The 72,089-nt window shown below is 40.4% G+C and overlaps 1 protein-coding gene across 2 annotated transcripts; it reads left to right on the top strand.

Annotated features, from left to right (window-relative positions):
• The first annotated feature begins 16,574 nt into the window (after window positions 1–16,574).
• OS9 (OS9 endoplasmic reticulum lectin) lies at window positions 16,575–60,275 on the top strand. 2 transcript variants are annotated; one of them, XM_075199342.1, is made up of 15 exons: window positions 16,576–16,768; window positions 25,008–25,184; window positions 25,337–25,400; window positions 31,607–31,683; window positions 33,232–33,330; window positions 33,541–33,742; window positions 34,359–34,505; window positions 35,990–36,132; window positions 36,584–36,629; window positions 38,127–38,215; window positions 42,316–42,537; window positions 47,029–47,230; window positions 54,561–54,728; window positions 57,330–57,439; window positions 59,102–60,275. In XM_075199342.1, the coding sequence occupies exons 1-15, from the start codon at window positions 16,616–16,618 to the stop codon at window positions 59,240–59,242; spliced, it is 2,040 nt and encodes a 679-aa protein (XP_075055443.1). In that variant the 5' UTR covers window positions 16,576–16,615; the 3' UTR covers window positions 59,243–60,275. The 2 variants fall into 2 exon arrangements, with proteins under 2 accessions (XP_075055444.1, XP_075055443.1); XM_075199343.1 differs by lacking the exon at window positions 54,561–54,728 and having other exon boundaries at window positions 16,575–16,768.
• Window positions 60,276–72,089: the final 11,814 nt, after the last annotated feature.

Genomic DNA, 72,089 nt, shown 5'->3' with positions numbered 1-72,089 from the left:
TCTTTGCTGTAATATTAGCAGTTTCCATGTGAGATAGGTGGAATGTAATGGATAGTGTGTAATGGCTATTGCCACTACACATTTTTGACTTTGACTGAAATAAGTTAAATTAAATAATATGAGAGTATATGGTAGGAGTTTCTATGTGAGATAAATGGAGTGAGAATATGATTTTGCTTCAGATTTGAGGTTTATATTGTTGTGAAATGTATGTGGAAGAGTCCAGCCTAACACTGTTTGGATACCGCACAATGCATAATATTAAAATATATGAGATTTACAATTAGAATGCTAAGTAAGAATACAAAACTTCATATGAAGCTACATTTTGTGTGCAGTCTTTCTTGAAATTATAAACATAAGTTTATAATATAAATTGGTCCTGTGGATTTAGGGAAAAAATAAGAATGATATTTCTTAGGTTAAACCAGAACTATCTTTGCGAGGACGTTATTAAGTGGTCATCCATACATTTGCCAGACTATTAGGTTCCCATACCCCATTAGCACCCTTTTACATAAGGGGAGGGTGCATAAATAAGGCAAGACAGTCAACAAAACTTCAAACAGTGTGATGGTGAGAGGGATGGAGGGGTAAGGAAGGGGGAGTCGCAGACTCACAGTTTTATTGAAAAACAGACACATAGAAATTGATCCTCTTCTTCTTCCTCAGGACTTCCATAATGGAATAGTCTTTAAGAAGGCTGTGGATCAGCATGCGACCGTCCTGTATAGACATCTCCCTTTTAAAATTAGGTGATTCCTGGCAAGCCATAAAGCATCCATAAAAGTTCATAAGACGTCAGGCCTCCTGGAGTGCCCCATAAGTGTGGGTGCCAGGAAATAATCTATAAAAAACTGAATGGTATGAAAGGCCTAGGCACACTGAGCCTGATTAATCTTGGAATGCAATTTGCATTTTTTAAAATCAGACATAAATTGCACGCACATACACTCATATTCAAGCACAAGCGGATATCAAGTAACAATTCCATTTGAATGTGGGTATAAGTGTGCTCTGACAATACTGCAATTAACCGTATACAGACAGCACACTGCAGGATACCGCACAATACATGATATATTAAATACTGAAATAAAAATATTAATTACATTAACAACTCTTAATACTATAATCATTAATAAAAACACATTTACATTTTTTTACATGAAATACATAAATCAGGATGTGTACTGTACATGAAATGCATTTTTAGTTTCTCTTAACTGCAAACACATGTTCAGGCATACGTATCAGTCATCACCATCCATCGGCATTTGCACCTGCCCTGTCGCTGGTGCAAGTGGTATGGCTAAAAAACACATACCTAAGAGATGCCTAGAGCATGAACCAGATGAATGTGCATGCGCTTGACTGCGGCACATCCTTACTGTAAATTGCCTACGTACCTCCCCCGTTCTTCCCTTCAAATTGTAGGCTGTAGGAAGAGTCATTTGCGTTTGGACATGATTCGCTTGCAATTGCAATAACTGGCATAAAGTTAGTTTCTGAACATGCGCAGAGCAATTTCATGCAAGATACGGCATGCAACAGGACTTACTTTCAAAGATGAATCAGGCCCATTATCTCTAAATTCATGTTCCAGGACATCTTACAGTGGTTGTGCATAGGGGCAGTGCCAAAACATATGTAGCAATGTTTCCCTGCTGACAGTCCACCAGGGGCAGTGAACATATCAGCAGAGGTTCTGGGAGTTCATGAATGTCCTAAGATGCAAACCTCCATGGATTGCCACCCATGCCAAAACTTTAAGTTTTTTATAGGCCACATTCTCCCAAACATGTTTTGCAGTTGTTGCAGGAAGCCCAAGAACAGATTCTATCATGTCTTAGTGATGATGAGCTTGCGGAGAGTTTTGAGCTTCCACAAGTCTGGTTTAACTCCCTACAGATTGTGCTCCCTGACAAACTGTCCAACATCCAGGTAGAACCAGGGAGTGGTCCAATTGCTAGAAAAAGGAGCTGCCCCACTTGAGAGGAAAGTCGCTTACAGGTGGGCGGAGCTACGCAAATTAGTTTCCGCTGGGTTGACCCTGCAGTTTTCTCTCATCAATCAGAATTTCAGAGCTTAATTCTTCCCTCCAAGTCAATCTTTCTTATCATATTCTTCTAACTTTTTCTGCAGCCAGGTGAATGTTTAGTTGCAAGTACTTAAAAGGCACAAGAAACAAGATGCAGCACAGTCTTATGAGTTTGAACCCTCACTAGTGTTAGTCTACGGGCCAGAACCTGCCGTAGCCAGCTTTAGGGCCACCGGGTGTTGGGCCTGGTAAGAACAGATACTACAACTGATCTTAGCAAAAAGGAAAAGAAGCCTTTACTGTACATGGCCAATGTTAGGATGCTCCTTCCCTCCCCTGTCGCCACTCTCTCGGCGCAGGCCGGTGTAAGTGCCATATAAGCGCAAGTCTGCATAGGCGTATATGCCTTTCTGGGCATTCGCATAGCGATTTTACACAAGATACGCTAAGCAAACTGGCATAAGCCTCCACTCTGCATCAGCTCCAGGGTATCTCAACTGAACATTAAAAACTTTGTGCATCCTTGTCTGTTTAACTTTTGACATATAATGCCATAAAAAATAAATATGTTAATACTATAGGCTTTTTGCTTACTTTGTTCTTGTAAAACACTATTTTTTAATCAATCAAATCTTCTCATACTCTTGCTTAAAGATTATTTTACTTTGGGTGGGGTATGTTCACACCCAGTAAGGCCCAAAAAATGCACAAAGGGATTTGTTAGTCCTGTAGTTTACAGGCCTTCAAATGCACTCTTAATATACCATTTACTCGCAAGACTGATCCCTTTCACTTTACCCTCCCTAATAATATTCATCATTCCAAACAAATAACCAGTTTTGGGTGACTCCAGCTACATAACCTTCAAACCTAACCTTATATCCTTTCCATGGGCCTGATTCATTAAGGATCTTAACTTAAGAAACTTCTTATTTCAGTCTCCTGGACAAAACCATTTTACAATGCAAGGGGTGCAAATTAGTATTCTGTTTTGCACATAAGTTAAATATTTGTGTGCTACATGAAAAAAACAGTCAGTATTTAACTTATGTGTAAAACAGAATACTAATTTGCACCCCTTGCATTGTAACATGGTTTTTTCCAGGAGACTGAAATAAGAATTTTCTCAAGTTAAGATCCTTAATGAATCAGGCCCCATGTCTCTTATTCACCCTATTTGACAAGGGTAGCACAAAATACAATCTGTAACTTCAAACTCCCATTCAACTAGTCCTTCCTTACCAAGTATTGTTTTGTGAGAAGATTACACTAAAAACATTGCAGTCAAGATTATTTCCATATAATGTGTAAATTAAAATGAGATAATCACACAAAATATGAAAACACATGTAGCAGTTAAGTTATTACATAATAATAAACAGTAAGTGTATACAGAATACAAACAGAAATTAAATAACAAACCTTTCATATCATGTCTCAGTCTTGGTCAATGCGTTGTTGGTGTATATACAAATACATTTACAAGTGTGGTTTGAATAACACTGCTTTGAGGTTATATTTTATGAGGTTAAAATGCAGGTGTTCTATCCTTTCAACTAAAAATAGAATAATTCGCTCTTGATGAGTTTTAGGTAGTGGTCTGCTGCAGATGTTCTTAAAGCCGTTAAGACTTAGCCGTTAAGGCACAGTAATTAGTAGAACGACATTCAAGTCTTTCTTTTGTAAAAAGTTTTTCTGGTGCTGTAGATGATTTAAATGTCAAAAGCTCTAGTGTAACGAGTTGCTACTGTAGAAACAGTTAATTCCAAAAAAGAAGAGCAAATGTAAGTTTTATCAGATTTAGGGGCCTATTTATCATTCTTCTTTTTTTGGTTGAAACATTTCAATCCTTATCTCCTTGATGAGGATTGAAAATTTACGGCAATGTATCAAAAAAGACCTCAGGGACAGAAGTGCCGATAACCTGCTGTCCCTGAGAAGTAACTCACCTCTTCATCGCAGTATCTTCTCATTGAAGAAAGCTGCGGTGATGTTCTCTTTTTTTTTTTAGTGCGCATGCGCTGAGCGAAAACTTCGGGCATGCGCATTAACATCCTGGACGGCAAGGTGAGTCATGTGACAGGGAGGGATCACATGATCCCTCCACATATGCGCTGTCCAGATCTGCTCTTCAGAGCAGAGCTAACAGCTGCAAAATATTTCAGTTATGTTAATGTACGCCAGCTTCAGATGGCGTACATTAACATGTAGAAAAAGAGAAACATTTCACAGGGCACACTTTGATACATAGCGTTAATGAGCACTCCCCATAGACTGTTATGGGGAGTGCTCAGAAAAACGCTAATAGATGCAAAGCAGCAGATATCTGAGATATCTGCTGTGATGCTACAATAATGCATAGTGATTTTGCGGTAAGTCCCCGAAAACAACAGTTTTCGGGTATTTAAGAGGTAGAGTTCTTCTCCCAGAGGGAGATGTCCGCAAGAGCAGGGTCCACTTGCCTCAACCTCCATATTGCACGCTGTTACCAGTATGTCGGACGGACATGACTGAAAGTGAGAATTGCAGGACATATAAGAAACATTAAAATAAACCGCAATACAACATTTCACAAACGTCCACAACAGCAACCCTTCAACCTTCAGGTTCACAGGCATCAAGAGAGTCCCTTAGTCATGGAGAGGAGGGGACTATAGAGCAAAAATAAAGAGGCAAGATGGATTTACCTCCTGGGCACACTGGTAACTGTTACATGTATTTTCTTTTTTTGTGTCATTACCTCATTTTGATGTACTCACTGTATGCATCTTTATATCCCAATACAAAGATTTAAAATTCTGAAAGCCACCTCTCTTTCTTTCAAGTTTACCTACATACGACATACCATTATTATTGTGCGCTTTTATGATCCCCTACTAGTATACATTTACACCTACGAGGAAGAGTTATCTCACAGAGTCGGAGCAGAACAATATAACATACACTCTTACTAGGCAGCGCTAAGAGGACCAAATATCAACTTTAAGATTATTTCCATAAATGCAAACGGGCTAAGCACACCCCAAAAATGTTCAATGTTTCATGCAATTATTAATAAGCTATCACTCATTGTCCCCAGGAGATTCCAATTGATCAACTGCTCTACCCATGACTCGAAATGGAATGGAGTGTCACAATGCTGATTTCTCGCAGGAGAGTACCACTTGGCCTAACTATCAGAGACACACCACATCCGGCCAAGCTGCTTAGACCTGAAAGGACAGGTCGTGAATGGTACACCTGAAGTTGATGGTTTTTTTAAGGAAGAATTGGGAGGTATGAAACCATGGTTGATGGGACAGAGAATGGGTTTGTCCCTTAAGATTGAGCAAAGTTGATAAACAGACAAACAAGAATTTTTGAAACACCAGCAGAGAAATACATTTCCAAGCTTTGCATGTACAAAGAGCGGTCGGAGTGAGGGCCTTATTAAAGTAGACAAATGACTCACACACATTGATTGTATCAATGCTATGAATTGTGTAATTTCTCCATCAAACACAATCTCAAGACAGGGGACAGTAACTGGACACTCAGATTGAGCAGCAGTTGTCTTCAATACCGTGGACCGGGCAGACAACTGGACTCTGAACACTCAGGCTGGGCAGCAACTAGAACAGTCTCTCTGGGCATGCTGGATGATAATGAGTGGCGTATCGGACTAAGCAGTCATCTCTGGCGCTGAGACTGGGTAGTATGTTTGTCTTCATGCTGCCAGGCAAGGGAAAATGTTTGTCCTCATGTCATAAGGCAAAGGCAGACGTTTTACACAACTTGGAGTGAGCTGCCGTCTTGGACATATTTGACTGGGTAGTCCACTTTGACAAACCAGGCAGAATTGTCATCTTATACTCGTCGAACAGGGAGATCATCTGGGACTGCACTGTCATTCCAGGCATCTCAAACAGGGCAGAATTCTAAGACCTCTCTAATAATTCTGCAAAGGCAGTTCTCTCATACAACACAGTCTGTGTGTTCATCTGTGGATCATCTGAACAAGCTGTCATTTGTGATAACTCTGGACATGCAGCCATCTTAGGGATAACTGTACATGCTGTTGTCTCTGGAACTTCTGGATACGAAGACACAAATGACATGACAAAGCTTGAAGGCAGCAACTCACTGCAAGAAACAGCTTGAATGTCTACAGCCTTCTTTACAATAGGATTTGGCAAAGCCATTGCCAATGGAGCAAATCTATTAGACATTTCCTTCTTATTAATGTCACAAATCGGGATCTTAGCCGCACTTACCCCATCCGTCGCTGTCATATCACGGCTACCTGGGTCCCTACTGGTCGTCTGCAACATTCCCATTCTCCACACCTCCATTTGTAAACAAACACACACTGTTTGTTCTGCTGCATGGGCGTGGCCATCTTGGATGCAGTCAGGTGATCATTCCAGAACAACCAGATTCAGCAGCTGTGATCACATGAACTGATCAGCCAATAGTTGTTTGGGACGCCCTATTTAAACCTGCTGCTGTGATCTGTTCATTGCCAGAACAACACACTTCTCTCCAGAGGATAGTTCTTGGCTCCAGTGTTCCTGACTGCATTACAAGTGCAGTGTTCCTGACTGCATTACAAGTGCAGTGTTCCTGACTGCATTACAAGTGCAGTGTTCCTGACTGCATTACAAGTGCAGTGTTCCTGACTGCATTACAAGTGCAGTGTTCCTGTCAGAATTAGAAAGTGCAGTGTTCCTGTCTGCATTACTAGTGCACTGTTCCTGTCAACATTTCCAGACTGCTCATTCCCCTGCTATATTCTACAATCAGCAAGAACATGAGCAGGAAGATCATCCAGGCTGCTAAGTTCTGTTTCAGTCCTGCTCCTGTTTCAGGGTCCCGAATCGGATCAAGAAATACAGACGACCGTGACAATTAACAATTAAGAAATGTGAGACTCCCTCTGGAACACATTGAAGAAGTAGACATCCCACTGAAACAGGAGTTAATTCCAAATAAAGGTTCTCTTCGGCAGATAAATTGACTGGAGAATCTTATGCAGGATGCATAGGTTTTTGCAGAGTGCATTGCAGAATGTAATGCTCAGAACTGGCACAGTAGAGATATAGATGATAAATTCTTCTGTAACTGCGTTCTTCCTCAGACATAGGAGGGCGTGCATTTCCTATATATCTGAATTTCTGCTTAGTCGCAGCAACAGCCACATTACAGATAGCAGAAGAAGAATCAGGGATCTCAGAATATGTTCTTTGGTTAAGTAACATTCAAAGTGCCCATCTACAGGTTGAACAAAACTCATGGGATGCATGGTTACTACAAGAGAAACATTTGGGCTGTCTGTTGTGGAAGTTAAAGAAAACACTTTAAGATATCAGGGATCAATGTCAGAAAATTAGTTAGTTGAGAACGGAGCAGGATATTATTTAGCTGTAGCCTGCAGTAAAGATGTATCAAAAGGTGGTAAATATAAGTTCGCAGAAGATTCCAAGACAGAGTCTGACTTCCGGTTTCTTGGTCTCTGAAAAGAACTGGTGACTGAATAACTTCTAGCTGGCTTCATTTTTGTTGGGGTTAGGGTTTACTGTGTGTTTATAATGATTGCTGAGGAGTCAGGAGTGAGGGCCTGCTTCATCTTCGAACGTAATGTGAACGCAACTTGTGCTTTTAAAGCACGCCTGTAACTTTGACCCTTTTATTCAAATACAAGTGCATTTGAATAATATGTCTGGAGATGAATACAGTAGTAAGTGAATTACATGACATACAATCGTAGGTACATGTCATTGCGTTTTTATCTGACTATTGATTTGAGAGCAATTGGATATTTTTTCAGTACATCCATCGTTACTCCTAATTCAAAGATGAAGGTACATGTGTGCATTTCCTTAATTACCCTCATTACTCCTAAACACGAATGTTTCATGACAATTACATCATAGTAACCCTTTCAATGGATTACCTCATCAACCTCCATATAATATTCCACAATTGTGTATATAAGTACACCATGATGCAAAGACTGTTAAAATGTTGCAAAAGTGCTATAACTACTTGTCAGGCGCCTTCTCCGCACTGACACTTGGTGCAGAAGACGGATGCCTGCACCTTCCAAGCAACCACGTCCTGTTGCCTAGCAGCGGGACGCTATCTCTGCTCACCTGTCTGCAGCCAGCATGTCTTACCGCCAAAATCTCCTTAACCCTATCAGGAGGCACCTTAGGGTATATAAGGCAGCCTCTGACACATGTCTAGTGCCAGAGTATTTGGTCTTCAGCCTTGCTCCAGCGTTCCTGTGTTGCTGTGATTTGGATTCTGACCCCGGCTTGTTCCTGACTTCTCCTTGGTTCCTGATTCTGGCTTAGACTGATATTTGGTATTGACCTGGCTTCCTGACCATTCTCCTGCTTCTGATTTGGCTATATCCGTTCCTCTGGTTTTGACCCGGCTGCTGACTACTCTTCCATCCTGCATCCTGGTGGGCTCTCACCGCTGCCTCAATTGTTACCTCGCCAGCTGACTGATACTGAGGGCCGCGACAGGTAGCTCCCTGAGCCACCGATGGTGTCCTAGAGATTCACTGCTTCTGCAATATGTGAGGAAGATGGATGGAAAATTAAAAAAGCATGTCCTTATGCATGAAGATTTTTTGGTCCCCCCTTTGAAATTATACATTATAGACCAAACATACGTACAGCTAACAAAGCTTGGTCAATCATAAACTTTTTAAGGTTCTGTGTAAAAAAAACAATTTAAGGATAATAAAGCATGTCATGTCATATTTGTAAGCATTAATATAAATAAAAAAGTATATATAATATATGCAACTATGTGCAAACTAGATAACATAGGCAACACGCTCATAACATTTGAAACCATAAAACCGCATTATTAATGTATGCAACTAAGTATAAACATTTCCATACTTATATTGCAATGGAAATGTATGGAAATGCTTTGAAAGGGTAAGGAAGACAATCTCACACATCCGTACATGCTATTGTATGCAATGCTTTTTAAATAAAATACATTTTGTTTCGTTGCTACTGATACACATAAGTGAAAGTTTCCCCTACCTCTTTAGCACACAAGTACAGTTTCTCTTGAAATGAACAGGCGCAATGGTGTCCCCCTGCAATCGTCTTATACAGTGTTGTTTGATTAGACGAGTGGTGTTAGGTATGCAGGTAAATTGTCAGTCATCCCATTAGATTGTGAAAGTGAATGCCCTGCTTGGTCATCACTATCATCTGTCAGTTATACCTGCCCTGGAGCTGGTACAAACCTTGTGTCTGAAAAGAAGTGTATTTCGGTGTATGGTCAAACTTGAGTTGCATGGGATTGCCCTTACTGTACCTGGGCTATGTTCGTCCACCCCTACTCTCCTCTGTTTTGCCCTTGAAGTCATAGGCAGTAGTAGTGGTCATTTGTGTTCAGACATAAATTGCATGCAATTGCGTTCAGTAAAGTCTGTTTCTAAGCACACAAGATACAGTAACCAAAGGGACTTAAGCCTGTAGATAAATCAGGCCCAGAATGTTTATTTTTGTATAACACACAGTAGTAAGGATTAGTGGAACACTAAGGCTGAAAATTGGAGCAAGAACAGGGTTTAGTTTAGGATAGCAGGATAAACCAGAACACAATCAGGGTATGACAGGATATAGTTAAAATAACAGTGTCTGAAAAACAGAACAGAATAGAAGCTGAAAACTTACAAACAGGGAAAATGTAGACACAGGTGAATTTAATTATGGGTTAATGTGAGTAGCAAATTTTGGTAATAAGCCAGGTCCAAGGACACAAGGAAACAGAACAACGGTTAGCAGGATATCTAAGGGACATGAACAAAAGATGAAACTAACTGGAACATAGAAAACCACTGATTATGGGAAACGGTTAATGACCAGCTGGGTACAGAGTTTCGGGTGGGATTATAAAGTCAATGATTCAGGTACAGGTTATCAATCAAGAGAAGGGAGTTAGCTCCTGCATGTAAGGTGCAAATGTCCAACAGTTCACAAGACCAGCACGTCTAATAAAACACTGCAGGTACTACAGGACTATTACAAAATACACCAAGAAATGCCATAGACATGCCGTTATTTTCTGACAATTGCTGGAGAGAATGTGGTCTCATAGAATCTTTCATCCATATTTGGTGGTTCTGTCCTAAAATGTCCTTGTTCTAGTCCAGAAATGAATCCACTCATTTTAGGCATAAAAGGAATGAACTTACCGCCTGATCCATCTATCTTTCTCCTAAATACACCATTGTCTGCCATTTCTAAACACTTAGATTAATTATTACTATTATTATTATTAATAATAAAGTGATTAGATTTCAAACTGCTAAATTCTGGAATTTCAATAATCAATTGTATCTGGTATGTTATCTCAGTGGAATATATCCAACCACAATAATGCGATGGTATACCAAGTCTGCCGTAAAAGTACTTGTGCACACAAAGATTTTTTAAAAATATTTATTAAAACAATATATGAACCACATAAAATTGGTATTGAATTCTAACCACATATAACATGCGAACTTGCATCAGTGCCACACCGGACAAATCTCAACGTAGGTGCACCTACAAAAATTGTCCAGATGTATATTTTACACATATAGTGCAATCCAGCTACTGTCAGCCATGTACTCCCATTAAGATTATATTAATCGCAGCAGGATCTTTCACCAATCAATTCCGTTGCATGAGCCACTTATAGTGTGGAACTGTTAGTTATATATAATTCAGAGGAGAAAAGAACTACAGCGCTGTTAAACGGATCTCATCTCATTCCAGGAGGAGTAAAACACAAGTCTCTTACCAGGTTCCTGGCGATGTGTTAAAAAGGACCGATACCTGCATTCAATGATGGATCCTGTAGTTAAGTCGTTCTCCTTACTGTTCCTGAGTGTATCCGGAAAGCCAAAGCTCCGTAGTATGCTCTCACTGTTCCACGCTTGTAGCGAAGGAGGCGCTTGCTCTCAGCGTACTGCCAACATCACTGTGGTGCGCACCAGTTGAACCTCCGTTACGATTTATCTCAAAGGAGTGTAAAATTTCTTCTTAAACCAGAATCCTGGTAAATCAATGGGCACTGAATTTTAAATGGCAACTATGTTGCTACTGTGTCCTAACTGACGTGTTTCATCCCCTTAAAGGTGATTTCCTCAGAGATATGGTTAGTAATGAACTTAGCAGTCCTTTATACACACCACAAATTACAAATGATTAACACATGTTCGGGATTAACCCATTTCTCCCTGTGCACAAGTACTATACCCCTATTATCCTAGAGGATATTGCAACAAACTTATATTCAGAAAAGTGATGATGACACCAAATTTACCGTTTTATATTCTAACTGTATCTTTCCCATACGGGGAACTATAATCATTCCAGCACATGTAATTAATAATATAATATAAAAGTATATAAAAACACTCCTTTTCCTATTTTTGTTTTTATTAATAAAACCCTATATATTAATATTAATCATTGGTTTGCTGATCTAATAATGGGCCAATGATTTTTATTCTATTCATTCGGAGAAACAATAAGTAAACATTGTTTTGACCATAGAAAAGCCCTCATTTTACACGTTATACAGCATTCAATTATATAATCGGCTCCAAAAAGAACCCACAAAAAGATATCTTATATCAAACATTTTAGGGTATGTAACCATATATTAAGAATAGAGAATATTCAGTAAAATCTGTGGATATGGATAGAACCCATAATATACGAGGTTTTATTAATTGCAATTCATCTTATGTGGTTTATTTATTAAGGTGCAGTTGTAACTTATATTATGTAGGTCGCACGACAAGAACTTTGAAATTAAGGCTCAACGAGCACAGAAGGAACATTCTGAAGGGTCTGAGATCCCATAGTGTTTCAAGACACTTTCTTGAGAGACATGAGAAGAATCCAGATAGCTTATCCGTTACAGGTCTAGAATTTATAAAACCTACAGCGAGGGGAGGGGACCGCTTTAAGAGATTATGCAAACAAGAAGTATACTGGATCTATTTGTTAGATACACTACAGCCGATGGGTCTGAATGAGTCACTTGAGTTAAATATTATCTGAAAGCAGTATGATAGATCTTAATTGTTTATGAGTAATCTTTTGACATTGGTTAGATACTCCCCAAAAAATGTTTGATATAAGAGAGTTTATGATTTTGATTGAAAGCTTCATTATAGATTGCAATCGCCTATGAATAATCTATTGACATTGGTTACATACCCTAAAATGTTTGATATAAGATATCTTTTTGTGGGTTCTTTTTGGAGCCGGTTATATAATTGAATGCTGTATAACGTGTAAAATGAGGGCTTTTCTATGGTCAAAACAATGTTTACTTATTGTTTCTCCGAATGAATAGAATAAAAATCATTGGCCCATTATTAGATCAGCAAACCAATGATTAATATTAATATATAGGGTTTTATTAATAATAAAAACAAAAATAGGAAAAGGAGTGTTTTTATATACTTTTATATCATATTATTAATTACATGTGTTGGAATGATTATAGTTCCCCGTATGGGAAAGATACAGTTAGAATATAAAACGGTAAATTTGGTGTCATCATCACTTTTCTGAATATAAGTTTGTTGCAATATCCTCTAGGATAATAGGGGTATAGTACTTGTGCACAGGGAGAAATGGGTTAATCCCGAACATGTGTTAATCATTTGTAATTTGTGGTGTGTATAAAGGACTGCTAAGTTCATTACTAACCATATCTCTGAGGAAATCACCTTTAAGGGGATGAAACGCGTCAGTTAGGACACAGTAGCAACATAGTTGCCATTTAAAATTCAGTGCCCATTGATTTACCAGGATTCTGGTTTAAGAAGAAATTTACACTCCTTTGAGATAAATTGTAACGGAGGTTCAACTGGTGCGCACCACAGTGACGTTGGCAGTACGCTGAGAGCAAGCGCCTCCTTCGCTACAAGCGTGGAACAGTGAGAGCATACTACGGAGCTTTGGCTTTCCGGATACACTCAGGAACAGTAAGGAGAATGACTTAACTACAGGATCCATCATTGAATGCAGGTATCGGTCCTTTTTAACACATCGCCAGGAACCTGGTAAGAGACTTGTGTTTTACTCTGCCTGGAATGAGATGAGATCCGTTTAACAGCGCTGTAGTTCTTTTCTCCTCTGAATTATATATAACTAACAGTTCCACACTATAAGTGGCTCATGCAACGGAATTGATTGGTGAAAGATCCTGCTGCGATTAATATAATCTTAATGGGAGTACATGGCTGACAGTAGCTGGATTGCACTATATGTGTAAAATATACATCTGGACAATTTTTGTAGGTGCACCTACGTTGAGATTTGTCCGGTGTGGCACTGATGCAAGTTCGCATGTTATATGTGGTTAGAATTCAATACCAATTTTATGTGGTTCATATATTGTTTTAATAAATATTTTTAAAAAATCTTTGTGTGCACAAGTACTTTTACGGCAGACTTGGTATACCATCGCATTATTGTGGTTGTTTATATATATATTTTTGGGGTGCAGATCCCCAGCGTTGGTACCTAGTCTGAGCAGTCCATCTCAGTACCGGATAAATATTTGCATTTATTGTGGAATATATCCAATGTCTACTTAATAATACTGTCACAAAATTCTTTAAAATTTGGGAACCTGGGTATCTTTATGACAAACAGGCAGAGTCGAGCCTTAAGTGACAGATAAGTGATCCAGATCACATCCCCATCTCCCTAACCCAAAGTATATACCTACCCTCCTTTATTACCATCCCACTCTTCAGCAGACACATTTACAACAAAAATTGTTTATACAATGTTTTTATTTCTTCCTAGGTTTTTATTTTATATTATTTCAACTGTCAGTTTCACTTGTTGCAGGCATCATAAGAATTGTGCAACCTTATATCTACAATATAGATCAGAGATGAACAACCTGATAAACCTCAGGGGCCACATGGGCAGCCCCCTCTAACCTTCAACAGGGACGCACATCACCCCTTTCTCAGTTGTAAGTTAAAAGACTACATTCAAAATATAGAAAGTGGCACCTGTTTGTAATAAATCAGCAGGCATTTTAACGTAAGTGCTACAAGCTGTAGCAAACAGATCTGACAACAGAACAGGAATGAGTTGGGATCCACAGGTGAATACTTGGAGGGCCGCCAGTTACCCATCACCCATGACTGATATAGATGATTACACAGGTGCAAGATCTCATAAGGCGTTTAACGTGCATCTACGCTGCCTTTTTTTACTGCTCATTGGAACTTAGAGGCTATATTACCTACTACATAAACACACTAATGTATTATTGCCTATAACTATGCTGAACTATTGATATTTAAAAGCGCTTCTCTTATAAATTGAATCACTGGGTAGGTAACTGCAATAACAACTAACTTCCCAAGAGGGAGAAACTTCAGCGCTAATGTACAGAATGAAGTGCTACAAATATACAGGAGAAACTTATACTGGGATAAGAGTATAAACATACAAGGGTACTAAATACACTGCAGCTTATTCAAGGCCCATTGAAAACCCTGCACACGGAAGCCATATACAAAAACACAGAAAACAACGCTGTGAAGATTATGATACCCCTTTTGTTAAAACTGGTACATAATAAGACAAGAATGACAAAGGGATTGGTCTTTAGTACAAAAACTATACATATATTTATGAATATATGTATGTATAAACAAACTTATTAGAACCTAATATGAACAAAAAATCTGAACTAAATAAAATATAGATAAAAATAAAATAATAATAGATGATAAAATATCAGCACCAAAGAATGACAAGAGATACAGAGCATTTCATCGGAAATTGCAATATGTAATGGTTTCTAAAATTCTTTCAGCTCTACAAGAGTTAATTCAGTTAAAGTCCAGACCGAAATCGCAAGGAATATAAATTCAATGACTCTCCTTTACCAGTACTTTAGGGAGATTAATGTCCCAACATAATTAAATTAGTACTGTATAATATATCCCACTGTTAACACATGGACAGGAAATAGTTTCCTATTCAGCGTTGTGGTCTGACATATAAATGAGAAAGTAGCTTTATGTCAAGCCTCTCCTCCGCATAGATATCCCAAGAAAGTTGGATAATCCTGGTTTCAAATATACTCAAATAAACTTGTTACCGGTATTTAAAGTTGAATTTTACCCTCCGGAGGGACTTAAACCAGTACATACTCTGCTTAGTGGCAAACACCACTGGGTCAGTGTATTATTTGTATTATGTACCAATTTTAACAAAAGGGGTATTATAGCGTTTTTTTCTGTGTTTTTGTATAGGTAACTACAATAGCACATTAAGGGGTCTATTTATGACCCCAGCGCGATAGCCCTCAAGAAGCACTGTTGCCATTTACTATACTGTGGCTGATTTGAAGTCTATGGGGACAGCGGTAAGCTCCAAAAAGTAGGTTAATCATACCACCCAACTGTCCTGATTTCAGCAGTACAGTCCCGATTTTAGGGCTCTTTCCCGGCCAGGGACAGGTTTGTCCCACGGGTGGAAATGTTGGGGGAAGGGAGATATCTCCCATCCCCCAACAGCCCCAACATGGCGCCCCTGTCCGTCGCTATGGACAGACATGTTGGGAGGTATGGGTTAATATTGGAGAAAAGCTATGATTTCAAGCAACTTTAACCCTTTAAAAAATAACAAATAGTGCTGAAAGAGACTTTTGCCGGTGTTTACAACTGCATTTTGGCTCTATAGACCCCCCCCCCCTTTCAGGGGGAAGTTCAGTTGCAGAATATTTTGTAAAAGGTATAGGTTGTTATTTTGGAGGGAATGAGTGTGAGCAATAATAAATAATAATCATCATCCTTTATTTACATGTCTTCACAGATTCTGCAGCAAAAAAACGTCAAAAGTACTAAATAAATAAATAAATAAAATAAAAAAATGGTAAAATCAATACAAAACGATATTTAATCACAAGAGAGGGCATGGGCAAAAGCGTAGTAACAAGTACACAAATGTGGCACAACACCAATATACAGGTGTAACGTGTAACACATAACAGGGACATACAAGGTAGACCAAGGTTAGAGAGATCTTGAAGTATTGCAATCATCTTCATATATGAATAATTGAGTATATCTATTAATTAATTATATTTTGTTTCATTTAATTCATCTTTGCCTCCTGAACCTTTCTCTGCGTCCACCAACAGAAGGGGTTAATATTAGCGCTGCCGGTTGCTTACGATTGGTTTAAGTCATCACTGATCCTGACCTATCACCGCCACTGTCAAAGCCAGCCATAACAAGCCCACGCCGGCTCTCCCGTAGCCAATCAGGAGTGACAGAGTGGAGTGAGTGGCATATTTTCCAACCAGTTGAGTTAATGTTCTGTGTTAGAATACTAGAATATGGGCGGGGACATCGATAAGGAAATGTGCTGCGTGAGGTGAACAATGAAAGACAGTTGCCTCGGCCTATGAAAGTCTTCCCTGTCACCGGGCTGACCAATTAGCTTTCGGGAGGCGGGAGCGAGCGGTATCAGGGTGGTTTAGAGGAAGGTGCATATCTGTGTAAGGGCAGAGAAGATGGCGCTACCTGGGATCTGTGTCTTTGTTTCTGGGATTTTATGGCTGCTGTTTAGTGTCACGTCGGCTTCTTTGGGCTTTCTAAATTTAGAGGAGCTGACGGAAATGAAGTACGGGATAGAGATCCTGTCAGAGCCGGTGATAAAAGGACAGGTAATAGAGACCGGGGTGCAGCAGCTGTTAAGGGTTCTGCTCCTAACTTGTCCACTCTGTCATTACAGGTGTATTCCCTCCATCACATAGTATAGGTAGCCCCTGTCATGTACTGTATATGTGTATACTTATTTTGGGAACAATGAACCCAAAATATACCTGGGTCATTACCCCATGTTTTGTTTCTGCAAGTAGTGTATATAAGAAGTCCATGTATACTAGTTTCACAGTAGCATTTCAATTCCCATCTTCCTATTACATTTATAGATGTTATAGTGAAAATAAATGTTGCTTCCTTTTTTCAATCCAAAACAACCATTGAAGTACACCAACAATGTATGCAGAACCTTTGTAAGTGCTACAAATACTGATGAATTACAAATGTCTTAGAATGTGTCCTAACTGCATTTTAGTGCATGTGAGTCAGTCTTTTTCTGAGAGCCACAAGATCAAAGGAAGTGTCTTTACTATAAGCATTACCTGGATGCATTGGCCAATTTCATCCTCCATAACTAATGTAGAAGTTGCATTTAGCTTCTTTATTCTCAGTTACAACAATTCTGGAGGGAATGCCATCAACAAAACTGGAGACCGTGATGCTATGTTCTCAGTACTAGGTTTGCTTGCTGCATTCCACGGGCAAAGTACTTTTGAGTGATATTTTATTTTGTTAGTCCTGTCTGTGCACAACCAAAATCTTGCCCTTTTGCACTAGTGAAGTGTCTCCATTCTGACTGAATACATGAATGTATGAATTGTGTATATCTTTATATAATCTACCTCTTTCTTTAAATGTGAGATTATGCATTGCTTACTCTTTTTGCTATGTGGTGCTGTGCTAGCCAGTTACTGATCACTTTTTGATTGTATTTCAACTTAGACTGACCAAATTGAAGTTTGTTCATACTACTTTATCCTAATTTTGGCCTGTAGCTATTAAACTGGGTATACACTTATGCAATCTTACGTCAGATGTTATTTCTGTAATGATTTTACCATCTCGATGAGCATGCCGATTCATGTGTTCACAATTTATCTTCAGATCTGTGATCTTCATCTCTCATAACCATTTGCTGAAAAGGTCATGACTCTGTATATACTCATCATCGGCTATTTATATAGCGCTACTAACTCCGCAGCGCTTTTACAGAGAACTCACTCGCATCAGTGCCTGCCCCATTGGAGCTTACAGTCTAAATTCCCTAACATACACACACAGAGACTAGGGTCAATTTGAAAGCAGCCAATTAACATACTAGTATGTTTTTGGAATGTGGGAGGAAACTGGAGCACCTGGGGAAAAACATACAAACTCCACACAGACAAGGCCATAGTCGGGAATCGAACTCATGACCTCAGTGCTAGCCACTAAGCCACCGATATCTGCCTAAGCTGGTTGTGAGTGCGCACATACTTCCTCATTTGCCCAACATCGTTGATTGTGAATTTTCGGAAGTTTGTAAACAATACAATGTGTTTTGGTACAATAAAACATGATCGTGGGAGTGTACACACTCTTGCAATATCGACCAAAACGGTTGTTTATCGTGCGATTGACACGATAATTTCGTAGGTGTGTACCCAGTTTCACATGTATCACAATTTTCACGTGATGGCACTGAAGCTTGGAGAATTTAAAATTAAAGGGTCACAGTAACTAATGAAAGCCCTCATTTTGCATCGAGTGTTTTCAGTTTTAAGAACCAGTTTGGATTGTGAATTTTGAACTAGTGATTTGCATCATCAGGGGCACACAAGTTATTATAATGTGCCACATATAATTGAACTGTTTTACTTACTTGCAGTTAATAGACCAGCTGCTATTTTACAAATGTTTGTTTAGGAATAATCTTGGATATTGTACAGATTCTCAGCACTTGGTTAACAGGAATAGTTCTCTATATCGGTGATGATAAAATTGACAGTTTAAGTGACTGAACAGTAAGTTATACACTTTCTAAGGATCAGTCTACTGGTCTTACTGCCCAATTCAGTTTTCTAAACAGTGACACATGAAACTAGAGAAGCACCTTGTGGAGATGCATGAAGTTTGAGTGCCATGCTGAGAGAAAACGCTGACAATCTCTATCTGTGAATCAGATGTTTTATTTTGGAGCCAAAAGAAGGATACACTTACCTGTGGGTTTGTTCTGTGGGTTACTGCTCCGGCTCTGTATGTGAGGATTTTAGTGCTGCCAGAGTCTGGAGGGTGTCTATCATCATCATTTATTTATATAGCGCCACTAATTCCGCAGCGCTGTACAGAGGACTCACTCACATCTGTCCCTGCCCCATTGGGGCTTACAGTCTAAATTCCCTAACACACCCACACACATACACAGACTACGATCCTGGAGGAAACCAATGCAAACACGGGGAGAACATACAAACTCCTCACAGATAAGGCCATGGTCGGGAATTGAACTCATGACCCCAGTGCTGTATGGCAGAAGTGCTAACCACTATGCCACCATGCTGCCTGTATTTTCCTATGCAACCAAAATATTGCTAAAAGAGGACCCCAATACCCGCAGCAGACATCCAAGGGCAAGTACTATCTGTTCCTCCCTTGGCCAACCCATGATTCGGGACTCGTGGTTTCAAAATCAATTTTGGATTGAATATTGCATGTAAAATAGCTTTCCACCATTCACATTAATTACAAGATATTACTGCTGGAAGCAACTACTAACTCTGGTACTTGTAGTTCTACAAGTCCCACAGTTTCTGGATTGACGCTAAAGAAGCCAGTTCTAGTTTTCTTCAATTTAAGATACTATTTGAGGTATTTATAATATTAACATGGTCCACATTTGTAACAATTTGCTTGGCTATTTGCTGGTGTGCTTTGAAGAGATCATTCGATATACGAACACCAAGGAAATGTATCGCACTAGATTTGTTTTAATATTTTTGCATATGTTTCATCCATACACCTGTTTGGTTAAAAAAAAAAAAAGATTGGTTTACGTGTGAAAGAGAGCATCAGGATTGCTGATATACAAGGCTGGCTTTTTATAAAGTGCTAGTAAGTGCAAACACAACAGGTAACCCAGAGGTGATGGAGGAAATTTGGTATATATCCCAGGTGGAATAGAAGATATGGTTATGAAGGCTTATTTATAGACAGAAGTCTAGTAAGTGTATCTCCAAAAGGGAACACAGAGTGGAAGTATTCACACACTCGCTAATGGTTTTTGTCATGTATTAAAACAGTATTACACTGTTATTTTGGATTTTTTTTTCCGCATACAACAAATCACATTGAAGACTGTGGTTGCACACAGATCACTAAAGCATTGAATGAAGAACGCATGCTTTAGAATAATATAAGTATTATTTTATATTTGTGTAAACCCACCCAATAGTGCTGGAAACTCAATCTTTTTAACTTTCATGTTTTGTGAAATTTGTGTGATCCTTTTAGGGTAGGAAGTGATATTGGTAGGAGCGCAGTTTACTGCTTAGAAACTCAATTTCACATGATTGTGGAAGCGTAAACGCTAATGCGATAACAGACCTAACGGTCGCCTATCATGTAATTGCCATAATTATCGGGTGAAAAACATGTAGGGCCTGAGTCATTAAGGAGAGCAAAGCATAAAAAAGGAGTAATATTTGCACCTGGGCAAAACCATGTTGCATAGGAGGGGAGGTAAATTTAAAATGTGGGGACATATTTATAGTTGGGGTAGGCATGTCCTAGATCAACTTTAAATTTCAGTGTAATAATAAAGCTATCAAGTATTTGTGTGCTAGATGAAAAAACAGCCAGTATTTAACTTATGTGCAAAATAATAAACTAATTTGCACCCTTTGCATTGTAACATGGTTTGTCCCAGAGAACATTTACTCCTTTTTTGCCTTAATGGCTCAGGCCCGTAGTGTGTACCCAGACCTAATCTGCAAAATTTTAGAGATGCATTTCACTAGGTATTGCAGCTTAGGAATTGAGGTTTAAGGAATAGGCCACATGTTTGGATATTTTCTTTTATAATGTACTACATTGTTTTCCACAGTACCTATTTCCTGGGTGCTCCACCCGGCTCTTGGAGCCCAACAGAGACCTATTATAATAGAGTAAACAATTGTTTCTCCAATTAGAACAGGCAGTGTGTTATACCACTGACCACCAGTCTTGCCATTCCTGGCAGGTGTGGGCAATAACCTCCAACATTTTTTCAATATTATTTCAAAGTATTACACTGTCCCCACCTGGCTACTTCTTAATGCCACCCGGCTGGCAAGATGTTCTGGGGAGAACACTGTACTAGAGCTGTAGATATTTAAGTTCTTTAATGCTGACTGATGAGCAGATAGGGCATGCATGCATATCTTTATACTATTTCACGTACAGAGAAAGGGCACACATAGGTACTTAATTATATCTAATTATAAAGCACAAAAAAAATAATCAAAGGTGTCTATTCATTATAATAGTGTTGCTAAAAAATAGCTGTCTTCCCTATATAGAAAATTGTGTACTCTAGTAAAAGGGCACCTAAGTGTTATGTAAAACGTGTGCACCAATCATTCTGAATAGTTTGTTTTTTAGCTTTGTTTTTCATGTATCCACACCACTAAATTTTTTATGTATTTTACTATGGCAGTGCTTTTTTAGTAGATAAAAAGGAGTGGAACACAAACACTTATGACATCGGCTGGAAAGGACATTAAAAATTATCTCTACCCAGGGATTCCCAAACCCAGTCCTCAGGGCTCCCCAACAGTGCAGGTTTTCTGGATCACATGTGACATAATTAGGACCACCTGTGGATCTGTTACAATGTGTCAGTCAGTAATGAATACACCTGTGCTCCAGCAAGAAGATATGGAAAACCTGCACTGTTGGGGAGCCCTGAGGACTGGGTTTGGGAAACCCTGCTAGTCTATACATTAAATGCAATTGGTACAAATGAAGTCCCTGGGCTGCTTCCAGTTTGTTTCAGCACAAATGAAACCCTGCTTATGGGGTTAATGTGAAATCTCAAAATAAAATCGTTACTGCTAAGTTGTGAATAAATCAGCAGTGCATTCAAGGGGAAAGAGTGTTAAATAATATGTTTAAATGGTTTCACTTCCCCTCTAACATACTGATGAAACTACATCTGTGCTGTAACAAAAGGGAAATAGGGTTTAATAAAAATATTTTTAACTGTCAGTTTGGTAAAATTAGAGGCCAGGAGGTAGGAAGTTGGGAAAACATGGTAACGGCACAAAGAGCTATATCTTGTACGACAATATTTAAGATCCATAGTTTGAGGTTTGCAGAAACTTTTTTTTAATGGGTTCTTCCTTTCCTACATTTTGGGACAACTACTATTTTTCTAGAAGAGTCATCCTTTACGAACTTTGTAACCATGTCCAGCACTGATGATTACAGATGACCGTTATGCTATTACTATAAAATAATATGCTATTATAATATGGCACATTGTTATAATAATAATAATTTTATTTAACACATTTCTCCCAGTAGGACTCAAACAATGTTTCATTTGCAGAATAAAAACCACATTGTTCATCTTTTAGAGAATTAAGATTTGGGCATTGTGAAAGTAGAGGTGCATTATGAAATGCAGGTACATTTGAGTCTGTTTTTGGAGAAATCAGAATATACAAGGTAGTAAGTTTCAAAGAGTAGGAACTGGAAAGCTAAAAGCTCAGGCCACATCTGAAGACTGGGAGATTCTAGGTACTGTTAGTCCTTCGTTTGCGGAGTGAGGGTGGGAATATAGGGAATCTGAAGCTGCTTCAAGTATCCAGGAACCCGATTTGTGTAGCGCTTTAATTGCTAATAAGCCAATCTTGAAACAGGTTTTTGATATTACAGGCAGCCAGAGAAGGCAATGGAGAACAGGTGTTATGGGTCAGTAACGGCAGGTTAGTTAATAGCCTAGCTGCTGCATTGTGTACCAGCTGCAAAAGTTGCAATTATTTTTCTGGGAGTCCCAGATATATTTCATTTCAGTAGGAATGCATGAGAAATTTTATTAGAATTCAGCCTCTGCCAACTTGCACTCTTCCACTCCTGGAACTCAGCTCGACAGCCATTGAGGACTGATATTGGGTTCTTAGTACCCAGAGCAAAGAACTAGTGCCCAACATAATCACTGGTAGGTGATAAGAGGGAAGCTGGAACCTGCTGGGGTTTTTTTTCCCCACACTGCCAGCATAACATTTTGCATTCATGAGTATAGATCTGTATAGTGCAATAATAAATATAGCTAAGGCTTGTTGCACACTTTTTTGTTTTTTGTTTTTTTGTTTTGTTTGTTACACATTGCTTGTGTCTTTTTAGCTTGCATTCTCTGGCATGAATTGTAATGCTACATGCACAGTGTTGTTTTACTTGAGGATTATGGTTTTCTGTTTTTTTTATTGTTCGGAAATTCACATATCCAATGTATTGGATATGCATTTAATAAATCAGTCCAAATGAGGCCTAGGGGGTAAATGTATCAATCGGCGGTTATTTATAACCGCTAATTCTCTGCTGTTTGCCATCATTATTTAAATGAGCAATTTTATTAAAGGCAAAGCGCCGCCACATCTACCACTATGGGGGGAATTCAGTTGGCTGTGTTACTCTAAAAGTAACGCAGCCTGCACACTATTACCGTTAGTACGGTAACTTTTAACGCTGATTTTTGCTTGGGGAGTTGCAAGCAGAAATATAGGGTAAATGCCATATGAACGGTAGTAGTGCGCAGACCGCGTTACTCTCGAAAATAACACAGCCAATTGACTTCCCCTATATGTATCTAGTTACTGTTAGACTGCCGACAGTAACATATAGAATATCGGTGCTCGAGTTCCAGGATGTTCCACTGCCTGCTATGGCAATAAAGTATGGGAGTTCAATACAAAGTTCCGTGTAATGTTTTCTGTTGAATTAAAGTAAAATTTTGGCATGGTTATACAAAATGCTTCACTTGCAATAAAAATGACTCAATATTGCAACATTTATACAGAAGATAAGAGATACAGCTCTGATTTACATCATATAGGGGAAACCATCTACAAATCTAGCAGAAAGCAGTGTTGTGCGGGAACTGCAGGATGAAATTTTAAATTTGTGCCACAGTAACGAGGAAATGAAACGTAATTATTTAATGGAAAAGATTAACACCTCTAGAATGTAAGCTGTCATGGGCTGGGTCCTATCTACCCTGTGTCTCTAACTTGTTTACCCTTGTGATGTCCTAAATTGAATTCCTTGTGTGACCGCTATGCATTAGCATGTTTACCCATACACACACAGGATTCATAGCCAACTTGTTTTTGTGCTACCTGTAATTGCTCGAGCATTACACATACCTGGTTTTCTTTTTTACACATGTCTGCTACTACGCATAATTGTATTTGTAATTATATTTATATGTATTTGATGTAGTATTCATGTATCTGTATGCCAACTATCCAGCACTGCGGAATCTGTGGAGCCTTCTAAATATATAAAAACTTTACCTGGCGCTATTATTGAATAACAATATGAAGCCTCCAAACGCAGCTGCAATGGCTATAGTGTCACTCTCCTCTACTAGGTAAACAACATAAAAAAAGAATTATACAGCGCAGAGAGGGGGATGCACACGGTGAATGTAGGTTAGAATATATCCGGCGTGTTAATAGAATATTTCCTTTCCAGTTGAGAACACGCCAGATATATTCTATTTAATACCAACATATTTTTCCGATGGGAATTACCCAGTATCGGGCGGTATATTTATGAGACTCTAATTCGATTTATTACTGGAAAGACTGCACCACTGTGGATTATTGTGGAATGCTCTGGATTCGAGAAGTCCTAATTTATTTATTGTCTACAGAGGTTATAGTTGCAATAACGGAATTGGTTAATGTATAATATATTTGGTATATGCGTGACTAAAGATCAGAATTCATGCTACTGATATATTGAAAACTTATCTTGCATTCTGTGAGAGATTGAATCTTTGTTTTTAATTGGTTATGCATTTTATTAGGGATTGCAAATGCTTTTACATGTAATTTTCTTGGATGTATCAAATATATAGATATAGATATTGATATATATATATATATATATATATATATATATATATATATATATATATATATATAATCTCTAACCTGCATTCACTGTGTGCATCCCCCTCTCCGCACTGTATATTACTTTTTTTATGTGCCTTCTAAATGATGATACACAATTGATTTTTAATTTTTTTTTTTTTCTTTTATTTTGTTGCTAATGCAGAGCAAGGCTGACAACATAGTTACGATTGCTTCAAAGTACAAGCAGAATTATGAATGCAAGCTCCCAGCGGTTGCTGTGAAATTTCAGCAGGAGAGGGAGGACGACCCTCAGACCTACTCGGGTCTTGGAATAGCTGACCTTTTGAAGCCCATGGAAGCTGCACCATGTCTAACAAAGGTAGAGTACAACACACCAGTGATTTGGTCTCCTGAAAATAGTTGTTTTATTCAGTAATAACGGTATGTAGTAGGGGAGAATTTTATTTATTGCAATACGTTTGCTTACATGTCTGTAATGTTTGAGGTTTTACAGTCTTTATTTTTTTTCAGACCAAAGACTGGTGGACCTACGAGTTCTGTTATGGAAAGCATATACAGCAATACCATATTGAAGGTATATGTGAGTTATCTGAATCAAGCGGCAGTGTGGAACACAAATTTATCTTGTTTAGTTGCCAGAATATTTTACATACATTTTCTCAATTCCTTTTTGCTAATGAGATGACTAATCACATCACACATAGGGATACTAACATGATCATGGTTTATCTTTGGCTTCATTTTATTATGTACTTGCTTGGCTTACAGAGTAAGAATATATACAAACCATGGATTTAGGGCCAGATAAGAGAAGGGTGTCTTTCTTTATAAACCTTGCCCTGTCCTTATCAGTTACAGATAGTATGCATTTATGAAAGTGCTTTATTTTTCAAAAGTCTGATAATTTTATTATTTAATTATGCTTGGCATGTGTTCATCACCATTTATTTATATAGCGCCACTAATTCCGCAGCGCTGTACAGAGAACTCATTCACATCAGACCGTGCCCCAATGGAGCTTACATTCTAAATTCCCTAGTATACACACAGACACACACACAGACTAGGGTCAATTTGATAGCAGCCTATTAACCTACTAGTATGTGTTTGGAGTGTGGGAGGAAACCGGAGCACCCGGAGGAAACCCACGCAACACAGGGAGAACATACAAACTCCACACAGATAAAGGCCATGGTCGGGAATTGAACTCATGACCCCAGTGCTGTGAGACAGCAGTGCTAACCACTAGGCCACCGTGCAGCCCATGTGTTGGAAGTATATAGAATCCCCAGTCTCCTGCAGTTGGAGTATAACCTCAAGGAAAAGGCTACACTGCCCTTTCCAAACAAACCTACTTCAATTCCCTCATCTCCTTCTTTTCCAACAAGTCCTACCGCCTCTTCACCACTGTCAATTCACTTCTCTGTCTTCCCTCACCATTAATTTCCCTTCTCATTCACAGCTCAAGACTGACACTTAATTGAAGGATAAAATTGACACTATCCACCACACCTCTCGTCTCTCTTCACCCACAACCTGCCCCCTCAACCCATTCTCCCCCCCCCCTTCTCCTCCAACCTCTTCTGCTTTCCCATTGCTTGCCTGCACCTTGCTCACTTCATCTTTTTACCTTTCCCTCCTCACCTCTGTCTTCCCCTCTGCCTTCAAACATACTTTTGTTTACCATATTCTTAAGAAGCCCTCTTTTCATCCTTCCTCTGTCTCCAACTGCCTCCCCATTTATCTGCTCACCTTTTTTGCTTTGAAAATTTCAAAATTCGTGAACGACTTATTTTGAACCGTCTGACCTGTTTTATCTCCTCCAACCCTCTTCACTCGGGTTTAGGCCCTCTTTAATCTACTGAAACTGTCCTTGATCTTCTCATATTCATTGATTTCTCCCCTTCTTTCAACAGTGTTGATCTTTCTTCTCCTTGACACCCTTCACTCCTATGGCCTTTGTGGCATTGTCCTCTCCTGGTTCGCCTCCTACCTCTCTGGAAGTTCCTTCAGTGTCTCTCCTTCCGACTCTCGCTCCTCTTCCTCTCTCTTAGTGTTGCACGTGGCTCTGTTCTGTCTATCTGCACCGCCTTCTCCAGCAAACTCATACTTTCCTTCAGCCTTCATTCCACCTATCTATAGATAATACTGAAATCTATCTTTCCTCCCCCTGATTTCTAATCCTCTTTCGTATCCCATCTGGTCAGTTTTCTCTCTCACACCACATTTGCTTCGGCTTGGGTGGCTAGAGCCATAGAAGCATGGGCAGACCAGCTGGCAGAGGCCTTGCAGGACTCTTATTTTCTTCCCCTGGCTTTGCATTTGAAGGAGGCATCGGGGTCCCTTTATGAGACGACCCAGAACACAGCGGCTGTATCCTCTTCTATTCAGGCTGCATTTATCTCAGCAAGAATAACGTTATGGCTGAAATACTGGGAAGGAGATGCGGAATCAAAAAAAGTTCGTGGAAACCATTCCTTTTTCTGCAGCAGGTTTGTTCACTCCGGAATTGGATACCCTGATCTCCCGGGCAACGGGGGGCAAAAGTACTTCCTTGCCGGTATTCCCTAGCAGGAGCCGAAACCCTCGGTCAGCTCCTTTCGTCAGCCTTTTTCGGGGGACCTCCTTCCTAGAGGACCGTCCTTTAGAGGCAGACAGCACAATTCTCGAGGCTCCTCTGCCAGGGGTAGATCCTCGTTTGCAGCTAGACGCCAGGCCTCCAAGACCCAGGAAAAGCATGCGTCCTGACGACCACTCTGTTCTCCTGGAAGGGGCGCCAGTGGGGGGACGTCTGTCTTTGTTTCAGGAAAAGGGGGCAGCGTCCTCCCAAGATTCTTGGATTCGGGGCATTATATCAGAGTGTTACAGGATAGACCTGCTGGGCCCGGTTCCACATCGCTTCTTCATGACCCCGCTCCCCCGAGATCCATCAAGAAGGCAGGCGATACAGGATTGTGTCGCCTCTCTTCTTTCTCAAAGAGTTATCTGCAGGGTCCTAGATTACCAGAAGGGACAGGGGTTTTTATTCAAACCTGTTTCTGGTCAAGAAGCCGGACGGCTCTTTTTCGTCCCATCCTAAACTTAAAGGGCCTCAATGTGCACTTACGGGTGGACAAATTTCGGATGGAATCTCTAAAGATTCAGTTTATGGCATCCATAAACATAAAAGATGCATACCTCCAGATTCCCATTTGGATCCAACATCAGTCTCTTCTAAGATTCTCGGTGGGATCCTTCCACTATCAGTTTCGGGCCCTTCCCTTCGGCCTCTCAACGGCACTGAGGGATTTTCACGAAGATCATGTCAGTTATGGCAGCATGTCTTCCCTTCAAGGAGTTCAGGTTGTGCCCTATTCAGACGACCTGCTCATCAAATCTTCCACGGAGAATTGCTTACGTCATCACTTATCCCTCACCTTGGCGGTTCTCGAGGGCCATGGATGGCTAATAAACTTAAGGAAATCCCAGATGGTTTCGTGTCAACGCATGGTTTCCCTAGGGCTCATTATGGACACCAGCCAGCAAAGGATGTTCCTGCCTGTAGAGAAGATCAGTTCTATTCAGAGTATTACTACTCAGGTCTTGTCCTCTCTCAGCCCCTCAATGCACTTGTGCATGCGGCTGCGGAAGAAAATGGTGGCCTCCTTCGAGACCATTCCATTCGGTCGAGCCCATTCTCGATGTCTTCAGTGGGATCTGTGGACGAAATGGTCAGGATCCCACCTACGTATGGATCTCCAGAAAATCTCTCCATCTCCAGGGTGAGAGATTCACTTCAGTGGTGGCCGATTCGGGATCACAAGACAGTGGGCAGGTGTTTCGCTCCATGGTCTTGGATCATAGCTACGACGGACGCCAGCCTAAAAGGTTGGGGGGGCGGTAATCCTGCACCTCAGGCTCCAGGGACTTTGGTCGGTTCAGGAATCAGCCCTATCCATAAACGTGCTGGAGTTGAAGGCAATACTACTGGCCCTCCGGGGGGCCCAGTCCCTCCTCCAGGGCCACACTGTCAGAGTTCAGTCAGACAATGCCACGGCCGTTGCATATGTCAACAGGCAGGGAGGAACCAGGAGTGCAGCCGCAATGAATATTGCAGCTCAAATTTTGGTTTTTGCCAGAACCGGGGGAGTGGTCACTCCATCCGGAAATTTTCCAGTCCCTGGTTCAGAATGGGGTCTTCCGGACATAGATCTCAGGGCCTCCAGACACAACAGAAAGGTTCACAGGTTCTGCGCAGGGGCAAGTGACCCCTTAGCGGTGGCAGTGGACGTCATGACGATGTCATGGGAGTTCAGGTTGGGATACCTGTTTCCTCCGATCCCCATGCTTCCTCGCGTACTCAGAAGAGTAAAGCAGGGAGGTCTGCCAGTAATTCTAATGGCTCCCTCATGGCCGCGCCGAGTCTGGTACGCGGACATAATCTCTATGGCGGAAGGACAGGGTTTGCGTCTTCCGTCTCGAGACGACCTTCTTCTGCTAAGGCCCCTTCCGTTACCAGAATTTACCTCAGCTCAGTTTAACGGAATAGCTGTTGAAGCCAGCCTCTGGAGGGCTAGAGGTTTTTCCTCCAGCCTGGCGAACACTATGATGCGAGCCAGAAAGCCAGTCTCAGCTCGCACCTATCTCCGGATTTGGAAGGCCTATATCAGATGGAGCGATAATAGGACACGTCACATGTCCTCCTTTCGTCTTCCTCGTTTATTGGCTTTTCTTCAAGATGGCCTGGAAGCAGGCCTTCGTTTAGGTTCCCTAGAAGTTCAGGTATCTGCACTTTCAGTCTTTTTTTAACCTGAAATTAGCGGATTTGCCAGATATTAGGACTTTCCTCCAGGGAGTCTTGCATATTCAGTCTCCCTATGTTCCGCCTACAGCACTGTGGGATCTCACCTGGTGCTGGATATGCTTAAAGGGCCTCCCTTTGAGCCATTATTTGTGGCAAATTTGAAGTGGTTGACCTGGAAGGTCCTCTTCTTTTGGCTATTGCATCTGCGCGTAGGGTTTCAGAATTAGGAGCTCTGTCTTGCCGGGAACCATATCTGGTTTTCCTCAAGAACAGAGCGGTTAAGAATCCTCCCTTCCTTCGTTCTTAGAGTAGTTTCGGCTTCCATCTGAAACAGGAAATTGTAATTCCGGTCTTTTCTCCCACTTCCCATTCGGATTCAGAGTCTATGGAAAAGTTAGATGTGGTTAGAGCTTTCCGCGTTTATGTCAAAGGAACTTCTCTAATGAGGCGTACTGTTTCCTTGTTGTTCTTTATGATGCTAATAAGAGAGGCTAGCCAGCCTCAAAATAGTCCATTGCAAAATGGATTACGGCTACCTTTAGGCAAACTTACATAAGGCTATCCGTCCGGTGCCAGAGAGACTTACGGCCCATTCTACCAGATCGGTAGGGGCGTCTTGGACAGCGAGATATGTGGCTTCTGCAGACTAGCTTTGCAGAACAGTTACCTGGTCCTCTGTCCACAGCTTTACAAAGTTTTCCAGTTGAATATATTTGCTTCTGCATTACGAGCGGGGCTTTCAGAGTAGTCCCACCCTTAGGGAGCTGCTTTAGAACGTCCCCATGGTAAGCAGTGTCCCCCAGACTGGATGAAAGAGAAAAGAGGATTTATGTACTTACGTTAAATCCGTTTCTCTGATTCCGTCTGGGGGACACTGCGATCCCTCCCTTCTGCCTTTCCTCTATATGCTCTTGGTTGATTGACCTATCTCCTTGGGGCTTTTTAAATAACTGAGGAGGAAGAGGCAGGGGGAATGTAGAGGGGAGGGGTCTGTAGGCAGTACTAAAGTTAACTAGTTAGGTGCCAACTCCCAAGCTCCCCTCCACAACCCATGGTAAGCAGTGTCCCCCAGATGGAATCAGAGAAACGGATTTAACGTAAGTACATAAATCCTCTTTTATGTCCACCAATAAACTTCCTGTCGGTGCTTTAATACTGTCATAATGCAACAGCGTCGGATCTATAGCATGAGGTTAGTTGGCATAGTCTAGTCCAAAGGTTTTGTGGAGTGTGTGTGCTACATGTGTTCGCTCTTTAGTATGAACACCCTATTACAGTGTATTTATCACTTGCCTGTCCCGCAGCCACTGTCATCAACTATACAACAGTCATTGGGGTAGGAATACTTTTTAAAAATATTTTTCAGTTTAATCAGTGCTTAAACAAATCTATCAAAGGTGATCTGGTAATGAAGACCTCAAATACCCATTGTTAAGTAGGGGCTAAGAACAGCTTGTCCATAGTAATGTAAATTACATAAAGCTCAACGAAAAAAAACCCCCAAAAACATTTTGTTTTGTAAGTAGTTTGTGTAATCAAAACCTTGTTGCCTGTGGCGAGCATAACACAAGCATGGTCTGCTTAATTGTGCTTTAGACCGTAATTATCCAAGATTTCTTGACACATTTTTAATATAATTTATTTTCCCACCCCATCTGTAGAAGCATAGAAAAATGACACACACTACTGTATGCAATGTTGGGTCTCCAGAGTGTTTGCCTGCATGTATGGGATGATCTATTCCATACTATAAATTATGGGGATATTACAACTTGCTGACCAGTTCTGTGGCCATCTAAAAGCACAAGTTTTTATACAGATCACACAAATCCCATGAGATTCTAATCCTTCTAAACTTTTATGGTGTGGGGTAAATTATTCCCTAATATTTTGTCTGCACTCACTCCTGGGCACAGCTTGCCTGCCTCATGAGTGCTGTAGTTAGTAAGAGGGGAAACATTAACACTAATGTTGTGCAAAACACCTTTGTTTTTCAGAATCTGAGGTAAAGGGAGACATACTGTATCTTGGATACTATCAGTCAGAATTTGACTGGAACAATGAGACTGCAAAGGTGAGTGGGTTTGCAATATTGTTTTCAGTAATGTCAAAGCTATATCTGGTTTATTTTTAATTTAATCCAAGGCTTACTTAATTTTCTGACCGTAATTGATCAGTACTGCAAGTCATACCCGGTGGTAAAATGTAGGATTGCTGCATGTTAAGTTAAAGGAGCTTTCAAACCTATTAATGGCTATCTAATATACACAACCATACCATAAACTACATTTTAACTATGTAACACCTCCTCACTCCAGCTAAGGAGTGTGTGTCTGTAAACTTTGTGCGCATATCACTTCTCACTTGCGCATTGCCTACACCAAGTCTTCTAGAATGGGTATGTAGGTTTGTGGATGAAATGACCAACAGGAGTGCTTTGGGGCCCCCTATAACCACACAAACCTGACACTTGATTCCCTTTTCAATGGTCAATGCAAGACTAGACTCCAAGCCCTACTTATGTGCGATTACACAATCTATTATTGTCCACCTGGAACACTTGGAAGTGTAGAGCCATCGGTGTCTCTGTTTGTTTAATCTCCACTAGGTGGCGGAAGTTATAACTACTTGTACTGTTTTGCCTTGTTTTGTATGAAAAGCTAACCAAGAAAATCATTCAGGCATTGCTCATGCATCCTGTCATATTTGCTTAAACATGTGTAATCGTGTAGACTAGTAGCCAAAATTGTACACTGTGTTTAAGGTGCAGTCTATGGGATGAGAGTAAAGCTGTTGTTATTGTAACTATATCTCCCCTTTTTTTTTTTTTTTTTTTTTTTTTCTCATTCATCATTCCTCCTGCTAGTATCATTAAAACCTTTACCGTTTTTTGTTTCCAGGAAGAACTTGGTTTATCCTAGCCAGTACATTTCAAGCACAATAAGATAATAAAAATATGTGCTATTAGTTCATATTTCAGTCGAAATATTTAAGCTTATAACATGACATCAAAGTTCCACCATTTATTTGGGAGTACTTACACTCATATCTGTATTTTAAATATTGCTGAAATGCAGATAAAAACACGTACACTTGGTTTACAACTAAGGGGACTAAAACATACTAAAGTTTTTTTTTTTTTAAACCACACTAGAATAACCCTTTAATCATCTTCATTTATTTTCAGGGTGTCGCAAAACTCTGCAGTGCCAGACAATCAATTACAATAATACAAAATGCAATCGCTCATAAAACAAGTACAGATAAGGTTGACGAAAGAGGTGCAAACGGGAGGCTGACTGTACAGCAGCTGTACTGTTTTAAGTCACCATGGCGCCTAACTCCTAGTGAGCTGTGCCCTGCTGTGCCACATTCTGCTTGCTGGAGAAGGCTAGATGTATGTGGTAGCAGAGAGCTCTGTAATGCGCTGTCTGCTCAGAGAACCGATATGGTATCTAGTTGACGTCCTAGAATGGCATGTGCGTGGCCTGGCATTCTGGAGCACCAATCTTAAACTTGCTCAGACAGTAACTGTTCTAGATTGTCTCAGGAAATTATAGACAACTGAATTTCATGCACTAGAATTTGTTCTTTTTATGTCTGAGTCATTTTATTCTTTAAGGCATCTAAACACCACAGACTAAAGCGCTACCACAGCCAGATGTATGTGAACGGCTCTAAATGTGACCTGAATGGGAAGTTCAGGGAGACTGAAGTTAGGGTAAGGATAAGCGGATACTTACCTCTCCTATTTATGTGGTTTTCGAGCAGACTACAAGAAAAAGTGTGCAAGGCTATGCTGGTTTTTAAATTTTTCTTTTTTTCTTTTAATTGGATGGATGACATTGTTTAGGATTTTAGCTAACCTGATAGAAAGGAGCCAACCTTTTAGGTTGAAAATGTTAAATGACTTGTTGTGTTAACACTGCAGTTCATGTGTGAAGAAGGCTCTGGAGACTTCATTGCCCGGGTGGATGAACCACAGTCCTGTAGTTATGTGCTGACCGTTCACAGTGCTCGTATCTGTCATCATCCTTTCTTGCGGCCTCCCACCACTGGTACTTCACAAGCCATAAGATGTCATCCTGCTCTCAGCCCAGAGCAGTATGTAGAATACATGAAAGCACAAGTCTGTAAGTAGGACCGTGTTGTAGAACTTTTCCCTTTGTGAATTGAAGACAAAAACATTTATCAATCAAATAATCCACTCTTCTATATTCACATTTTCAAACTTAATCCAGAAATATTATTATTTATTTGCATCGACTCTTGTTTCAGTTGGAGAAGCTGGTTGGGCAGTGAATAAATATTTCCACATTAAGGGGCATATTCAATTGTTCCTCCGGCCGCTGGAAAAATGAGCGCTCTAAAACTATTACCGTTAATACGGTAATTACTTGCTGAATTTCAGCTCGCAGCTCTCTGAGCTGCGAAATTCAGCGAGTAAACTACCGTATTAACGGTTTTTACGCGCAATATTACCGTATAAACGGTAATGGTTTTAACGCACACGTTTTTCCGGCGGCCGGAGGAACAATTGAATACGCCCCTAAGATTAACACACGCCATTAAATGCATTCTCATTATTACTTTACCTACATTCCTGCTGATCATCAAATGTGCACAGACCACTATATTAATGATAATAATTTATAAAGGGCCGAGATGCTTCATTCCATCAGTTAAAAATTGTTTTGAGCAATGCAGATGTGTCATGGAGTTTTAGTCAATATGTTGTTTACATTACAGCTGACACAAAACGTATAGTGGAGGAACTATCTGAAGAATTGAAGACCCTTGATCTTAAAACGATGACACACAAAAATTCTGGTTCTTCAGATCTAGAAAAGCAAGCGATGGCAGACTCTGTAGAACAGCATCAGCCTTTGGAAACTGGTAAATAGTGGGTCTGTGTACCTGATAAAGATCAGTTATTTTGAACCATTGCAAACAAATGCAACTTTTGATGTTTATAATTAAACATCGCTAAATCATTTTTTTCATGGTTACTATGCAGCCATAGTACACATTTTTGCTAGTAAATAAAGCTGGGTACACACTAATGCAATCTACTTCAGATGTGATTTATGTAAACCTACATAATTTAACTTAAGATATGTGCTTTCATCTCTCATAACCATCTGTTGAAAAGATTGTGACGCTACACTCTACAGTTATCTGCCTACACTGCTGGTTGTGAGTGCATACACGCTTCTACAGTTGTCAGTCACCATTCCTTCGTTGAATGTGATTTTTAGGAAGTTAAGAAAGCCAAATCAATGCAATGTGTTTGGTACGATAAAACATGATCGTAGGAGCGTACACGCTCTTACAATATCTGAACAAATTTTAATTGAATATGTGTACACAGCTTAAGTGTGTGTAAATCTTTCATGCGAGTATGCACAATGTAGGAAAAAAGATGGCTGCACTCTACAAAATTATTCAGTCACTGCATGACAAGAAGCACATCTTTAGGAGAATTGTGCCCCATGAGGGCAACAATGTGCTGTAATTTAATTTCTCACTTAATTTAAATATAGTTGACACATTTTGTAAGAGTATGCACATGATAGAAAAAGTGAGAGACCATATGAACACTGTACTAAACAAACATCAATCGTGGAATAATAATGGCACGCTTATGCACAAATTGGTACACTGGCAGCACAGCTAGGAAATAGGAGAGCTGCTATATCTGAACAGGCTATCTTTATAAAAGGTGAGGACCCTGTTCATTGAAGTGCAAGTCCTTACAAATTTTCTAGAGGTACATGTTAAAAAAACCAAAAACAAAAAAGACTAATGGTGTTGGGATCTCTAGATAATGCTAATTACATATATGTATAGCTGCTGTTGTCTCAGGGCTCTGTGTAAGCCTATTTAGTATACAAATAGAAGCAAAAGCTAGACAACAGAGCTTTTTAACCACAAATGTTTATGTAAAATTCCATAAGTCAGGCCAATAAGTCCTGAATAATGAGAACAAACAACAAAACATAATTTTAATAGGGCACAGAGGTCCATCATGTCTGTGTGATAAGTTCCATGTAGGAGTTGACCCATGACATGAGCTATTCCCCTCTTGCCACTAGTAAGCAGTTGGCTGGAATTGGAGACGAGTTTATCAATTTATCCAAGATTAAACAGCATCTCTAATTTTATATTGTAGAATTATTTAAACCAAATGTATATATGCCTCTCATTTAGACAAAATACTTTGACCGTGATTTTTCTTTTTCTTAACCTGTCTGAATTATTGCAGTTTTCTTAAATGGAAAGTTTGGGTTTGACAGACTAAATTTAATCTTCCCCCCATTGTATTTTACTTTGTATTGCTGGTAGATTATAATGTTGGTGCTTTCGTATTTTATATTCAGGATTAGAATCCTCTACTGAGACTGAGAGCGTTGAAGATGAAAATGGTATAAAACTGGAGCCAGAAGACGCAGAGACTGATATCTGGAATAAACTAAGCCAACCACAAGACACAGAAACACAGACTCCAGATGCAGATACTATGGTAAAGTTTCTAGTAACTATAGTGTGTACGTGTTGTAAAATGTATTGTTTTATGCCATTACAGTATTTCTGTGATTTAAAAGCACTTCAGTAGGTCAGACACCGGGATATATTTCATCTACAACAGCAAAATTGGGAATTTGTCAAAATAGACATAGCAGAAATGAACACTTGTTGGCTAGATTGCTGTTCTCTTCACTACACAAGTCTCAGCCCTGTAGGTTGTTGTAAAATTATTATTATTGATGTGGGAGTCTTAAAGTGTTTGTGTGATATTTGTGCTTTTACACTTAATGGAATAAAACAATTGAATGCAGTTTTGTGCTTGTTTGGTTATTATGAACGCCACCCAAATAAGTTTGGTTGGCGTTTATAATAACAGCAGTATAAAGAAGGACCACCATATTTGTTGATACAATTTTGTTATTTTCTTTTTTTATCTGTCTATGCAGCAAGAAGCATTCCCCTCTCTAAATACTGCAGCTGGGGAACCACAAGGTTAGTACAAATTTACAAGCCTTGCAGTTGTGCTATTGTTTGCAAATATATAATCACACACACACACTATACAGTCACCCCTTGTTAGCAGGTGCATAAAATCCAGCATGCAGCCATGCAATCTCCATAGTTAAACATTAGCTGTAGAACTAGGTTGTATTGAAGAGATCTCTGACTTTCAATGTGGCGCTTTAATAGGATGCCTACCATCCAACAAGTCAGTTCATTATATATCTTCCCTGCTACAGCTGCCTCGTTCAACTGTAAGTGCTGTTAATATGAAGTGAAAACATTTTGTAACAATTACTGCGCAGCCTTGAAGCCGTAGGCTACACAAGCTCACGGAATGGAACCTGCAGAGTGCTGAAATGCATGATATGTAAAAATAGTCTGTCCTTGGTTGCAACACTCACTACAGAGTTCCGCACAATATCTGTTAGTCAGTAGCTTCATGGATTGGGTTTCCATGGCCAAGCTGTGGATATGTGTTCTCTAGTGTGACGAATTATACTTCACAATCTAGCAGTCTGACGGAGATATCTGGGTTTGGCCAATGCCAGGAAATTGCTTCCTACCCGAATGCGTACTGCTAACTGTAAAGTTTAGTGGAGAAGGAATAATGATTTCCAGAGAAGGGAAATCTTAAAGCTACATCATACAATGAAATTCTATAGAATTATGTAGTTTCAACTTTGTGGCAACTGTTTCAGCATGATCATGCCACCATGTGCAAAGCATGGTCCATGAAACAATGGTTTCCCAAGTTTAGTATGGAAGCAACTTTGGGATGAATTTAGAATGAGATGTTCAACAAGCACATATGGATGTGATATTTGGATGTTCACATAATTTTGGCCGTGTGTAATATAAATGTGTGTATCTATCTCAGGCTTTTTTGTTGTATTGCTTACGGGTATGAGCAATTTGTTAAGAACAACATGCGAGCATCCCACCCCACAAATGTGTTTAAGTATCGCTTAGATGTTATAAATATTACTTACCTTGCTTCCAGCATGACCATGATCACTCCCTGCTTCTCTTGTAGTGGTAGGGAGTGGGATTCTTATTTCTACAGTGCCTTTCATTCTCCAACACAACTTAATCCGCAGCATATTGGTCCAACTGATACCGCACACTCATCTGGTACTCTTTAGGCATGAAATAACCCTAATCTTGCATGGCTCTAGAAAGCAGTGAATTGCTTGGTAATCTTTCAGTGTACTTTAAAGTAAAGCTCCCAAATCTGTTGTGACTCTCCTGTGTCGACACTGTAATGTAAATTGTATGTTGTAGCAAAATAACTTGTGAATTTTTATTAAAATTATGGCTTAATTTAAGCTTAAAACCTCTGTAATACAAGAGCTGGTCAACCTGCTACTCCATTCTGCTACTTGGCGTGTATGCAATTTGAAGTAGACAGAATTGGCAGTTTTCCTTGGGGATGATCAGTTCACCATACTATCTATAGAATGTGCATTTGCTTTTCTCTTCCTCTAGATCCACACAAGCCTCTTCGATATAGAATAATAAGGAATCCAGAAGACTTGGTGAAGTTTATTGCAGACTTAAAGAAACATCATAAAAAGGTAATGTGATCATGTGAAGGGTATGGTGCTTTGGCAGTCAGTAAATGGCAGCATCAAAGTACACCTGTCATTTACTCACATTGATCAGTCATTTAAGGATTTGAAACACAACTGTCAATACAATGCGTTCAATGGGAACCATAGATGTCACTGGTGCATTTACATATACAAAGTATAGTGGTAATGGTGCTGTTTCCTAGTTTATTAATGGGCAACACTGTTTATGTGGTTTGTATGAGCCCAAAAAATTGTTTCATCCACTAAGTGTAGTCTAAAGGTGCAGATTGATGCTACAGTGCACACACTGGTTTTTTATTTGTTTACAGCTTTTAACTGTGCACATTAATAAAAAAAAAAAATCTTAACCAAAAGCAAGCCCAAACCTTGAGACGTCCTTCCTCCACTATAGTTTTACATTTTGTGTACAGAGTTGAGTACGGTGATGGTTTGTTTTGGTTTAATGACTTATTATTTAGCATAAGCTTTAAAGAAAGCTCTCTGGTTTAGGTGGGGGATCCAACACTGACATTGATTGCTCACAAATCACTTTATAGACTATTTTTAAAGCAAGCTTATCATGGACCAATCACTACAATAATATAATTTACCAATGATATCTACAGACAGCATTTCTTGAGGGAAGGGCATTCTATCCCCATTTAAATTCAGTTAGGGAATTTGCCTTCACCACCTGTAACTGTAAAGAACACATTTCATTTTCAGTTGATGACCCGTTGTACTCTATATGGTGTGTGGAAGGAAAGGTTCCTTAGCGTTAAATATTGGTACCACATATGCTTTCTGCCAATTTTGTGACTGATCCGTTATAAAGAAGTCCATAAATATAAGAAATTAGAACTTCGTCCATCTGAATCTTGTTTAGGCATAACTGCACCTCCTACATGGTTAGGCAAGTATCATTTAATGATCTGTACGCAGTGTTCTCCCCAGAAAAATTTGCCAACTGGGTGGCATTAAGAAGTAGCCGTATGGGGGCAATGTTATACTTATAGTAGTGTTGGAAAATTTTTGAGGTTATTGCCCACACCTGCCAGGACTAGTCAGACCAGTGGTCGAACGCACACTGCTGGCTGTAGTGCTCACATAGTGCCTGTTCTATTGGTAGAAACAATGGTCTATTCTATTACAATAGGTTTATATTGGGTTCCATGAGTAAGTAAAAACAGTCAGTTGGAGCGCCTGGGAAATAGGTGCTGGGGGGAACACTGTGTATACACCCCCCACACCTGACTACTATATTGGTATGAACAACACTTTTTAAGATCAGAAAAAATATCTGGCATACTTCCTGTTAATTTCAATACATTTCTATACACCATCCGTTTTTTAACTGAGTGTACATTATGTTCTACTGTGTATAACTGGACTTATTGATGGCAGTTTTACTGTATAACACAGCTGCTTGGAGACTATTCCATGGGTCTGTCACCTTTCTGTCTGTTATTCTTACCTTCAATTTCAAAGTGTCTCCTCGTTCTAGGAGTCCACTACTTTTATAAATACTGCCTTCCTGAACTATATTAATACTTTATTTATCATTGGAATGTCTTTGTACAATCACCTTTCCCCTCTCTCCTGTAAGCTCTAGAAATCCTTCCTTTTAGGTTTGTTATGCAGCCATTGCACCATTTTAGTAGTTATTCTTTTCTATTTTATTAATGTATTTTTGGAGATAGAGCCTCCAGAACTGTACACAGTACTTTGAGGTGAGGTCTTACCAGTGGCCTATAAAGTGACAGTATAACCTCCATCATCCAGCTACTAATACATTTTACTTTAAAACCACATATTCTACTGTCCCTGCTTAATTACACTGCATGCCTACCTTCATAGTATGACACTTTAACTCCCCAGATCCTTTTCCTCTGCTATTGACATTACATCACAACTTTTTCTGTATTCTGCTTTAGGATTGTTATTTCCAATTGCATTATTTTGCATTTTGATGTAAAATTTCACACTAGCCTAATCCTCCATTTTTAGAGGCAGATTCAATTGGCTGCGATGTTCCTGAGAACATCGCGGCCGTGCTTTATTTCAGTCAATATGGTAAAAAGTAATTCTTGCTTTTGTTTGCACCTCTATGGGGCGTGCGTAAAAGTAAGCGTTGGTTTTTGCTAAAAAACATCACCGCGTAGTTTCTCGCGGCCGTTCCAAGACACTACGCTGCTATTTTTTTTTTTTTTTTTACTAATTGAATCTGCCCCTTTTTATTCTTTTTACATTTTAAATCACTACATACACTATATGGACAAAAGTATTTGACCACACCTGTTAATTATTGAATTGAGGTGTTTCAGACCCGTTGCCAGAGGTGTATAAAATCAAGCACCTTGCCATGCAGTCTCCATTTGCAAAATGGGTTGTTCTGAAGAGTTCAGTGACTTCAAGCAAGGTACTGTGATAGGACACTTTTGCAATAAGATGGTTCGTGAAATTTCATCCCTGCTGAATAAGTGATATTTTATGAGAAAGGGGCAGCATTAGGAACAGCAGCAACTCAACCACGAAGCGGAAGATCACATAAAATCACAGAGCAGGTTCAACGACTGCTAAGGCACATGATGCGTAAAAATTGCCAATGTTCTGCTAATTCCATAGCTGAAAAGTTCCAGACTTTCACTGGCATTAATGTAAGCACAAAAACTGTGCGGCGGGAGCTTAATGGAATGGGTTTCCATCATTGAGCAACTGAATGCAAGCCTCACTTCACCAAGACCAATGCCAAGCATCAGATGGAGTGGGGTAAAGCACATAGACACTGGACTGTGGAGCAGTGGAAACGTGTTCTGTGGAATGACGAATCGCGCTTCTCTGGCAGTCAGATGGGCGAGTCTGGGTTTGGCGGATGCCGGGAGAACGTTACCTGCCTGACTGCATTATGCCAGCTGTGAAGCTTGGTGGCTGAGGGATAATAGTATGGGTTTTTGTTTTTTTTTCAAGGTTTGGGCTAGGCCCCTTATCTCCAGTGAAGGGATTTTGGACAATGCTATGCTTCAAACTGTTGTCAAAGTTTGGGGAATGCCCTTTTCTATTCCAACATGACTGTAACCCTTGCTTTGTGCACTGGGGAACAAAGACATGGTTTGATAAGTTCGGTGTGAAAGAACTTTAGTAGCCCACACCAAGCCCTGACCTCAACCCCATTGAACACCTTTGGGATGAACAGGAATGGAGATTGCAAGCCAGGCCTTCTCATTCAACATCAGTGTCTGACCTCATAAATGATCTACAGAATGAATGGGCACAAATTTCCACAGAAACATTCCAACATCTTGTGGAAAGCCTGCCAGTAAGAGTGGAAGCTGTTATTGCTGAAAAAGGGGGACCAACGCCATATTAAAGTATATGTATTTGAATACAATGTCATTGCAGTCCCTGTTGGTGTCTGAATACTTTTGTCCATATAGTGTATTTTATTTACCCTTCTGGAGAATTAATCCAGTTGTAAGTCATTATATTATTTACAAAAGACAACTTTTTCTTGTAGACCACAATAAATATCACAAATACATTAAATAAAGCATGAACTAGGACTGATCACTGTTGTACTCCACTGGTCACCAGTCCTTCATCTAAGCTTTACATGATCAGCTACCACTTTCTGACTCCAGTCCTTAAGCCTTTATCCATTCTACTATATAGGTCAAATCCAAGGATTTTTCCTTTTTGGATTAATTTATTGTGGAATTGGATAGATTTTTCAATGCCTTGCTGACATTTGAAGAAACATCCTCTAATCCACCCTGTTCTACCACTTTGGTATTTGGCGTTATAATACTTTATATCGTGCATGGGCTGGGTGATGCTTGCTAGATTTGAGGTTTCTCATGTACATGGCAGAGTCTCTAGATTCAGTTCAAGCACATTTTGGGTATTTTTTTTTTATTTTTTTTCTTGTGCAAGATTGTTTTATGGCCTCAGCTGATGAAATGTGGTGGGGCTTTTTGTTTTGTTTTTTTTTGTTTGTGAAATGTTTTTGTCTTGGAATGTTTTCTGTTTTGAATAATTTTTATATTTCCAAGTGTTTGGTTATAAATTTATAAAGATTATAAACTAATTGGTAATTTCTGTTGCAGGATGAGGATCAGAGTGATGATGAGAACAAGAAGTTGAATAGTGGTGGTGAATCTAATTCAGTGACTGAGATACAGGATCCAGAGGATGAAGATGAACAGGCCCTCATGCAGGAGTTTGAGAAAGAGCTTGAAAATATTCTGCTTCCCAAGTCTGATGGTTCACAAATAAAAGAAACTGTGAAAGCCGATATGGAGAAGGAATTTGACAATATTATTGATGAGGTAAGCCCCAGCTCTTGTAACTATTGAGGTTTTGTTGAGAGACCCTAGTGATGCCGTAATAGTCTGTGCATATGAATTTCAGCAGACTGGAACCATATTTCAATTGTTTCTTGCTGTGTGTATGTATATAGATAGATTTATATTCTCTGTCTTTATTTCCGGTAGATGGCTGCATTACACCACTGTTCAAGCTGCAGCACGCATTACATAATGGGGCAAATATAGTTTTGAGTTGCATGTGTTTTTTTATGTTAGGACTGCTATGTGAGTCTGCTTCTCATAAGTGACTTTGATACCTGGACAGACTGTCCATGCACACAGTCTTTTTTAACATTACTCATGACCAAACAGGGAAGGTGTAAAGTCCCACTTTCTCTATTCAGTCATCTATTTGATGTTCAATACCTGTATGCATGTACCAGTGGAGTGTTGCAGATGATGCATCTGCATTGTAGCACTTTACTTAAAATTATGCAATTTGATTCTGTTAATGGTTTTTCCACTCAACAGTTAGAAAAGGCCAGATAAGGACAAGCTGATATCCAGCGTTGCATCAGGTTTCCTTTGTCACTTATTGTCCCTTACTGGTATACAATGACTGCTCTTTATATTGCCACCACTGAAATTCTCGGCACAAAAGCATTCAAAAATAAATATTTTCCCATTATAAAATGACCATTGTGATAAAATAATTTTTTTCCAGCTGGCAGTATTAAGAGGGAGCACATTATTTTTCTCATATGTCCAATTGGGGGACACTGCTATACATAGGGGTATAGTAGGTGGTACCAGGAGTTCAGGCACTTAAACATTTAAATCTGTGAGCGACACTCCATCCCTGCTGTACCCCACAGGAAGGATATTCAGTTTATTTTTTGTGCCTTAGGAGTAGGCATGTTTTCCTGGGCCTCTGCTATGGATTTAATGTATTTTAGTTCTATTTAATATTTATCTTTCTTTAAGGAAGGGGTGGGGGGGGGAAGGTTGGGAGTGCTGGGATCAGGGATGCCTCCCAGAGGGTGGATAGCCTGTGGCCTTCCTCCACCCCGGGTCCCTGAGGCGGGGTGAGTAGCTTTGACAGCTATCTCACTCCCAGCATTACCAAAGGTTCATTTTTCAAATTTCCCGGCAAAACGGCCATCAGCGCACCCCCCCAACTGCCACCAGGCAACGAGCATCGCCGGCATGAAGGGGGACTCAAGCAGCCACAGCAGATCTCCGTTGAATTGGAGAGTACAGCTGTGGCTGCAAATCACACAAGGGGGCACAGATCGTCATTGTGGACGCAGGGGCAGCCATTGGCTTGAAAGGAGGGGGAGGTCCTGGACTCCTCTCCTACTTCCTGGCACCAGCACAGAGTTTTCAGCGCCTTTCCGACACAGTGGAGGACAGAGCTCTGCTCTGCCCCTCTTACAGGACAGGTTTTTAAACCATGTTGTGTTGCTCTTTATACAATTTGAATGTCTTTAAGAGAGTGTGTGTTTGTTTGTATGTGAGGCACTGTTTAACATCACAATTATATCTATTTTAAAGATCTATATATTGTACTGTTTGCTGGTATACACTTAAGGGGTTACCAGATATGTTTAAAAAACATCCTGGACCCTTGTTAATATATTTATTGTGTGTATAATTCCTGCATTTTTGTAGATATAGAGATATAGATATTGTTTACCGTACTCACATCGGGTGTTAAAAATAAATAAAAAAAAAATAAAAAAAAATTTCACCATGACTGCAAAGGGGACCTCTAAAAAGGGAAGGGCTGCAGGGTCTGTTATACATTACAATTGTGCTAAATGTAACATAATTGTCTTGTGGACAGCCTAATCCAGTGGCTCTGTGTGTACAGCTTGTGAGGCGGAAGTCCGGTATCATAGCTAGACCCAGTCTGCGTCCAGGTCCGTGGATGAACCTCCTTGGCTGCCTCCATTGACTTCGAATTCAGCGAAGCTCACGAGAGTAATGTCTCGCTGTGAGGTAAGCCAACCTTCTACTTCGGTTTCTGCGCTACACATGTCGGATACAGTTAGGACTCCCTCACTTGGTGGCTGATCAGGTCACATCTGTCTCGGGGACAGTCACTTCAGACCTGGAATTGCACCATTGCATTGTCAACACAGATGCAAGTCTGTCTGGTTGGGGGGGAGGGGGGGAAGAGAGTCTCACTGCAACCCTCCGGTTCCAGGGTCAGTGGGACCCGCTGGAGTTGGCTCTTCCCATAAATGTGTTGGAGCTACAAGCTGTATTCAGAGTGCATGCTCAGGTGTTTCTGCGCGGAAAGCCAATCAGGGTCCAGTCGGACAATGTAACGGCCGTTGCATATCTCAATCATCAGGGAGGTACGTGCGGTGCCAGGGCCATGAGCAAAGTGTCTAGGATAATGCTGTGGGCATAGAAACACATTCCAATTATATCGGCAATATTCTTCCCAGGTGTAAACAACTGGGAGGCCGATTATCTGGTCCCTTCGTCCGGAGGTCTTCGATCTCCTGGTTCCAACGCTGGGGTTGTCCAGAAATAGATCTGATGGCCTCGCGGTTGAGTTCAAGGTTCCTCTCTTTTTTCCTCAGACCAGGGACCACCCGGCGAGATTCCAGGATGCTCTAGTGATCTCTTGGCGGTTTCACTTAGTTTACCTATTCCCTCACATTCCTATGATCAAGAAACTGAAGAAGGAATGGATGAAGGCCATCTTAATGGTTCTGGACTGGCCGCGCCGAGCATGGTATTTGGACCTATTAGGAATGGTAGTAGAACCTACGTTCAGACTGCCTCTCAGGCCAGACTTGGTCACTCAGGGTCCCTTTTGGTGCCACTCATTAGATTGGCTGACTTTAATGGCAGGGCTATTGAAACCATGATTCTGAGGGCCAGGGTTTTTTCTACTTTGGTAGTTAAGACCATGATCAAGGCCAGGAAGCCTTTATCAGTTGCTAATTATTACAGATCATGGAAGACTTTCATGCTTTATGGTGTGAATCAAATCATTTTCACACTTCCCATTTCAAGCTCTCTAGGTTGCTGGCCTTTCTTCAAGTGGGTTTGGACAAAGGGGTGCGCTTAGCCGCGTTGAATTCGCAGTTTTCAGCGCTGTTCATTTATTTCCAGCGTAAACTGGCCTCCCTCCCGGAAGTTCATACTTTCTTACTGGGGGTGCTTCATACTTTGCCTCCATTTGTTCATCCTGTCGAGCCATGGGACTTGAATTTAGTGTTCCAGCCTTTGATTAAGGATTCTTTTGAGCCTTTACAGTCAGTGGAACTTTGTTTCCTTACTTGAAAGGTGGCTTTTCTTCTGGCGGTGTCTTCAGCAAGCCGACTTTATTAGTTGGGGCTTTATCTTGTTCTCCCCCCATTTTTCATGAAGACAGAGCGGTGCTTTGCACCAAGCCCTCTTTTGTCGCTAAGGTTTTTTCTCGTTTTCATTTAAATCAGGAAATTGTTGTCCCTGCATTTCCTCAAAATACTAGGTCATGGAATCAGTCTTTGTCGTTGTTTGATGTAGTCAGGGCTCTTTGGTGCTATGTGGACTGCACAGCTAGTTTGCGTAAGACCATAGATCTTTTTGTGCTTTGACGCAAAGAAGAGAGGTTGGCCTGTTTCTAAAGTCTCTTTAGCTCTGTGGATTATCTCCACCATCAAGCTGGCTTATTCGAGGTCCGATACACTGTTGCCAGGAGGTTTGGCAGCTCATTCCATTAGGGCTGTGGGTGCTTCCTGGGTGGCGCGTCACGGAGCTTCTGCTGAACAGCTGTGCCGTGCGGCTACATGGACTTCTGTTCTCACGTTCATGAAATTGTATAGGTTACAGGGCCTTGCATCACAGGATGCAAGCTTTGGCCGTAGGGTTCTACATGCAGCCGTGTCAGAGCAGTCCCTCGCTTAGGGGGCAGCTTTGGTAGGTCCCTATGTGTAGCAGTGTCCCCCAATTGAACGTATGAGAAAACAGGATTTTTTTACTCGCCGTAAAATCTGTTTCTCGAAGTCTATTGGGGGACACTGCTCGCCAACCCTTGCTCTGAATGTTGTATGGTTGACTGTGTGGTGGTGATTAACTTAGTTGACCTCCTTCGGGCTTTGTTAGACATAAACTGAATTTCCTTCCTGTGGGAGAGGTATAGCAGGGGTGGAGTGTCACTCACAGATTTAACCGTTTAAGTGCGTGGACTCCTGGTACCACCTACTATACCCCTATGTATAGCCGTGCCCAGAGCCGTAACTTAGAAATCTAGCGCCTGGGACGAGAAAGACAAATGCCGCCCCCCTAGCCCTCAATTTTAACCAAATGAACCTTAAATATTCCTAAGTTGCACCCCCCCCCCCCTCCCCTTCAGCGTTGCGGCCTGGTCGGTCGCCCCTGTCGCACAGCCCTAGTTACGGCCCTGTCCGTGTACCCCAATGGACTACAAGAAAGGGATTTTGCAGCGAGTACAAAAATCCTATTATATTTCACTATTAACATTCATATTCCAAAATCTGTTTCTTGTAGGCCCAGGAAGAGCTGGAAAGCGAAGGGTTGAAGGGCGAGTTTGACAGGAAGCAAGCCTCGAAATCTCTTGCCACCACTTTGAACAAGTTAATTGATAAACTGGACAATACTGCAGGGGATGAAGGAGATGAGACAGAGGCAGTGGAGAGTAATGAAGTTATGACACAAAGCAACCATGAACCTGCTGCCAAAGCACCATCTGGTAGGTAATATAGGATATGTACAGGTAGTGGACCAAAAAATGGAAACGCCTGGGTTAAATTTGGTATGTCGAGCATGTTAAAAGCACAATTGCTAATGTTTTGCGAGCAAGTAATGTCTAAGGTGATGTCAGCATGGAACTTTGTGTAAATAAACACCAGCAGAGGGCAACAATGAGCAGAAGCACATAGTCCAGGATTGGGATCTCTATGCATTTATTTGCAAGACAAAACTGTAAGCAACTGCAGGTCAATTGTCTGCAAATTTCAAACTGTCACTCTCTGATGGATTTGTAGTATATAAACTGTTCATCACTTCTAAAGTGCATGTTTGCAAGAGCACAATCGGTGAACTACAGTATACTAAAGGTAATATGATCAGATGAATCATCCTTCACCATGTTCTTGACAAGTACAAGCTAAAACACTACAGCCCTTGGGCTGATTTTACACCCGTGAAGGGTTTTGGCGGTCCGTAATGTTGTGGGGCACGTTTTTCTGGTATGGTTAGGTTGTAGTTCTTTCCTTTAGAGGGCATGGCTGATTGTTGCTTAATAGTATTGTCATCTTAAACACCCCATGTTGCAGCATTTCTTTTCTGGCAGGACTGCTGTCTTGCAATTTGGCAATGCTTCTTCCACAGAGCCCAATAGCTTGATGAGCATGACACTGATGTTATCCATGTCATGCATGACCTTTTTCAGTCGTCCGATCTGAATCCAGTGGAGCACTTATGGGCTTTTCTAGAATGATGCCCGAAACAGCATTTTCTAAAACCATCAACTATGTGTCTTGGAAGAATTTGTTGTGTACAGTTCCAGACATTAAGTATACTATATATAGCAGAGAGAATGCCAAGGCGTATACAAGCCATATGTGGTAGCCCTAGATAATTACTTTATGCAGGTGGTTTAATTTTTAGGGGTCCACAACCTGTTCATATTGTAATACTTTACTGATTTATAAAAATACCTAAAAAGAAAGTAATTTCATCTAACATGTTCATTGTATTAAACCGAACAGTCTTTTGGTGACTTACTGCTCCATCCTCCCTTTCAGCCATGTATATTCCCTTATATTAAGTGCATTTTGAGATGTGTTTAACTCTTAGTATAAAGAGGACATGCTGTATTCCTGTATCTGGGTACATTTTGGGGCTTTTTTTTTTGTTTGTTTTTTTACACTTTCTTGATTTTATTGTATAAAATATTCCCTTTTTTTTAGTATTTTGATTATTAAGGCTTATTTAGGAAAAAATACAAAATCAATGACTTCCCATTGATCAATCACACAAATGGCACGACTATTAAGCTAGAGCTTCGTTTTGGTGAACTGCACATGTTTGATTATAAATAAAAGCCAGATACATTTTTAGGAGTTAAACAGATAAAAAATAAAAATCAAATCACACAAACACATTACTTTATTTCCCCACAAATTAAAAAACAGAAAAAGTCCTTCAACCATTTGTAGGTAAAATGTGCACGTCTCTAAGAGAAACATTACTTTGTTTTTTGATTTGAGACATCACTGCAGTGAAACATTTATGTATGGTTTGTTTTCAGATCTATTTATTCTAATTTTTAAAGGACCGTTGAACCTAAATTACAATTCTATTTTTTTATAATTAAAATAGATCAATATGTTTATTATTTATTATTATTATTATCCTTTATTTGTTAAGCGCCACAAGGTTTCCGCAGCGCCGTACACAGTACAAACAGTAGACTAAACAGGATAAAACAGTACAAACCAATAAACAAAAATACCAATACTTCAGAAACTCCAGGCTGGCTGATGTAGTAAACAAGGAGCAGAAGAACGGTAAGAGGACAGGAGGGAAGAGGGCCCTGCTCATGTGAGCTTACATCCTAAGGGAGGGAAAACAGACCGGCACAGGGGGAGCCAGATAAGTCAAGGGGAGAGCGGGTGGAGTTTGTGAAGGGGTTATGTGAATGATTGGTAGGCTTTAAGGAAGAGGTGGGTTTTCAGCGCACGTTTGAAGGAGCACAGAGTAGAAGAGAGGCGGATGGAACGAGGGAGGTCATTCCAGTGAAGGGAGGCAGCACGGGAAAAGTCTTGGATTCTGGAGTGGGAAGAGGTGATGAGAGTGGAGGAGAGGCGTCGGTCATTGGCTGAGCACAGGGAGCGGGCAGGAGTGTGAATGGAAAGAAGGTTAGAGATGTAGAGTGGGAGAGAGCCTTGTAAGTGGTGGTGAGGAGTTTGAAAAGGATTCTTTAGGGGAAGGGAAGCCAGTGTAAGGCAAGGCAGAGAGGGGAGGCAGCGGAGGAGTGGCGTGAGAGGAAGATGAGTCTTGTGGCCGTGTTAAGTACAGAGCGAAGGGGGGAGAGATGGGAGTGGGGGAGGCCGGTGAGGAGGAGGTTGCAGTAATCCAGGCGGGAGATGAGTGCGTGGATGATAGTCTTGGTAGCATCCTGAGATAAAGGGACGGATGCGGGCGATGTTGCGTAGTTGGAAGCGACAGGCTTGGGCAAGAGAGTGAATGTGGGGGGCAAAAGAGAGAGGAGTCGAGGGTGACACCCAGGCAGCGGAGTTGGGTGACAGAGGAGATGGTGGTGTTGTTGACCACAATAGAGAGGTCATGGTGAGATGGGAGTCTGGACGGAGGAAAGACAATGAGTTCCGTCTTAGATATGTTGATTTTGAGAAAACGAGCAGACACATCCAGTAGGAGATGGCGGAGAGGCAGTCAGATACACGAGAGAGGAGGGTGGAAGAAAGATCAGGGGAGGAGATGTAAAGTTGAATGTCGTCAGCATAAAGGTGATACTGAAGACCAAAGGAGGAGATGCGAGCACCAAGGGAGGAAGTATAGAGCGAAAAGAGTAGAGGGCTGAGAACAGAGCCCTGCGGTACTCCTACAGGGAGAGGGTGGGGGGAGGAGGAGCGGTTAGCGAGGTATGAGGTGAACCAGGCATGGACAGATCCGGAGAGGCCGAAAGAGAGAAGAGTTTGCAGCAGGAGGGGGTGGTTCACGGTGTCAAAGGCTGCGGAGGGGTAAAGGAGGATTAGTAGGGAGATGTGACACTTGGATTTGGCCGATAGGTGGTCATTCTTAACCTTGGCCAGGGCAGTTTCGGTGGAGTGAAGAGGACGGTAGCCGGATTGGAGGGGGTCGAGGAGGTAAAAGTCTGAGAGGTGTCTGGCGAGGCGGCAGCAGACGATTCGCTCAAGTAGTTTGGAGGCATAGGGGAGCAATGAGATGTAGATTTTTAATACACATTTTTAAAGTTTCCAAAACTTGAGGCTTTTGTTCTGTTTACCATATAGCTTATTACAAAATTTTTTGTTATTTGCTATAACTGAAGAAACAAAAACGACTAAAAAAAGACTGTAGTGGCCTTCAATGGGATTACTGACAGGAAGTCTGTGTATTGTCAAAATTCCTTCTCCATGGACAAAACTCTGTGAACTGTGCAGTACTAAAACTCCCAAAGCTTCTAGCTATATATTTGTTTTCAAATATTACTTGCTCTTTAATATAAGCCAACTTGTATTTTATGCTGAATTGTCCTATTTAACTAGTTACTGGTTCTAAAAATTGTTTTTGTACTTTCCTTTTGTCATTGCCTTCACTTGTAAACCCTGTGGGTGTGTGCTATAGTGTGTGCGTGTGTATTTTCGATAAAGATCACTGTAACATGGTAGATAGAGATAATTGGGCAGCACAATTATTATTATTATCTTTAACTTATAAGGTGCCACAAAGGGTCTGCAGCGCCGTACATTACATATACAGAAAACAGAGACCCAAGACACATGATACAGAAAGAACAAAAATATATACAAACACAGGTAACAAGGTAAAGCACAACAAATTATTTCTGGAACAGTTAGTGAAAGGGATGGTAGAAATCAACGATAAGTAGGTCGAAGCTAAAGAAAACTGCTAGCGAAGCCAGCCAAGCGGTACAGAGGGTGATGGAATAGTAGGAGCACACAAGGAAAGAGGGCCCTGCTCCTGAGAGCTTACATCCTAAAGGAAAGGGAGAGACACAAACAGGGTGGTACTAACTGGGGGAGAGAGCCAGGACACGGGAGGAGGGCTTATAGACTTGAATAAGAAAATGAGTCTTAAGGGCACGCTTGAAGGCTTTGAGAGTAGATGCTAACTTGATGGAACGTGAAAGAGATCGTTCCACAGCAGGGGAGCAGCCCGAGCAAAGTCCTGAAGACGGGTGTGAGAAGAGGTGATCAGTGAAGTACTGAGGCGGTGGTCACAGGCAGAGCGGAGGGGGCGGGTAGGAGTGTAGGTAGAGATGAGATTGGAGATGTAGGGAGGGGAAGATTGCTTAAGAGCTTTAAAGGTGAGGAGTTTAAATTTAATTCTGTAGGGCATGGGGAGCCAATGTAGTGACTGTTGGAGGGAGACTGTAGAGGCAGAGTGGCAGGAGAGAAAAATGAGGCGAGCAGCAGCATTGAGGATAGACTTAAGAGGGTCAAGGTGAGAGTGAGGTAGGCCAGAGAGAAGGAGGTTACAGTAGTCAAGGCGAGAGATTACAAGTGAGTGAACGAGGATTTTCGTAGCTTCCATGGGGAGAAAGGGGCATATCTTGGATATATTCCGAAGGTAGAAGTAGCAGGATTTTGAGAGGGACAGAATGTGAGGCCTGAAGGAGAGGGAGGAATCAACGATGACCCCAAGGCTTCAGACTTGAGGAACAGACACGAGGGTAGTGTTATTAACAGAAATAGAGAGGGGGGGGGGTGGAGGTGGGAGAGTCCTGGAAAGGGGGAAGACTATAAGCTCAGTCTTGGAAATATTGTGTTTAAGGAAACGTTGGGACATCCAAGATGGGATGGCCGAGAGACAGCAGGAGACGCGAGACAGAAGGGAAGGGGAGAGGACGGGATGAAAGATTAATTTGGGTATCATCAGCATAGAGGTGGTACTGATGGCCAAAGGAGTGTATGAGGACACCGAGGGAGGAGGTGTAGAGGGAGAAAAGCAGGGGGCCAAGAATGGAGCCTTGAATGCCAACAGGTAGGGGAAGAGTGGGTGATGTAGAGACTGAGAAGGAGCGGTTGGTGAGGTAAGCGGAAAGTCAGGAGAGGACAATAGCTTAGCGTTTCACTTCTGCCTCACAGCCCTGGGGTCATGAGTTAGATTCCCGACCATGGCCTTATCTGTGTGGAGTTTGTATGTTTTCATGTTTGCCTGGGGTTCCTCCGGGTACTCGAATTCCTCCCACAGACCAAAAACATACTAGTAGGTTAATTAGCTGCTATCATAATTGATCCTAGTCACTCTCTCTGTGTGTTAGGGAATTTAGATTGTAAACTCCAATTGGGCAGTCACTGATGTGAGTTCTCTGTACAGCGTTGTGGAATTAGTGGCGCTATATAAATAACTGACAATGATTATAATTTACAAGCAGGGTCAACCGGCGTTGCGTTGGTCCGATTTGAAGTATGTGTATGTGTGTGTGTGTGTATATATATATATATATATATATATATATCTCATACATACATACATACACACACACACACACACACACACACACACACCCCCTCCCTTGACGTCCGGCAGGTGAGCTTAACCCCAATATAGCTATATTGTGCACAAAATTCTCCTTTATGTTTATGCTGACACAGTGATTTTTAAATTCTGTTTGTTTCTGAGCGCCGGACAATATTTTTCTTATATTTTTCTTTTATATATATGTGTGTATATGTGCATATATATATATATATATATAATGTGTGTGTGTATATGCCTCGTGGCGTGTGTGAAAAAAAACAAAACAAGCTGCAGCGCCACCTGCTGGGCAGAGTTATACACTGACCTATATATTTCTTGAAGGAGAAGTGACTGTTGGGAGTGGTTGGTGGTTGCCGGGGATGACAGTGGGAAGTTTTTAACACCTTAAGTAGCTTGATGAAGGATGTGGCGATGGAGAAAAATGATGAGGTGGTGACGTGGACAAAACCACATTAAAAAAGGGCGCTTGTGTCGGGAAGTAACGCTCTTCCCCTGAGGAGGCCTGGGCTAGGCCCAAATGCATGACAAGAACCTTTTTAACACCTTAAGTAGCTTGATTTGACTAGAATGCATGAGTGTAATGCACGGGTTAAGGTGTGTGTATGTATGTATGTGTGTATATATATGTATGTATATATATATATATATATATATATATATATATATATATATATATATATATATATATATATATATATATATATATATATAATGATTATATTTGCATGCGCGCAAATTATCTGGTAAATAGACCAAATGCTTTGTCGTGTTGTCACTTTGTGGTCTGATAGCTCACTTTTTGTATAGTAAATAACTAAGATTTGGCAGCTTTGCCTGGAGAGCTGTGAAAGATATTCACTGACAAACAAAAGAATATAGATAGTGGGCAGGGAATATTAGTGTCTGAGGATCACTCCGTCTTTATATTCCTGTATGACAATACTGAATGAAACTTGATCACAAATGCAAAAAATGGTGCACCAGAAGACTCTGTTCTGGTAATCAGGTGGCTGGGGACCAAATTCAATCTTTATCAGTAAATGTGAGCTTTGCTGCAACTTGAAATGTTTTTCCAGGAAGGAAATTTGTTATGATTTTTATGATTATTGTCTGAATAAAATTTTACATGTATTGGTTTTATACTGGTGATCAATTCCTTTTGAGTTAAACTCTGCAAAATGTTATCATTTTTATTATATTGATTTATTAGTTTTATATTTTTGACCTATATACACCCATCAAATACATTTTTATATATATTGTACCTCCCACAGTGCTGTTCTCCTTTTTTTGCGTTTATGTCAAGTTAAAACGTTTTGTTAGACTTTCTTGGTGTTAATATAGATTGGTGGTATATAGATTACATATTGTATCTTCTATTATAGTGGTCTCTAAGCCTGCATTGTGTGTGACTGGTTAAGGAGGTTCTAATATACACTTGGCTAGTATGTATTATAAAGAGTGTTATTGGCTTTTGATTATTATGTAACTGTTGAAGTGATGGGATAGGTTTGATTATAAAGCTCTCAAATAATTTATCTGGGTTACTTTTGGCAAAGATGAATAAACGTTAGTCACTTATCTGTATTTTTCAGGTCTTCCTTTCCTTTTAATATACATTGATCTTCCATGTAAAAAAAAATGCTTGTTGGCAATTTATCTTCTGTCCTGCTGTTAAAGTAAATATTGTGAAATTCACAGATCCACATGTCACCCTGACTCAACCGAATGGCCAGGACCCGCTCAATTGAGTTTGGTGTCCACATACCCTGTCCTTTTAAGAATACTAAACTGATAGGTTAATCTTTATCACCTTTTCACATCAGATGACCATTCGGATGGCCGTGTAAAAGTCAGGGTCACTAAGATACGGCGGGGCAGCTCTGAGCATCCCGAAAGGAAGGTGAAAGAAATGAGCAGCGAAAACCCACAGCTGAGACACATTGAGAATGTTGTTAAAGACCTGCTTGAAAAGGAAGGCCTGAAGGCAGAAGGTAGGCCCCACTATAAATGAATGTTGGTCTGGCTCCTTCTCTATTTGCTCGGGTGTGGCAGAAACAACCAGGTGCTTTTGAATTGGAGTGTTCTGGTATGTGCTTTGGAGTAATTGTCTTGGCATTGGTGTTCTTCTTATGTTACACTTATTCCTATGGGTCCTAATAACTCTGTTTAATCTATTGTGTGTAAGTGGCTATTCCTCATCCTGGCTTTTAGATATTTAAAATGATTTGGGGTGGGATTTCCCTTTTTTTCTAAAACTATTCATTTCCTCTGTCTCTAAATATGGAGTTTGAAACTGTCAAATACTGTGTTTTTTGTTTTTGTGGTTTTTTTTGGGGTTTTTTTGTTTTGTTTTTTTTTTAATTATCTCTTGCAAAGTTAGTGTAATTGTGTACACCCAGCAATCTAAATATCAACAGATATGAAATGCCCTTGTACCTGAAAAAGTAAGCGGTCCCCTTTTTGAAGTAAAGCAACACAAATTGAAATTTAGTATGGTTTATAAGAGGGACATGTCATTACAGTCTTATGCAGTTAACCGTGCCGGGCATATAACTTAGATTAATATTAGGAGTCAAAGGACCAGCATGTAATACCAGCCATAAGCCCTAAAACACACCACTCCAGCCCTGAACACACGCCTGGTACCAGCAGGGCCGGATTAAGGGAATGGAGACCCCTGGGCTAAGGGCGCCTCCATTCCCCCGTGAGGCCCCTGCACACTCTACTGCTGAAAGAAATGTCTTTCATCATTATCTAATGCTCATAAAATAAAAATAGATATTCCAATATGCTGCCAAAAGAGAGACCTAGCAGTTATTAGAGGTGGGGGAGGGAGGGGTGCGATACACCCTGTAACACAAGTCCTGCACAATGTAATGGCTCTCCTAAACATGTAAAGCAATTTCCTATTCCACTCACACCTTTCTGTACCCTGAGAACTTAAATTGACACTTGTATCATTTGATTGCATGCTTGCACTCAGGGCCGCCGTCAGGGGGGTACTGTTGTACCGGGCCCGGGCTCACCAGGGGGCCCGGTACAACAGTGCAACACAAACTTACCTGAGGGCCCGCTGTCTTGCAGTCCGCTGGTCTCCATTACTCTGCGCTGATGTCTTCAGCCTGGCTGTCATCGCGAAAGCCAGGCACCAGAATGCGATCGCAGGGGTGGAGGAATCATTCCCCTGCGATCATGTGATCTGGCTGACTGCCAGATCTCCCCCCCCCCCCCCCCCCCCCCTTACTGGGGGGCCCCATGATTTCTGATGGCGGCCCTGCTTGCACTATGGTCTGCAGTTCTGCTTGCTTAGTATTTGCTCCTACCTCTCTCTCTTGTGGCAGACTGGAATTTTACCAGAGGAACAGACACAAAATTAATTTTCAAAACTGATGTGAATAAACATTCTCTGTAATTCTTTCATCATATATTGGTGTTCACAGTGATTAATAAAAGTAAGGTTTATAATGTATAGACAGCCGCAAAAACACAGTAATACATATTCTCATGCATACAAACATACACAGCCAAACACTTAGCAGTGATTTGTACACATTTACAAGGACAGAAGTGCATATTCATACACAACCCTTTACCTTAACTGCTTCTTGGTCAACTTTGACGATTATGGGTCGCTTAGTTTAAATAAGTTCGTATTTTGTAATTTATGGTTTTTAATTACTATCTTGGAAAAAACACTTCATCTAGGGTGTTTGGTTGGTTTTCTTGTTTAGCAATGGAAGTAGCACATGTCACTGCTACTGCAGCTGTTTGTGAATAAGTTTAGACTTAGAACCCACTGGTATTAAATTTGTGTTGTGTACTAGCAATGCAAGAGAATGGATCATCTAAAAATGGAGTCCACTGGTTCTGATGTCCCCATTTCCACATAATGTGACTCATGTTTTGGAGAATTGCAATTCTTCCTCAATGCTTCCTTCTTTGTCAATGTGTTTAATCCAATCTAATGAGTATTTCATATCAATGGAGTATCCACATCGACCTCTTGAACGGTAGTAAAACCGCAAGTTAACAGCATTTAAATGCCAGTGGGTACCCATTCTTATTTTTTAAGCTAAAGCTATATAGAAAACTTTTCTTGAAAAGAAAAGAGAACCTTCGCTATCTTTTCCTAAAAAGAAAATGTTGCAGTTCTGTTGCATTACATTTTATAAAGTGTATTCAAAGTATTATCTTGATAGATTTCCCTTCATTGACTTTTGTAATTGCTCCAACCAGAACTACTTTGACAGGCATCATCTATCTTTGTTTCCCTACTAGAATGTCTGCATGTATGTCCTAGTGAAAAAGCAATAGATGGCACAGATAAATAAATTGCTAGGAACAAGCATTTCTGGAATGGATAATGTGCACACAAATTTTTGATGTACTGATAAGTAAAATGTTTGTTTCTAGTAACTGGTCTGGTTTGCAAATGTTTGTTTTTCAGAAGTTTTTTTTAATATGGTTACTTGTGACTTTTTTTTATAAGGTATTTGTCAGGTAAAACATGTATAACATTGGCTTTTCCGTGCTCATTTTGTTTATCTAAAAAAAAAAATCCATGATCATTATTTTTTGCCTCCTCCAAACAGGTAAAATAGAGATTAAAATCCTTACAGGTGGATTTGGTGATGATGATGATGGCCACTGGCTTTCAGATGAGGACACAAAGAACCTGAAAGATATTTTTTTCAACATTCTGGTATGTATGCTACTACAGAGCAAATGAATATGTTTTAGTGTATGGACTACCCTATTATCATAGTCCACTGGGTTAGGTGACTCTCCAGCAGCTATGGAACTGAAATCATATCAAGCCCTGCCAGCCTTCCAGCCTTCCATAGTTTTTGCTATCCAGTGAGTAGACCCTAAACATATGCCTGCTTAAATGTAAGGCAGAATATCCGATCTATAAAGACAATTGAATGAACAGATTCTAGTTTAGTAAACACCCCAGAAATCCAAACCTTTTTTCTGGCAACTGATTAATTACAAAGCTACTTCATACAACAGCTGAATCAGTGATCGCATAAATATGTAATATGTTTAGTGGTCTTGTATATGTACACACTGGATGCTTTAATAGATACATCCTTCTAGGTGGGGCCATTCCCTTTGCCCCAAAGGACAGTCTGAATTATTTGTGGCATGAATTAAACAAGGTACTGGAGACACTCCTTAGAGATTCTGGTCCATGTTGACATGGTAGAATCACGCAGGTGATGACACCTGACAGGAGTGGTACACGGGGTGATATTCTGCTGCTACATTCCACTGTTGTAACGCATGGTTATGTGAGCTTCAAACATTCGGCCATTCTCCTCTGACCTCCCTCATTAACAAGGCGTTTTCACCCATAGAACTGCTTGATGTGTTGTTTTTTTCATCATTCTCTGCCAACCCTGGAGACTGACACTTTGCTGATCTCTTGGGCTTTTTACATAAAAGCCAACAATCATTCCAAGGTCAAAGTCGCTTAGATCACATTTCTTCCCCATTCTGGTGTTTTGGTGTGAAGCGAATTGAACCTCTAACCAGATAATCACGTGTCAGGATCTCAAGGCATAAAAAAATGCAGATATAGACATTTTCATTAACTAGCGGGTGTATAAGTGTAGATATATAGTGTCAACTATTTTATAAATCCTAATTTCCCCACAGTACAATTCACTCCAACCTAACCTGAATCTCCACTACAGAATTTCATGGAGTTTAAGGCTAGGTACACACTATAGAAATTTCCAACCAATGTTTTATCTATAACAATTTTACCAACGACTGATGATAAAAATAATTTTTTTTTTTAAAAAAAAAGGTCCCTATCAGCATGCTGATTCATGTGTACACTATACACTTTCTGCAAGCTTTACCTTCAGATCTGTGCTCTTCATTTGTCATAACCATCTGAAAAGATCATGACTCTGTAAGCTCTATGGACATACTGATCATGAGTGCATACACACTGCAGAATTGGAATGACATTGTTCCATCGTTAAACGATATTTAGTTCAATTTAAGTCTCATTTAAAGATATGTGCTTTGGCACGATAATCGTTCCTTGTTGCATGGTACACACTACTGTAATATTTGGCTAATCAGACAATAAATGGCTGACGGTAATCTGTTGAAAACACTGTACTGTGTACACAGCCTAACTTGTATTGAAAAACCGACACTACGTTGTTCATAGTTTTGTGAATAATACTGAATGTATGCATATTTCTATTCGCTATAGTCAGTGCTTGCCCTTTTCAAATTAAGCCATCATGATTGTTACATAAACTATTGTGATTGCAGATGCCAGGCATAGAGTTAGTACAATATTTAGTACACATCAACATCAATAATATTTGTGGTGTTCTAGATTCAAGGTTCAGAAGATGCTCACAAAGAGCAGAAGCGGCAACAACAGCTCGAGGATAATTACCGTTTCGTCTGGAACCAAAATCATGACGATTCACAGAGCACCAGTGCCTCTACGGACTCTGAAGATGTGGATTTCTAACATACATTTATAGGAAATTCGTCAACACAAACCAGGCTACCAACCTTGCCTTGGGGACTCGAGCTTTGTAACAAAACTTTTAGGATAATGTGCTGCTTTATGAAACAGGGTTCTAAAACCTATAGAAAGATATGCAGAGGGCTCTGCTTACCCTGCAATAGTTTAAAATCAGTGTTTGATGACTTGCTGGATGTGCAAATCCCAATTATTGGAGAATAAAAAAACAATTATTTTATTTATTTGGATTTTTTTCCTTTAGCTTTGCTGAAGAGAAAAGACACAGGTTATATCAATAAGTTTTAACACATTTGATAACCATGGCTACAGCCTCCTCACCCACTGATATGAACATATACTGTATTTTCATTTGGAATAGTGCTTTTTGTATTGATGGCCTTTCCCATCTACTGTGAATTCTCCTCAGTGGCAAAATCTTCTAATCATATAGGTATATTTCCTAGATATACAGGAATGTGTTTATAAAATATAACTGTGTTGCAGGGAGAAAAAAAAATTCTTTCCTGTAAAGGAAAGGGCAGCTATTTTATCAACGAAGAATGTAAACTTTGCTATTGTATAGCTTCAGGAATTTTTTTTTTAGAGTTTGAAAGTCATCTCAAAGAGAGCATGCTCCACATCAAATACCATTGCCATAAATGGAGCATTGAAGCTTTAGAGAAAATCTTTCTCATTTTAAATGCGTTTCTGACCATTTAATTGTGTTGGGCATAGTATGGTTCTAAGAAATAAAACAGAGCTGCTCTTTGTATCTTGTCAGTGAACTGCATCCCATCTTTTCTTTTTCTCAAACTAATAGGAGTTGATTGATGTGAAGGGAATGAAAACGACTTCATAGTCCTGCTAAAAATGTGCAATTTTGCGATAAGATAGTGGTTTTGTTTTTTTGTTTTTTTGTTTGTGAAGGAGTCATGTTTTTATATTGTTTCTTTTCTGCTCTTCTGAGGTCTTGAATAATTTATGTTAATTTTGTCCTATGTAGAAATATTTATTACAATAAAATGCTTTACTTTTATGTTTATCTTTGGCTGAACATTCATCAGCATATTTGAGGTCAAGATAACCATGCGTTGGACGGTTTATTTGATCAGTTAGCTTTGCTTGTACACAAAATATAAGTTCTATGCACAGTACCAATATGTTCCTATTTTTAATAGCTATTTTGCTTCTCTATAGGTCGCAATGCAAAATTTACTGTGAACAAAGATACCTTGTCACATTATATGGACACTATAGCAGCTATTCCCTTGGGATCTTCACTTGCCTTTATAGCATTGTGCTACAGTGCTACATGGTTAATAGAGTTCTAACATCTATAACAAGACATCAACATCATCATCATCATCACAATTTATTTATATAGCGCCACAGATTCCGCAGAGAACTCACTCACATCAGTCCCTGCACCATTGGAGCTTACAGTTTAAATTCCCTGACATACACACACAGACAGAGAGACTAGGGTCAATTTTGATAGCAGCCAATTAACCTACCAGTATGTTTTTTGGACATCAGTGTATTCTGCTGTATTGCTGCATAATCTTGTAACACCTGTAAAGTCTATCTGTTCCATCGATCCAGTTGCTGCTGATGTCTTGAGCTCAGTTGTTCCTTGCCTAGATCCGGATCTTTGTAAAAGGGAAGGATACTAACATTCAAACAGGGTGCCATTTCTTCCTGGAAAGCTGAGCAACAAAAAGCAGTGATTCTAGGCCACCTTCCCCCTCATTCAACCCTGATATTAAATGTATTGCATTTGTATTTAACAAATAAATTATGACTTTACAGTATTAGCCCCATATTTACTATAAAGAGATATTTTTATACGGATAAAGGTAAGTGCAAAGATATAAAGTTGTGATATTTCTGGCTGACTGAGTTGGAAAGCAAACTTTTTAATGACTACTTGGGTTTTTACTTTAAGAAATAAACTGCACTGATAGGCAGCAGGCGTTTCCTTTGTCACTGATATACGCAGACTGTAAATAGTTGCTACTTTAATGATGTTTTAGACCGTAATCAAACAAGAATACTTCAAGGTTTTATCCAACTTTACTATATAAGTATTTTATGGGAAGGTCATCATTCCAGGAGTTGTGGGATCCAGGTGTGCTTAATCTGTACACTCATATCAGTTTAGTCCATGTTTTGCTATATCTCCTGCCATTGCATATAATTCATGTCTATACCCTCTGGAAAGCATCTGCTGACATTCTCTAGCCTGCACAAGACTTTTGTTGAACAGCTATCAGAAAAGTGTCTCTGTGCCTACTCGCCTTCCTTCTGCCTCCTGCGGGCCTCTTAGCTCGGACCGATCCTGCCCAACACCAGGGAGCCAGAATCTTCTCTACAATCCTGCAGTGGACCCTACCTCTAATCCTTTCAACCATCCTATTTCATACAACACAGACCCGTCAGCGACTGCTTCTACATTCATTCTGAAGGTCTGCAACTGTGATAGCTGACGCCTGCAACTTACCTCCCTTTAGCTCACTGGATGTCCCTGGGCCTCCACTGCTGACTAAGCAATGTTCCTGCCTTCATTCATCTGGAAGTCGCTGGAGTCCCAATGTTCTGCTGATTAGGGCCTCTCGAAGATCATGGGGACAGTAGGTCCTACTATTCATCCAGGCCTTGCTTCATGACCCTTTCCACACCTGTACCCAGTGGTTCCAGCCACCAACCGCTCCTTGCTTCCCAGTGCTCTTAAACGGAGCTTAACTTGCCAGCCATGTCTGCCGCTCAGTGCCTGTCAGTCCCTGGGAGAGCCTCTTCTGAACTCTGCCACCTCTTCTCATTTGGATATCTGAGGCCTACTTGGACCTCTCTCATCGGTGCCTACAAAAAAAATTAAGGTACCTGCTTGGAAAAGAAGGGGATAGTAACTTGCCTTTATGCCAACTTGAAAAGAGATGATAACTTGACTTATGCTGAGCATTACAGACAACATTGGTGCTATAGCTTGTTTGACCACAGTTCCAGATACTAAAGTGTATACGGCAACCCCTGTGATCATGAAATTTAGGCCGAAGCTCTGGCCTACACATTTGCCTCACTTTCAAGATGGCTGCCAGTCCTCACATGTCTTAAGGAGCTAATGTCTCTTTAAATCTCTACAAATCCATCTAAATTACCCCCCCCGTCCTCCAAGAATGTAAGCTCTCACAGACTGGGTCTTCTCTACCTTATGTCTCATGCCTGTCTATCCTTTCTATTATGCCATTGTCTTTACTCATGCAGCACCACCCACCACCACGACCATATACCATGCAAATTGTTCTGTTAATTGCATCTGTGCATTTGATGTTCTGCTCGGTTGTACCCATTGTACCTTTTTTTTTATTATGACTGCTGCTTTCATGCATATTACCTATACCAGGTGCCTGATGATGAAGATTGTCAATGGTTATGCGTTTTTGAGTAATGCTATGAGAAACTGCTGAGGGAGTTTGGGGTGATCATATTAGTAGTTTTTACATTTCACCCAGGGACATTTGTTCTACTATTTTGGAAAATCATTTGGCTGATGACATGCTGTGCAATCTAGGGCCAATTTGGACAAAACCAACTACAGTAGCCAACTGGTAGGTAAGGTAGGGGGAAATAATTGTATTAGATGCTAGTACCCAGAAACACAAACAAAGCCACTATTAAAGGGACAACTTGTGAGGTGTGTGGGTTTTTGTGTGTACTATAGCAGTTTTGTATAGTTTGGTGTTAACACCTATACTATTTACTCAGACTAAATTGTTCCACCTCTTCCACGCTAGTATGGTTTCGGCTTTTTTTTTTTTTTTTTTTATTTTAAATATAATATTTGACTTGTTCTTTTTTTTAAATGAGATCTTTATGTACAAGCGCTTTTTGGGGCGGAATTGGTGGAGAATTTTCGTCTGCTGTATTTGGCTTTCGAGATCCTTTATACACCCTCTTTGACATATTAATCAATATGTTGCGGACATACTGATTTATAATGCCACATATTGTGGCCTTTTGGGCTTCCCATAGAATAGATTGTGATAACGCTGAGCTGTAGTTTAAAATCCATTTTTTAATTTATTTTTATATCGGTGAAGTTCAAGAACCGAGCTTGTATAATAACTGGAAGCTGTATTGGCATTTTATGTACAACATATGGTAATGTGCTTGGTTAGTAAGGCACTGTGGGGTATAAAGGAACAAATGTAAAAAAAAATACTTTAAATTACTTCAGTGATTGCTTGCAATACCTCGGATATTTTCTTGTTTGAGGAGAAGCGACTCATTAAGCTGCCATCAGGGCAAACATTAGAATGTGTAACATTAACGCTACAGCTTCATGAAATGATACTGTGTCTGAAACACACTGCTTGGTATCCAGTGAGATATATGCGAAGTTATTCCTTCATGTGTTATTACTTATCTGGATAATAACAAAGTCTCAAATATTTTATGTGAATGAGAACTACAAGTAATAATTGAATATAATTAATGTAATATAATAACCTTCCTAGAGGTGCATTTTAGGAGAAATGATAACAGACTCAATGTGATTGTTTTGAACTCGCAACCACAAAACTATTTTTGATCCCTTATTTCTATAACTTTATAATCACTAATACTATTATGATCTTTTATATTTTGCTGTCTTGAAACTATGTTCTGGTTATAAATTGGTATTTTTAATCATTTATTAATTTATATTTTAGGTTTATATATTTATAGATTGTGTTTTCCAATTAAATGTCGTCAAACCAGGACACAGGGAAAATCTGGACTCCCTTCTAGTTTCTGCGTGGTGAATTGATCCACAAAAAAGTAATCTATTTTCAAATATAGATTGTGTGGAGCTGAGTAGTGTGTAGGCTTTAGCAGAAGGATGTGATACCCACCAGACTAAATTGGTTGAACAATTTGAGATGGGTTTTTAATTTACGATATTCCTTGGTGTGACCTGAATAAATGTGTCTGACGGGATTGGTTTAGTGTTTGGTCCAAAATAGTATTGAAGTTCCCTCCTATGATGGTCATGCCTCTGGGAGATTGGTTCAGCTGTTGAAAAAAATCGGTGTAGAAGGCTTCCTGCTGCACATTTGGGGCATATATTGAATCTAGGTTTGTTTTGTTTTTTATTTTTAATGTGCTTTTTAATAAATGTGCTTTTTAAAGAGGGAGTTTTATTTTTAATTTAGGGGTTCTATTTTTATATTAAAGTAATGTGTAACGAGGGTGCTGTGTTTAACATTTTACTCAGTGGTACCACATGGCTCAGCAAGCCATGGGTGTCTGCATTTTTTTTCTGATTTCGTCGCAACCAGCATTGGGTTGGCAGCACTTGGGTTAATAGAGTTTATAGGGGGAGACCCCACGCTTTATTATTTTTTAAATTCCCCTGCTTTTTACATAATAAAGCCAACAGGTCCGTTCGCATTGCCTCCTTAATGCCGGCAACATGACTGTCGCCAGTTTCGGTCTCGGCAATCACACGGTTGCCAGTTTGTGTCTGCATTTCTTATATGTATTTTGGGTGTCGTAATTAATTGCGTTGCTGTTTTATAACGTTTGGTATTTACTTCTCACTATTTTGTGTCTGCATTTTACTGTCACTATTATTGGCGTTTGCATTTTCGTAATAGAAATTTTGTACCCCACCCAGAACTTGGTATAGTTGAAGGTGCGATTCAACATATTCAGTTGGCTGAATATTTTTGGTGGCTGTTATTCTTTCTTTTGGTTTTGAAATGTTGAAATTGAATATTTTACATTGCGTGGTGGTTGGTTTGGAGCGCAAAGCCCGGTAAGCTATTTCAGATTGTAACTATTTCAACCATGTCCTTTGGGGTAAGAGGAGACTCCAAAACGGACGCGTCGTCCGACTCTGAATCCCGATCTGGTATGCTTAAGTGTATTGTTAGCCTTCCAACAGGTCTCATAAAAGATAAGACGTTGATTGGGTCAACACTATGATCAGGGCCTGCGTAGAGAGCAAGATTGGTATAATCGGGGTGCTTAGTCCATCAAGAGATTTCCCCAAAGGACGTTGATCAATATGGAACACAGTCTTAAAACATTGGAAGTAGATAGGGTCCCTTGCTACCACTGCAGGCACAGTGGAGACTCACTATGAGTCACAATTTTATTGTAAAAACTGTAAGCCAGATGGGATCAAATATGGAGATAATAATGCCTAATATCTTGCTGCATTTGGGAATGTGAGACCAAAAAATAGGGTTTTTTCCTCAGTTGTAACACTTGGAGCCATCACTAGATGGCAGACCACATCCAGTTTACCACACAGCAACAGATGTTATACAATCAGCTGCCAGTAGATGGCACAGATGCTGAAAGTGTAATGGCACCCACAGAGAATATGTCTGATTAATAGCTTTATGAAGAAAAGTGATTTTTGTAATAAACGTTTTAGGGCTGAGCAAAGCTGATGGTGTGACTGGATCATAAAGTCAGTAAAGTTGGTGTCTTAGGGTGCCATCAGTACCTAGGTCATTGCAGAGTGAGACCCTATGTTAGTTTATGCAGCACTGCAATGGCAGCTCCGCTGGTTTTTTTTTTGGTGCCAAATAAAATTGTCGCTGGCTTCTTGCCTGGTTGTGCTTAGTAAACTTTCACATAAAGTTTGTGTGGGGTGTTCGATGGATTTAATCTTTTCTGACCAGGTTTAACCAGAGCGGTGTCTCATCAGAGACCAGGTGATAGACTGCAGGGGCACCCGGAGATCTCCTGCACACACCAGCTCTGCTATTGTAATGACAGTTTTCGGCAGCCTCTGTTGGGCTGTTAGAGATGCTGTGCAGCTCCGCTATTATTATTATTATTGTAGATTTGTAAGGTGCCACAGGACTCTGCAGCGCCGTACAGTAGGGGAGACAAGAATAAAACCGGACATATGTAAAACAAGAACAGACAAGGCAGACAAAATGAATGGAGACATGAAAATGAAGGGTATGGAGAACCCTGCTCATTAGAGAGCTTACATTCTAAAGGGAAGAGGGCACAGCTGAAACAAGGAGCGAGTGTCTCAGAGTGGAGATTAGGACAGTTGTGCATTAGTGCAAATAGTGGTATCGAGGATAAGGTCACCTCTAAAAAGAGATGGGTTTTCAAAGAGCAACTAAAGATTTGTCTGTGGGAGTCTGAGCGAGGTAGAGAATTCCATAAGTGGGGAGCAGCATGGAAGAGCTCTTGGTGATTATCAGAGAAGAGACAAGGTGCAGGTCAGAGGTAGATCTAAAAGGGCGGGAGGGAGAGTATTTTGATATGAGATATATGCAGGGGTGTTGGTGTTGAGGGCTTTGTAGGTAAGGGTGAGTAACTTGAATTTGATTTTGGAGGACACATGAAGTCAGGGTAGGGGTTTCCAAAGTGGTGCAGCAGATGTGGAGCGGTGAGAGTGGAAGGATCAGTCTTGCAGCAGCATTTAGGATGGATTGAAGTGTGGCTATATATGTGTCATGAATGCCAGATAGCCATCAGCATAGAGGTGGTAATGAGCGAATTAGTGCCCCAAGAGAAGAATTGTAAAATGTAAAGGGCCAAGAACATTGTAGGACCCCAACAGATAGTAGGAGAGGAGGATGTGCCAGAGGTAGCAACACTAAAGGAGCCGTTCAATAGATAGGAAGTGAACCAGGAAAGGACTGTCACGAAGGCCAATGAAGTGAATGGTGTGTAGGAGAGGAGGGTGATCAACAGTATCAAAAGCTGCAAAGCAGTCTAGGAGAATGAGTATGGAGACATTTGATTTTGCAGTAAGTAGATCATTGGCCACTTTTGCGAGAGCAGTTTCAGTGGAATGTTGGGGGCGGAAGCCTGATTGCAGAGAGTCAAGAATGAGAGGAGAGAAAGAGAGAAGGGTTAGCCTCAAAACTACTTGATGGATTAGTGTACAAAGGGGAAGGGAGAGAGGCTGGATCGAGAGATGCTTTCTCTAGAATAGGTAAGATGAGCGCATGTTTAATGTGCCAGTGGAGAGAGACCGGTTGAAGAGGTGAGTTAGAGGTGGGCATGCAGTGTAGGAGAGAGAGCGAAGTAGTTTGGAGGGAAAATGGTTGAGGGAACAGGTTGTAGGGTGAGAAGATGAGTGCAGAGACTTCGTCTTCAGTTACTGGAGAGAATGAATTAAGGGTGGATTGGGCAGTGTCGGTAAAGGTGGGTAGAGTGAGTGGAATTTGGCATGAGGAAATATCTTGTCGAATGGTGTCAATTTTGTTTTTGAAATAGATGGCAAAATCATGGGCAGTGAGGGAGGAGGAGGTGCAAGTGGGCAGAGAAGTGAGTTGAAGGTGGCAAAGAGGCAATGTGGATTAGAAGACTGGATGGATATTGGAGATTTAAAGAATGTTTGTTTGGCAATTGAAAGGGCAGTGCTGTAAGATGAAAAGATGAATTTATAGTAGAGGAAATAGGTATAGGAACGAGATTTTCTCCAGTGGCACTCTGCCGTGCAGGAGCACTTTTGCAGTTAGCGGGCCTGTATTGTGCCATGGCTGGGGTTTGTATTGTTGGAGACTGTATGTAGTAGCTTGAGCTGCATTGTCTAGAGATAAAGTGAGTGTTTTGTAATAGAAAGGCAGCCTGATTAGGACAGGACAATGAAGTCATTGGAGAAAATAGTTGTTTTAGTGAAAATGAGAAGTGGATTGAGTTAGGAGCACTTGGGTTTCATTGTGTATGTGTGTATTTGGGTGCAGGGAAAAGAGCATGAGGTAAGGTGAGGCTGATGAAAAGGATGTTGTGGTCGGAGAGTGGAGAGGCTAAATTGGAGAAATTTAAAGATGGAGCAGTAGCGGGTGAAGACAAGGTCACGGGAGTGCCCATCACAGTGGGCTGAAGATGAGGTCCATTGGGAGAGACCAAAGAAGGAAGTAAGTGAAAAGTTTAGTGGCAGAAAAGACAGTGGCATTATCAATGGGAATGTTAAAATCGCCTAGTATGAGTGTAGGCAGGTCAAAGGATGGGAAATAAGTGAGCCAGGCCGCAAAGTTGTCAAGGAATTGGGGAAACTGGACCTGGGGGGGGGCGATAAAAAACGGCAACACTAAGGTGGAGAAAATAAAATAGATTGATAGTGTGGATTTCAAAGGAAGAGAATGAGAGGGAGGGTTCAGAGGGTATGACTTGGAAGGTGCAGCTTGGAGAGAGTAGAATGCCTACTCCACCACCTTGTCTGTTTCCGGGTCTGGGAGTGTGGCTGAGGGAGAGTCCCCCATAGGGGATAGCTGCAGAATATGTAGAGTCAGAGGAGGTGAGCCAGATTTCTGTAATGGCAAGGAGGTTGAGGGATTTTGAAATGAATAGATCATGCATGCATGTAAGTTTGTTACAAACAGATCTGGTGTTCCATAGTGCACAGGAGAAGGGAAGAGAGTGTAGTGGAGATATGTGGATAAGGTTGGCTGGATTGGAAGTACGTGATGGATGGAAATGCTTGGGGTGGAGCGTGAGCAGATAATGGGAATTGTGCGGGGTCCAGGGTTAGGCGATATATTGCCAGCAGCCATGAGAAGGAGCAGGGTGAGAGAGAGAGGATATGAGAGGAGGATTTGTGGGTGTGAGGTTTATTTCTGTTTATGTAGTCTGGTGAGTGGTGTGTGCAAGAGACAAAACAGTTTGTGTACAAACTAGTGAGGGGGGAAGTAGTGAAGGGGAAATCATAATCAGGGAGAGAGGAATAGGATGATGGAGAAAGAAAAGAAGTTTGGAGAGAAGTATGGTGACCGTAAATGGGAGAGACTAATTTGAGTAGGTGCATGATGGAGAGATGTGAAGAAATGTGTATTAGTTAGGGTAGGTTACGAGAAAGGAGCAATTGATCCAAATTGTGTGGAGAAATGGAAGAAGTGAAGAATACTTTACTGCCCCCCTGGCTGGGGTTAATGGAGTATGCATTTTCTGCCGCTCTGACACGACGAGGTCCAGCAGGATGCTGACAGTTGGGTGCAGAGGCTTCGGCAGCCAAACGGAGATGGTAACGGCGATCACAACTGAGCTCATTGAGTAGCTAAACAGATGTTGAAACGGCAATGACCGTTGAGCTCTGTGGGTCCCACAGCCAGACAGAGATGATAGTTCTGTAGATCCTAAAACAGCCTTTTTTACGGTATGTAGTTGATCTTCAGCACTCTTGTGACGTTTCCAAAAGTATTCAGAAATATCCAAGCGTTATGTTTGTGAGAATAAAGAAAAGTGGGAGTTTGGGCTAGGTGTAAGCTGTACACTGGCTCAGCTCTAACTGCCGTCCGCTAGACAGGAACGCGCCAGCAAACTGGGCTCATGTATTTTTGTGCCATCCACCTCATGGGAATCAACGCAGGCCGCCAGCCATAGCTGATGTCTTTTCCCGACAGAGTGTTACCGCCTCAGAGTGGTGAAGGAACAGCGGGTATGTGTCAGTCAGGTATGCCAGCAAGTGGTCAGGTAAGGCTTGGGAATATGTTCAGGTGGCTCGCTGCAGGGTGCATGTACAGATCTTGGCGCAGAACTGGTCAGGTGCTTAGTGGGTATAGCAGAGTCGCGTAGCTCCGCTGACTGCCAAAATGACTGCACAATGATGAGGGTCAGTCCTCTCGGCAGTCACTATGAGTTAAGAGGAAGAACCCCAGGGAAAAGGTCCAGTTGTATATATTAAACAATGTAGCTTAATATGCTACAACCATGTAAGAAATCCTAAAATTAATATAGTATAATCAGTCCTCTTGTCGCATCACCTATTAGAGGTTGCCACTCTCCAAAAGCATAAATAGAAAAACAAATATATAGGGAGTGTCCAAAAAGGATGTATTTATTAATATAAAAAAGTAATTATAGCTAATCTCACATGTAAACTGGTACAAATGATGTATTCATAAACAATTGCATAAAGCATATAATCAAACAAGCATGTAAAACAAAGGTCTCTGTAGATGTATGTCAACTAGGTGTCTGGCCAGTACACCTTGTGACTAAGGTATGGGTGTATAATGAAAATAATAAAAAAAACGTACAAACGGAAAATAAAATAAGTCTCACCCGTATGTAAATGGCATGTATAGTTGGGGACGATATAACTCTGGATAGCGCTATATTATTATCCATACGTTATATAGAGAGTGTATATGAAAAATATAAAATATAAAAGACAGCGTCCAAGACAATGATTGCGTATGGTCTGTTTGAAATCTTGATAGTCTTCAGAAGCGCTGTGTAAGTGGAGACTGTTGAAATAGGTCTGTCACAGATGGGCTGTTCTTAATCCAATATCGCTGGAGTGAATGGAAATATACTCTCACACTCTGGATAGCGCTATATTATTATCCATACGCACTAAGGGGTATATTTAACAAATTGTGATGGTGCACTAACGTGCACTTAACATAGAATCCATGCCCCGATGTGTCCCCAGCGTATTTATTAAAGATGCATCGCAGCAGATATCGTGGATATCTGCTGCTTTGTATTCTGCTTCGTTTTGAGGAGCAGTCACCATTCAATAGTATGGTGACTGCTCCCTCTTGCAATCTAACAAGTTCCGAAAAATAGATTTTTTTCGGGAACTTGTCTTGATAATGTACGCCATTATTTCATTTTTTTATATATACCTTTTGAGTAATATATTGTTCTAATGTCTCATAGGATGTCAGAACAATCTATGTTGACAGTGAGCAATTCACTCATTTTCACCAGAAACTATTTATTTTTTTTATTTTAATTTTTTAAAAAAATGTGTTTATTGTAAATTGATCTTGGAACAGGTTAACACTAAGCTTATAACAATTAGTAATAGACGTTGTCCAAGTTCACCACTACATAAATAATTTGGGAATACAAATCTATCATAATAAAATCTTTGACAAAAGACAGGGAATAGTTATACAGACTATAGAGGATTACACAAAAAAGTCAGTGACACAATTATAACTTGAGCCCTTTTTTATGTTATCAACAAATTATTCAACTGCTGGATAAAGGCCATGTCAAAAGGTTATATCCAGAGAAGATTGGCCATTTTCATTTAATAAATATCCTGTCACCACCAGCAATTATGACTTATCCAAGAGTATCTTACACAAGATACTCTTTTCACCTCCCAGGCATCTGATCATTTCTGGGATAGGGGTGCCCACTTCTAATGTTTAAATTTTTTTTGTCTCCAGATTTATGTTGCCTGTCTTTGCTCTCCATGTCAAAGAACTACCTTTTATTTTGAACACGGAAAAATATTATTTATGAATCGGAACTCAGTGGTTGGGGATTTCAGAGCTCCATCCTATCCAGTGACCTGATCAAGGGCTAGATTTTCTAAGCTGCGGGTTTGAAAAAGTGGGGATGTTGCCTATAGCAACCAATCAGATTCTAGCTGTCATTTTGTAGAAAGCAGTAAATAAATGAAAGCTAGAATCTGATTGGTTGCTATAGGCAACATCCCCACTTTTTCAAACCCGCAGCTTAGTAAATTTAGCCCCAAGTGTCTTTTACTGCAGTTCACACTATCCTGGGTTTTATCATAGCTGCTGTGGACATTAGAAGTGCAATCTTTTCATCTATCCTCTAGTACGAGGATCTTTTGTAAAGAAAAGGACACGTAAATGTTTCTTCAATGTATGGTATATGGTAGTTATATCTGAGTGCATTGAAAACATTTCTTTTTCAATGTTTTAATAATAAAAAAAAGTGTTTGTATCCTTTTTTCCCTGCTACATGGGAGGTGAATTGATCTTATTACACATGATTCATCCTCAGTAAATCAAGAGTCCTGTTGCATGCTGTGTTCAAGAGAAGCAGTCATCAAAATCTTGTTACACGATGTATTCAAGTAATCATAATGTGAGTGCATTGAGAGCATTGAGAGGTGTGC

The sequence above is a fragment of the Mixophyes fleayi genome, chromosome 2, assembly GCF_038048845.1.
Source record: "Mixophyes fleayi isolate aMixFle1 chromosome 2, aMixFle1.hap1, whole genome shotgun sequence".
NCBI lineage: Eukaryota > Metazoa > Chordata > Amphibia > Anura > Limnodynastidae > Mixophyes > Mixophyes fleayi.
This window is presented reverse-complemented; position numbering and strand designations above follow the sequence as displayed.

What these genes read in the sequence shown, in the direction of transcription:
- OS9 (XM_075199342.1), top strand. Translation starts at nt 16,616, where the DNA reads ATGGCGCTACCTGGGATCTGTGTCTTTGTTTCTGGGATTTTATGGCTG. An exon ending in CTCCAGATGCAGATACTATG is followed by an intron (nt 36,133 to 36,583) that starts GTAAAGTTTCTA and finishes CTGTCTATGCAG; the next exon opens with CAAGAAGCATTCCCCTCTCT. An exon ending in TGCAGCTGGGGAACCACAAG is followed by an intron (nt 36,630 to 38,126) that starts GTTAGTACAAAT and finishes CTCTTCCTCTAG; the next exon opens with ATCCACACAAGCCTCTTCGA.